We start from the raw sequence: 58914 nt of genomic DNA, 5'->3' as shown, positions 1-58914 counted from the left end.
ACCAATTGGTTGAGTTTCCCTCCAACTGATGTAGCTGCCCTGGTTGTTTTCAATTGAACAAATATATGACTCCTATTCGATTTCAATTTGTTAATGGAAGCGGCTTTATTAGCAATTTTACGACAAGGGGGTCACATGAAGGTCAGAGGTCAAAAAAAAATTGGTATATGTAAAAATAGAACAAACTACGTTTTCTATATATAATCCGTTAATCGAACACCGCATATGAAATCACACCCTGTCATATCAACAATTGACTACATAAACATGAAGGTCAAAGGTCAGAAACATAAAATATAAGAGGTCAGAAACCCAAAACAGGTATGAGTGAAACTATCACAATTTAAGCTACCTCTTCTCATATTTAACCAGCAAATCGAACACCCTGGCACATACCTGGCTAAATAAAGGGCGATAGCAACGCCTGACATGTGTTTACGATGCTGTGAATGTTCACACTCAGAATATAGGGCTGCAAACCATGGCATACACTGACATGGCGTCCATGGGGGTCAGTAGAACGACGGCAGTCACATGTCACTTTAGTATGGCGTGAACCGCCGGCAAAACATTCTAGTTTTTCCAAGGGAGGGTATTTTAGGTTTGGCGTCTGATGTCGCGCGGAAACGCTTTATCCGTTATAGCAATTAGTTAACTGTAAATCACGTTTGAGCCTTTGTAATAGCTACATCAAATATTCTCTTTGGAAATGGCGATCAAGTAGGGGATATAAGTTTACTAAGCGCCCATGACGGTAGGACGCACTAATAGTCTCTGAATTATAGAAAAAAAACAGGTCCATATCAGCTGAAAAGGAGTGAGTGAGTTTAGTTTTACGCCGCACTCAGCAATATTCCAGCTATATGGTGTCGGTCTGTAAATAATCGAGTCTGGACCAGACAATCCAGTGATCAACAGCATGAAGATCGATCTACGCCTTTGGATTACGATGACATGTGTCAACCAAGTCAGCGAGCCTGACCACCCGATCCCTTTTGTCACTTCTTAAGACAAGCATGGGTTACTGAAAACCAATTCTAACCCGGATCTTCACGGGTAATCAATTTTTTTAAAAATTCCTAAATTGCTAAAGGTACCACTTCAGTCTTTTGTTGATACATGAACCATGGTTTGGATGTGAAAGATATATCAAGTTGAGCTCAGGAAACGAAATCCACCCCTATTGGAGACTAAGTCCAAATTGTTTCCATGGAAATCGAGAAAAATAAAAATGCCCCAAACCGTTAAATAACAAAAGGCACCAGTTTAGGTTCTATTTGATATATCTACCAATTGAGTTGAAAATGTTTCAACGGTTTTTAGTTATGAACCTGAAACGAAATGATTATGGACGGTCGGACAGGCCGAAGGATAGACGGACAGACAGACGATCCGTTGACTTTATATCCCCGCATCGTATGCCTGGGTGGGGGAGGATAATAATAGTGTGGTCACAATTCAAACTTCCGATATAACTGTGGTTTGTAAGAAGACTCTTTTAATGGAATTTTGTAATTAACCGCAAATAATTGGGAATTTTCCACAATAGCATGAATTGCTCGATACCAGTGGCAACATATACAACATATACTGAGACCGTGCCATAGCCAGACAGACGAACCCTTCTGCTTCAGCTCACTACCCACGCACGTGAGCAATAGCCTGTTTTATACTTCTCTCATACATGAGTTACGTCCCCTGGTTTGTTTTGTTGTACCTGACCACATCCCCGCTTCACTTGTACAGGCCACCTGATTTTGAGTTTGGTCACGTGGTGTTGGCATGCATACATTGGCTCAATTTCTCAATCGGGGAACAGTCATTTAGAAAAAATGCTCTACACGTCGTACTGTAATGTTCGAGAAGGATTTTGTTTGTAATGTTTCAATATTACGTCATCCTGTGACAATTTATAGATGAACCTACAAATAACGACTCAACTTTTATTTCTGTAATAAGTGTTTATTTCGGGGCTGTATTGGAAAGGTGGGAGTCAGTAACGTAGAACTCGATCAGAAATTGATCGTTTTACACGTAGAAAAGTGTTAACCCTTATATATATGATCCAGTGTATGGAATAAGCCCCAAACCCAGTCAGACATCAGGGCTGGTAACTTCAAATTGTTACCAGCCCCAAATGGATTTAACCAGACCAAACACAAAGATATATGGTGAATTTACACTAATTTACTAAATGTTTTACCAGACCATCGGGCTAGCTGTCAAGTTAGACCGTCCGTCAGAAATCTAGCTCGTCTCGGGCGGTCGAACGGGCCTTATTTCATACGCTTCTACATCCAGTTAGGACAGATCTCTGATCATGTAAGAGGCAGCCCAGTGAGCGAGTAGGTATATAAGAGTTCATATTTTGTCAATACTTCGGCTGGGGAGGGCACTATATATATAATGCGTTAATGTGGAATCGAACAAGATTTTTAGGGTGATGGCTTTAACCGTTGACCCATCACTCTCTATACTCCATGGGAATGACGATTATTGTTTTAGACTTTTCTATTCCATTATACGGTTTTCATTTTCAGCATCAGAAGGTTACAGAGTTGTTAAACTGACCAAACTTTGACATTGTTTCGTGACATACACCATGTATAAAGGCTGTATAAGTTATAAAATATATGGTAGTATCTGTGGCATACTTATCCCTCTGTGTAAATGTGTACAATAAGGGCTATCGCAAACATGTGTAAAGGTACAACACATATACAATCCTTCACTGAGTCACAATTAAGGCACAACACGGCATCGTCCACGACTACAGATACAGCACAGCATCGTCCACGACACCATAGTCACAACATAGAATCGCCCATCACCATAGCCACAACATAGAATCGCCCATCACCATAGCCACAACATAGAATCGCCCATCACCATGGCGACAACACAGCATCACCCATCACCATAGCCACAACATAGAATCGCCCATCACCATAGCCACAACATAGAATCGCCCATCACCATAGTCACAACATAGAATCGCCCATCACCATAGCCACAACACCACATCACCCATCACCATAGCCACAACACCACATCGCCCATCACCATAGTCACAACATAGAATCGCCCATCACCATAGTCACAACATAGAATCGCCCATCACCATAGCCACAACACCACATCACCAATCACCATAGCCACAACACCACATCGCCCATCACCATAGTCACAACATAGAATCGCCCATCACCATAGCCACAACATAGAATCGCCCATCACCATAGCCACAACACAGCATCACCCATCACCATAGCCACGACATAGAATCGCCCATCACCATAGCCACAACACCACATCACCCATCACCATAGCCACAACACCACATCGCCCATCACCATAGCTTCAACACAGCATCGCCAATCACCATAGCTTCAACACAGCATCGCCCATCACCATAGCCACAACACAGCATCGCCCATCACCATAGCGTCAACACAGCATCGCCCATCACCATAGCGTCAACACAGCATCGCCCATCACCATAGCTTCAACACAGCATCGCCCATCACCATAGCCACAACACAGCATCGCCCATCACCATAGCGCCCATCACATAGCATCGCGCCATCACCATAGCGTCAACACAGCATCGCCCATCACCATAGCCACAACACAGCATCGCCCATCACCATAGCCACAACCCATCACCATAGCGTCAACACAGCATCGCCCATCACCATAGCGTCAACACAGCATCGCCCATCACCATAGCTTCAACACAGCATCGCCCATCACCATAGCTTCAACACAGCATCGCCCATCACCATAGTCACAACATAGAATCGCCCATCACTATAGCTTCAACACAGCATCGCCCATCACCATAGTCACAACATAGAATCGCCCATCACCATAGCTTCAACACAGCATCGCCCATCACCATAGCTTCAACACAGCATCGCCCATCACCATAGCCACACCTTAGAATCGTCCGTCAACATAGCCACAACACAGCATCGCCCATCACCATAGCATCAACACAGCATCGCCCATCACCATAGCGTCAACACAGCATCGCCCATCACCATAGCGTCAACACAGCATCGCCCATCACTATAGTCACAACACAGCATCGCCCATCACTATAGTCACAACACAGCATCGTCCATCACCATAGTCACAACATAGAATCGCCTATCACCATAGCTTCAACACCGCATCGCCCATCACCATAGCTTCAATACGGCATTGCCTATCACCATAGCTTCAACACCGCATTGCCCATCACCATAGCTTCAACACCGCATTGCCCATCACCATAGCTTCAACACCGCATTGCCCATCACCATATCCACAACATAGAATCGCCCATCACCATAGCCACAACATAGAATCGCCCACCACCATAGCCACAGCATAGAATCGCCCACCACCATATCCACAACATAGAATCGCCCACCACCATAGCCACAACACAGCATCGCCCATCACCATATCCACAACATAGAATCGCCCACCACCATAGCCACAACACAGCATCGCCCATCACCATAGCTTCAACACAGCATCGCCCATCACCATAGCCACACCCTAGAATCGTCCGTCAACATAGCCACAACACAGCATCGCCCATCACCATAGTCACAACACCGCATCGCCCATCACCATAGCCACACCTTAGAACCGTCCGTCAACATAGGTACAACACAGCATCGTCCATCACCATAGCCACACCTTAGAACCGTCCGTCAACATAGGTACAACACAGCATCGCCCATCACTACAGATACAACGGATACAAAACGTCAAAATAACAAATAAGGCATCATGCAATATTCATGCTGCAAAAGAACAAAACCTGAACAAAATGGATGAGAGTGAACCCGAGGCGACTTGTTGATCAGGTGAACCGAGAGTGGCAAAGTTTACTTTTTGCACGTGCACCCCCGGCGCGGGTGATTTCTGTCACGTCGCTTCGTCGAGTTCGACAGTTGGACATCGGAAACTTCGTCCACACAGTCACGTAAGCTGAAACCTGACACGCGACGTTATGTCACTGTAAAGTTGTCTGCAGTTTCAGATAGTTCCTGTTCCTAAGGTCCGGGTTTAGAAGGAGCGCCTATTAGTCAGGATCCCTTTGAAACATAAAGAGACGAAGCTGTGACAACGAGACAGCACCAACAAAACCAACAAATGAATGTGAGAATATGCACGCATGGTCGCACACACATAGACACGGGAACACAGACACAGATAGAAAGACAAACACAGATACAGGCACACAGGCATAGGTATACACAGACAAACACACACCGCACACAGATACAGACACACACCGCACACAGATACAGGCACACACAGAGATACAGGCACACAGGCATAGGTATACACAGACAAACATACACCACACACAGATGCAGGCACACACACACCACAGGCAGACAGACACCTCACACGTAGATACGGACACACACCACACACACACAGGTGCAGGCACACAGACAGGTAGATACAGACACCTCACACGTAGATACAGACACACACCACACACAGAGAAACAGACACACCACACACAGATACAGACACACACCACACACAGATACAGGCACACACCACACACAGATACAGACACACCATACACGGATACAGATACACACCACACACAGATACAGACACACACCACACACAGATAGACACACACCACGCGTAGATACAGACACACACCACACACAGATACAGACACACACCACACGTAGATAGAGACACACGTCACACACAGATACAGACACACACCACACACACAGATACAGACACACACCACACACAGATACAGACACACACCACACACAGATACAGACACACACACCACAGATACATACACACACCACACGTAGATAGACACACACCACACACACAGATACAGACACACACCACACCCAGATACAGACACACATCACACGTAGATACAGACACACACCACACCCAGATACAGACACACACTACACGTAGATACATACACACACCACACACACAGATACAGACACACACAACACGTAGATACATACACACACCACACACACACACCACACACATACATACACACACACACACCACACACACAGATACACACACACACCACACACAGATACAGGCATAGATAGACACAGACAAACACACACAAGACACACAGGCATAGATACCGATAGACAGACAGACACACGCTCACACATAGATACATCAACATAAACATAGATAGAAACAGACGGACACACACACACGAAGATACGGGCAACCACACACATTTTCTGATCTACCATATTAAAACATTTATCCCACTCATAGTGACCCTTTTGTCATTTCTAAAAAGTCCCCCCCCCCGACACACACACACACACACCCTCTCTCACACATGCACGTAATCGTAATAAGGACTATATTATTGTCGACACATTTTGTACTTGTTTGTGCTTTTCCTAGTCTTTTTAGTCTATACATTCACGCCACAATATTACAATGAACATTTTCCCCGTCAGTAAATGATGTCCTATCCAATCGAGGCCTTGTTTTGTAATGTTACATGGATTGAATAAAAACCCCACAATTGTCCACAAATCATGTTTGCATATATTGTAACCATGCATTCTGACCATCGAGGCCTCAAATACTGTATCTTGACAAACAGCAGCGCTAATAGTCTCTCGTACAGACCCTGAAGCAAATATATCCAAGAAAGCCCACACAAGTCTAGAAAATGTGGCAAGTCTAGATTTCCCCAGCTTCTGAAAATGAAGAAAGTCTCAGGGCTCCTATTCATTATATATATTTTTTTTCACTATGAACTTTTTTCAGTAAAATATGTTCATTTCAGAGACTAGTTGTTAGTCTACAGCGCTAACAGCCTTCACCGTTCAGCTACAATGATACCTCCCCGTGTGATGTGACCTCTAACCCTGTGACGTCACTCATGACATTCACATCGGGGTCACGACTTCGCCTGTCCACGTGATGGCTCCGAGTTCCTTGAATGATCTCGTAGTAGGGTGACAGTCGACAGAGAATGGCATGTGTTGGTAAACACAACGAATAGGAGGAGGCTGCCGAGATCTCCCTAACATAAGTCAGCAGATTGAAGATCGTCCATATCTGTGACATCAGTGTGCTGACGAAATGCCTTGTGTCCAATAGTGAATGATATTTTGTTTGTACTACGAACTCCAAGCCGACGACCACGACAACATAGATTTTTCAGTTCTCGCACTGAAAACTTCACAGCAGAGGAGTTATACAGGGGCTAATCCCATACCATGATTTATCAGGTTTTACTAAAAGAAGAAGTGATTGCTCTAAAAGATGAACTCGAGAAAGGACTGCCTGGAACAGCGAAGGTAAGGATCCTGTTAACGTTTTCAGCTAGTCGTCAGTGAATGAGGCCCTCAACCAGTGGGCATAAACGCACAGTCTCCTGTTTGCACACATTGTGTAGTGAAGTCAATTGTTACTGAGGTGTCGATGTGAATTGCGACATCTCCCCTACCGACTTCATCCTCTCCAAAATTACAACATCAAACAAACAAAAATAGAAAATTCGCAACAAAAAAATCCCAAACAATCTAGACTACAGTACCAAATAAAATGTCAAACCAACAAGCTGATCACCGTTATCAACCTGTGTGGTAACTTTAACACCTCGATCAGTGTCAAGCCATTATTGGGATCATTCATGTGTAGCAATAGTGCTGAAACAATGATCACAAAGCTGGTGTGTAGTCTGTAGCAGTATATTGTTTGATTGATTGCTCAGTAGACAATTTCAATACATTACGTGGCGTTCAAGTGGCAGTCTCTACACTGATGATTGCTCTAGGTCGAATCAACAATTTTGTGAACCGAAAACAAGCTAATAGGCCTAAATATTTTACACGACATTCATGTGATTACGATTATGGTGTCGAAGAAATCTAAATAAGATTCGTTCATATACATCACAAACACGTGAAGAAGTCAGTCAGATCGATCAGTTTTTTCTTAGTTCATGTGTAAGGTTTGACATACATCTTAGCAGTCTCTACAGGTTTACCATTCCAGTCCAGTGAGTCCATGGGGTGTATTATTGGGTACATATTTCCTAAGGCACACGAGATCCATAGCTATGGATATTTATACAGGGCACATCAGAATTTCAGCAGTGTTAAAACAGGACAGACGCTTGTTCAATTTCATTTTGCGCCCATTAATGGAACATTGTAACATAAAACGAAACGTTTACAGAACGTAGGCAAATTAGATTTTGCATACAGCATTGTAGCCTGGAAACCGACTCAACTGTATCAACAGGTTGATTGTGAGGTCAGAGAGTGCGAGCGTAACTCATATATATGCTAGTCGGTATCACTAGAGATACCCGGATTATACAGTTAACAAATCTGGATCGGATATACTAGTGGTCAATACTGTGAACATCGACCAACAACCAGCCACTCCAACGGCTGCCGTTAACAGGGCTTGGTCGAGGCTCTGTTAGGGTGACGCACAAAATTTGATTATGTTGTATTTGAGAAGCACACTATGTTGTTTCACACAATGTCCTCACCAGAACCTTTACAATCAGCATGTCTCCACACCCCAAACCCCCCCCCTCAGTATCACAACTGATCGGGTGGCCACGCTCGCTGACTTGGTTGGCACATGTCATCGTGTCCCAGTTGCGCAGATCGATGCTCATGCTGTTGATCATTGGAATGTCTGGTCCAGACTCGATTATTTACAGACCGCCGTCATACAGCTGGAAGATTTTTGGGTGCGTAAAATTAAACTCACTCACTCTCACTTGGATCCTCTGACAGTGGTCCTAAACTAACGTATCACCCGCCATTATTTCGGTCATGTTATGGACCAAGAAAGGACTATAGATATTTAAGACCGGTTTGGTAATTGAACCCGGTTCCTTCAGGTCTTAATTACTATGACATATTTTCCATGTCATAGCAGTTTCTGTTTGAATTTATGAACCAGTGTGCATGTGCCGTTTCTCAGAAATTGCCTGGAATTGATGACCTATATGTAATTCTTACAAGCAGCAGGAAACTAGTAATGACCATGTCATATAGGAAGTACAGAGGCGGAAGTACTGCAGCAGTTATCAGAGACTTGTCATGTTTGTATTTACTGTATACATATGGTGTCTAAACAAACGTGCCCTCATCTTTGATGCATTTGGGAAACAAACATCATTGAGCTATAAACGGTGTAGACTGTTATTATCTTTTCCGAAACCTCAAAACAACATGTATGAGAATACGACATTGGCGTTTGTCTGCCGTGATCTACGTATGTCCGTTCGTGTTGTAAGCGGGGTTGGCACATAATTCACATGTAGGGACATGATCACTTTATGACTTAGTGTGCTTCCAAAACTTAGCTTTTTCACGACAAGCGGAAGTCAATCGTATTATGAATCTGTTTACTCTAAAGATACAGATGTATTCGTTAAGTCTGAAATCTCCAGACAACTCTTGTTACTGTACACGCAGTAAGGACGCTGCCTGTATAATGTATCCTCAGCACTACCCAAGACGACAACATAGGTGTCCCAAAACACTGAGGCCATCATCTTCCCAGCTGAAGGGGACAGTCTTAGCCCCTGCTGGTGTTGGTGGTGACGCTTGCTCTGTGATCGTTCTTTGAACTATCCATAGTCATAAACTGTCCCAAGAACCTCTCTGAATCAGCTTCAAACAGAGCTAGATTTTCACGAAACAAGTGAATTTTGAATCAGATATAAGAAACATTGGAACCCAACAAGCTTGTTGTTCACTCAAAGCCGAAATCATTGTGTTTATGGATGCTATTCTCTCCTTGGTAATGCCTACAAAACTAGCAATATGACGCCAAAGGGGGAAGGGGGTCTCTGAACCACCGAGGATATCGTCGTCAAGGCTCGTTCACCTTAACGTGACATAGGAATGGACAGTCTTCCATAGTGTTGTACTCGTATCGTCATTTGTGCCTGTCGGGGATAGATCGCAATGTGACATCATGTAATGTCCGTATAATATATTTCAGTGTAACTGTGTGAGGCTCCAAACCTATAGGCTCCGAATCTAAGTAGGAAGCGCTACTCAATTCTTTTGACACGTCGAACATTTATCTCATATCATTGTATGTCGTGCTGTCGCCAGACGTCATCGCTGTTAGTGTGACGGTAGAATTAAATAAACGCACACACACAATACGTTGACTGTATATATATCAGGGATGTCACGATACAGTCGCCTCACGATACTGCATTTCTGACATTTTGTGCGTAACAGGCAGCCATCACCTGAATGGCAAGCTCATACCATAGTTCACAAGTCACCAGATATTTTGGAGAGATTACTAGAGAAGGGAAGAGTGAGTATCAGCCAAGTAGCCATCAACCACACTCACCAAGTCAAGTCCTATACGATGTTCTGTATTATACATTACAAGAGAAAAATGTTTTAAGTTCACTTTTAATATTGTCTTGTATGTATTTAACAAATAATGTTTCATATGAAATATTGCTGCAACATCAAAATAAGAATCCATATATGTCAAAATATGAATCGATACCCAAACAAATGAATCTTGTATCGCATCGTGCAAAGCTTGCCAGAGATGCATCGGTGAATCGTGACGCTACTAATATACAGTATCTTGTTTAAACAGAAAAGTAGCTATGCTTGTTTTACTTTAAACACGTTTTTTGTGTCGCCAACAGTTGGTGTATTTTAGACAGCTGTTCCATTTTTTAATGTATCTATATCACCAGATGGGCTGTGGGTCATAGTTGTCATTTATCAATAGTCAGAAAACGTACATCTGTGTCAAATGGAACATATGTGGGCAGCTGCCCCCCTGTGGCGCCACTACTGCACGGAGGCCACACGCCATCCACACTCCAGTAACACTTATTGTGAGATAAAGGCTGCGATGTCATTTTCATGCTTCGCTGTTTTTATGTGGCCAGTTTGATCACAAGGAAACTGACCCCGCCCGGCCATGCGGTCACCAGCTGATCAACGCGTGCATGTTTATTAGTTTACAGGCCATGAAGCAAACCCTCAGTAGTAAGCCATTCAATGCGAACCAATCAGCCTTCTTCACTATAGCGCGGACACGCATACGAGTTGACCTGGCATGTTTGGGAGTTCATATATCAAATGCTATGGTTGCCACTAAGACTCCACCAGAAATCTCAATTATTTTATATATCGTAAGTGATTGTGTTGTTGAAGTGTTCGAAGGTCTCCGCTATATATGAGCATACAAAATTGGATAGAGATGTCTGTGAAAATGAGTTCAGGGTGTAATGAATCGGTAAACTGAGTTGAGAATCTGTTGATCACTGCTGACATAACATAGGAAGCCAATATTTACACCAGACCACCATTGAACCTATACCCTGTGTTACCTGGTCCTGACTATTGGCAATAGTTTCATCTATCTCACAGATAAACAAATCAGGTTTCGAAAAGAGAACTTATTTTCACTGATCCCCTAAGACAAACACCTACAGGGTTGCCATCGATCTTATGGTTGAGCTGTAGTTGATAAGGAAATGCCACTAGCCTACAACCCTGCAGAATCGTCCGAAATCGCGCAGACATGCGGTACGATTATAGCCAGGTCAATGAGAATGACCAACCGATTCCCAAATTAGTGGGCCCATACGTCACATATGCATTCATTTGAATAATCGTCACTTCTCTTACTTCTCAATTATGTTTCATTTCAGGTTTGTAATTCGTAATTCATGAATATGCATGTCGTTAATTGAATAATGACGACAAACTAATCATGTCATGTGTAACCTCCACATGGTACTTCCGGGTTACTCCAGTAGCATTGTAGTAGGATACGACCTTTGTCATAATAATCTTTTATGTGTGTGTTATGATCACATTAGACCTGTGAAGGTCCGGGTCAGAATTGGTCTTCAGTAACCCATACTTGTCGTAAGTGGCGACTAACAGGATCGAGTGGTCAATCTCGCTGACCTAGTTGACACATGTCATCGTATCCCATTGCATAAGTCGATGCTTATGCTGTTGATCTGTGCGGCGTAAAACTAAACACGTACTCGCTCACTATGGTCACATTAGCTGTCAGTGGCTCAAAATCTTTGTAGGTTCGGTGACTTTGCGGATTGTGTGAAGGTACCAGGAAGGTGTTGGAGGTTGCACATACTAATCACTGGTTTGTCTGGTCAGTTATTCACAAGTCGCTGGCATATAGCTGTCAAAACATCCTGTATCACCACCGTTCATCTCAGTCCCAAGCGGCTCGTGTAACATTTAGGTGACGGAATAAGCCGTGTGTACCCGGCTGGCAGTCTTGCATCTGTATGAAAACGGGGCGGTGAGGTAGCCTAGTGGTTAAAGCGTTGGCTCGTCACGCCGAAGACCCGGGTTCGATTCCCCACATGGGTACAATGTGTGAAACCCATTTCTGGTGTTCCTTACCGTGATATTACTGGAATATTGCTAAAAACGGCGTTAAACCATATTCACTCACTCACTCATTGTATGAAAACTGTTGTAGGTTAACACTCACTTAATTTCGTTGATGACGTAATTGCGATGGCCATGTTCATGGCGAGGCAAATGGTTACTGCTGCTTTCAATCACCGATGTACAGTCATGGGACATAAGTATTCGTCAGCCGGAAAAATTCTCATAGACTTGCATGCTGTTTTAGTGTAGCTGTAATAATTTTCATTAATTCAGTTTTCGTTATTTGGTTGTCAAATTTTTCAGGTTGTTAGGAAATCATCTTGGTCACAGATACATAATTTCCATGAAATCTTCCTTCGAGTATTTTCTACTTTGTAGTTACATGACCAACACATACAACATTCTGTATTTTTAACCCATAGACCGCCATGTTAAAAAATGTCATAACCATGACACGCATCAATCAAAGTGTGGTCATTCTTGAAATACTGAATGGAAAATAAAACGGAAATTATGTATTTGCAGCTGAGATGATTCATGACAGGTGTGCAAAATATGACTATGATCAAACGATAAATACATTCAAGATCATTTTTCTAGCTGCACCAAATTAACATGTAAGTCTATGGAAATCATGCACAGTGACGAATACATGTGTACTTATGTTTGGTGTCTTGTGTCTTTATAGTCCCGCGTTAGTTTCCCTACTGCCCTTCCTGAAGTGCTAAAGCCAAAACTGAAGAAAGACTAGATTTACTCAGGTTATCTCTCCGGGGTTCCTTTTCAATTTAAGTGTTACTTTCCTAATTATGTATGTTCGGGACCCGTGAAGATCCGGGGTAGAATTGGTCTTCAGAAACCCATGCTTGTCGTAAGATGCGACTAACGGGATCGGGTGGTCAGGCCCGCTGACTTGGTTGACACATGTCATCGTATCCCAAATGCGCAGATTGATGTTCATGCTGTTGATCACTGGATTGTCTGGTTCAGACTCGATTATTTACAGACTGCCCCCGTATAGCTGGAATATTGCTAAGTGCGGCGTTAACAATCAATCAATCAATCAATCAATTATATGTATTCAGACACTAAGTGTTTGTCCAGTGATGTTCCTGCAGCTTTCCCGGCTCCGGCTTCAGTCACTACTCGTGGTGACCTGACGTCATGGATATGTGTTCATGCTATCAGCCCCTGGTTCAGGACAACTGATGCACTCGTGTAACACCCAGTCGCTAGCAGGACGCTCACGTCTTGAACATTTGATGTGCGGGCTTCACATATATCTGAGGTCAAGAAGTGACAAACAGTAACATTCATTATAGCGCTACCCGTAACATTCGTTATAACGCGGACGATCAAAGGGGTCTTGTAGAAGTGGTGAAATATGCAGGAATGGTTCAACTGCAGATCGATCTGTTGACCTTGACCTATGTGTATCATTACACATGAAGTGTTGCGTGCTAGGGTATGCAAAACTCCAACGTCCTCCACGTCAGCAGACGTTCGCAGATTTCAGACCTGTCGAATTGATCTGATTTGAGATGACAGGGAGACGGTATCTCCCCCATTATTTCACGCATATTGCACATATGTTCGAGTATAATGAGAATGTATTGGATCTTAATCATATAAAACAAGGATATCAAGATTATATATCTAATTAGCATTTGCCTCTTGTAGATAAGGTCGTCGCCTCGAATACAAATTTGAAATCATATTAACTCTGACATATTTACAGATATCGTATTGAAAGGGTAAAGATAATATTACCTTTTGTGTAACGTTTATATTTAGGTATAAACTACGACCCGCCATACAGCTGGAATATTTGTGAGAGTGGCGTTATACAACAACATGAAATAAACCCCGCTAGCGTGTTGTTGGTACACCCACCATTCCTAGATAGTAACAATGCTGCAACATGCTGTTCTCTAATCGTATTATGTCTTTCCTTAGAAAGGAAGTAGACTAATGCTTAGTCTCTGAATATATATAATTTTGATAGTAACAAACAAGCCCATTTATATTGAAAAGGAGCCCTAGGGAGACCAGAGATTCAGAACCTGAAGAAATCAAGACTTGCTTTATTTAGGGCTTTACCACTGCAGAGAGGGCTTGGCAGTAGGAAAACTGTGAGACAGACTAGAAAGGAAGCTGCGGGTGTATTTCTGTTCACATACTTGTGAAGACAATGCTTGGAGTGAGTGAGTGAGTTTAGTTTTACGCCGCACTCAGCAATATTCCAGCTATATATGGTGGCGGTCTGTAAATAATCGAGTCTGGACCGGACAATCCAACCAACAACATGAGCATCGATCTGCGCAATTGGGAACCGATGACATGTGTCAACCAAGTCAGCGAGCCTGACCACCCGATCCCGTTAGTCGCCTCTTACGACAAGCATAGTCGCCTTTTCTGGCAAGCATGGGTTTCTGAAGACCTATTCTACCCCGGATCTTCACGGGTCGACAATGCCTGGACAACCCACCTAAGTGACTATGATGACTTAGGACGTTGCTGATATGACAATCACGGGTTTATCTGGTCCAGACTCCAACTGAAGACCGAGTATGTAGAGCTTGAATAATGCTAAGTTTGGCGTTTATCAACAAGGTTTATTGAACTTGCTGGTGTAGAGAACAGCACAATTATAGTTTCTGTTACTTGAACCCAATGAGGTGGTGGGGTAGCCTGGTTAAAGCGTTCGCTCGTAACACTGAATTCCCGTGTTCGATTCTCCTCATTGACACTATACGGGAAGCCCAGTTCTTGTGTCCCACGTCGTGATATAGCTGAAAGCGGCGCAACTACTTTACTCACTCACTCGCCCGCCCACTTCACGCCACTTGCATGACTATTTATGAGATCATGTTCGGAGTTGTTTATTTCATGTATATTATCTTTATACATTGAATGATTTTGTCATTTTTAACACACATCGGCCGCCCCTAACTGGACAAGTTTTGATGCAGCTGAAGATGGGCGACATAAGGGGCCGTTCATAATTTATGGCTAGGGTGGGGGGTGGTGGTGATGATTTTTATGGAGAAGCATGTACAATGTGAATGACCCCCCCTAAAATTTATGTACAAAATAAGTGACCCCCCTTGCATGTCATGTACAAAATCAATGATCCCCCTCCCCTTCCCATAATTTCTAAGCATAATTTAAACATATTTTTATGTACAAAATTGCTGACCCCCCCTAGTACAGTGCAGTGATGGGGATAGTAGACGCGTGTCATCGTATCCCAAATTGATGATCTGCCTGTCACTGGATTGCCTCATCCAGACGCGATTATCCGCTCACCGACGTTAAAAACGTGGAAATAAATATAATGTGATTTGTTAAGTCATATTCGACATGTTCTGGCGATCTTAATGTTTCCTAAACACTATGAGATATGGAGTTGATTTGCGCTCAGCAAAGGTCCCCCGTTTCAGTCTTTCAGAGCAATACCTTCCATCGACCATCAAGACCTGTTTTCTGTACACAGGAATGAACAGTAATGAGTAGTTATTTTTTAGAACGACCCGATTGTGCAGCAGTGTACAACGCCCTAATGCAATAAGCAACGAGGAAGTGACTCTCGCCAGTGCAGTGTTGAGTACATATGTAACAATGTTATCTATCTGTGTAACATTTCGATATAGATATATCTTCCGGGATGTTTACTGTTTGTTGTTTAACTCCGCACTCAGTAATATTCCAGCTACAGTACAACCAGAAATTATTGAAAAGTTAAGATTGTAATTTTTTTAATATTGTTTTCACTCATTACTCACGTATTAAATGTGAATATTAGCAGAACATAACTCCAGATTCAAAGACAGGTGAACAGTTAGTATTTTGTCAAGTCACCATGGGCAGCAATGCAGGCTTCAATGCGGTGGGGCATACTACTGATCAAAGAAGTTAGAAAGTCGTGGTCCATGCTGTCCCAATATCGGACCACCTCTTCTTTCATTTCAGCAATATTTGTCAGATTTTTCTTATTGACACTTTCCTTCATAAGTCCCCAAACATTTTCTATTGGATTTAGGTCAGGGCTATAGCTTGGACAATCTAATAATGTCATATTGTGGGTCCGAAACCAGACCTGTGAATGCTTTGAACGATGTTTTGGTCGTTGTCCTGCTGGAAAATCCAACAATTTCCATAGAACACGTGAGCAGATGGAACTAAATGTCCCTCGAGAACATCTGTGTACGGCTCACTGTTCATATTCCCTTCAAATACACAGAGGGGCGTTGCCCCTAACACAGATATGCCACCCCACACGTTAAATTTCGGACTGTACTTTGCCCGCTGATACAAAGGTTTTCAGTTTGTTTGGTGCAGAATTTCAGTGTATTAGGAAACAGCCACACAGAACTTTCATCTGAGAAGATCACATTGTCCCAGTTAAAATTTCTATGCTGTAAGCACCAGTTCAACCTTCGCTCCTTTTGTTCAGGTTTCATGATCGGTGATGGAATTCCTCGACTTTTCTGCCAACCCATTGCATGCAGCTCAGATCTAATTGTCTCCTTACAGACAACCACAGTTCCTCTATCAATCTTATCCAGCTTTAAGTTTTCTAAACTCCGTTGTTTGGTTTTAGAAACAGGAATACCAAGCCGCCTCCTGTCACCGACAGTCAATTTTCTGGGCCTACCTGCGCCTCCCTGGTGCTCGATGCCACATCCATTTGCAATATTTTTCAAAACACGATAAACAGTGGACAAAGGGATGCCTGCTCTACTTAAAATCACTTTAGCTAATCTAATGTCCTTGTTATAATACTCTAAAATCAACTTCCTCTTCTCTAAATCATCCATACTGAGGATCACTGAAAATGTCGTCTGCTAGCAAGTAAACAAAGGGGGATAACTCTTCACAAACTAATGAAAAAGGATTAACTGAGTTGTCTCTCTTGAATGAAACCAAGCACTTGATAGCTGGTCAAGGTTCTTTATACTAGAAATCCAATTAATCATATTCCTAAAATTCTCAATAATTTCTGGTCATACTATATATCGCGTTGGTCTGTAAAGAATCGTGTCTGGTCCAGACAATGCAGTGATAAACAGCATGAGCATCGACCTAAGCAATTGGGATGCGGCAACATAGCACCCGTTATAAACACCTGCAAGGGCTAGTCAATTGTTCATGTAAAAAATCCCCACGGGAACTTCTATTACAAAATACCGAATTGTATAAGACACCATCAGACACCATTTTACAGGAAGTGTTCTACACATAAATCTGTTTGAAAGTGATCCCCTGTATGTTGTAACCTTGATCAACTATGAAAACAACATCTTCATCCGTGGCATCACTTCTGACAAAACTATAAATTCCCGATATGTGTAGGTCATCTTACTTTCTTACAAGTTCACGTTGTTGGAAAGAAACTAATGCTACACACGGCCTAATGATTTAATGTATTGCACTGAACATATGTGAGTTCGTATTACGCTGCTTGAATTTCATTGAATGTAAATTAATTTAAGTGAATTCCGACATTTGCCATAACAAAAGACATGTTTGTGGGTCAGTACGCGTTATTCATATCTGTATTCAGTTTTAATTAGAACAATATACTAACGTTCGTTCTGACATATATTTATAATGGTTTCGTTTTGTTTAACGCTAGGTAGGTAATCGTACATGAACAATACCATTATGGTTCCTGCCCAAATCTCTCACATCGTCAAACAGTTAAAAAAAAAAGCCCAAACCATTGGAATTCCTTTCATTTGTTGTGCAGCAGACATCCATCGTATAAGCTTTTTCTTGACTTTTTTACGTAATCTGAAAAAATCGATACGGTAAACTTGTCTCAAAGGAATTGCTATAGATTATAGCGTTAATGGTTGACGAAACGGGTTTATTCCTAGGTTTTGCTTCATGTGCGTGTCCGCCTTCTTGAATTAATGGTTAAATGGATACTTCCAAAGGCTTAAAGGTTTCGCAGGATCATTAGTCAGCCAAATGTCTTATCTGAGGATCTTTATTACGTCTTGCCGAGAACACTTTTGTTACTACAAACTACGAAAACATGTTAATAATCTTCTATGTGCATTATGAAAAAAATCCTTTGTCATTTAGACGACGTTTGTTGGCTGTGTCCCATGTACTTTGCTCGTGTCGCAATGCAGTTGACGGCGGCCGAATGTGTATTGGATGTTTTTAATAGTGCTCATATATCGGCGTTTTCAAAGCTGAATATCGCAAACAAATGTAAACGTGAGATGGACTCAGTAGCAGATACCGTGCATGGTGACTGTTTGACTTGTCCGTATACAATGACTATCGATTGATATGCTGTGCAGAGTGGTCCTTCATGTCGGTAGTTTACGAGACTGTGGAGGTCTTCCAGCATGCAGTCCACGTCGCCTGTCGGTGACATGCAGCTTACCAGGCTGATCCCACACTGCAATATGTTTGTTGAACGTTGTTGCCGAGATTCGCCTGGGACGTGCTCGGACACACGTCATGAGGACAGACACTCCTTGCATCGAAATATGTGCGCATAGACCGACGTTCTTAAGGTAGAGAGCGCTCAATATGAGATCCTGCGACACATATGGCCATTTTCCGAAGGTACATTTCTACATTTCTGCGATATATTCTGCAAGACACCTGCCGGTATTTCTGTCCATGTACTGTCTAATTTAGACGATATCCACATTACCCTGCTCCTGGATATTCTACACAGCGACATAGTCTCAGCTGCCTGGACAATTAATTACTGGATGTCCGTAGGCATTACTTGACACCACAGCACCATCTCTTTAACGTCATCTGGAAGCCCATATGATCTTTGCTTTAAATTTGTCAGTGTGAGTTTAGGGACTGAAACGTGGACTTACTTTGCCCTCCTTTATTCATATCTCACCATGACTGGGGCATTTCTTGAAAGGGAAAGATGATTTCTATACTAACGAATTACGAGCTGACGTGGCACATGGACCATATTGGCTTCAATTGCCCACAAAACGAGCTCTACGACACGTACAGTACCACAGATAGGCATTTAGTCACATGACCTCCTGCATGCGCATGTCATCATGGCATATCCTCAACAGAGTGGTGCCTGCATCATGGTCACCTCGGACATGTTCTCTTCATGGGACAGGCGCGTCGTGTCAGCAGTGACTGGGTGCAACTGGATGCCTATCTACCCTTCACTCATGCCTACCTTAACTTACACTCTTTATCAATCATGCTTGCATGCCATGCTTAACACATGTTCTCAGGTATATTATCGCAGCAGCATTTTTTAAACCAAGTCACAATATTTAACCTTTAGTTGGATTATTTTTGACTACGGGACAATTGGCTGCTCGATAAGAGCGCTCATCGTGTTCTTTTCAGTGATCTCAGGGGCTTACACATGATTGTTGCTAAAAACGTTGGGCAAGCCCTCAATACTTTCTAAATAATAAAGCTTTGCAACGCATCGTACTTACCCAATACAACTGGCTTGCTACGCGCCGTCAGAGAAGGTTGTAGTCGGGGGGTTTGTGTGGGAGGTTGTGGTGGAACCGGGGTACAGAGCCTATCCGGGACACTGTCCATGATTATTATTTACTGACTGCGATATGTCCTACCTTCAATGGTGTGTTGAAATTATTCAGTGCAGGATATGTAAACTGAGTGTATATAGTGTTATCGTATGTTTTGTGGGAATGAGGAAGGAGAGCATGGTTTGATCCTATTCACGGGCTGGTTGGTCTGCGGTAACCTCAGCATGGCAACCAACAGCGATCTGTCGAGGGTTATGGCAGAAAGAGATTCCCCAGTAACCTGACGACGGTTCCTGCTGAAAGATTTCCTGTCGAACGTTATGGCAGAAAGAGATTCCCCAGTAACCTGACGACGGTTCCTGCTGAAAGATTTCCTGTCGAACGTTATGGCAGAAAGAGATTCCCCAGTAACCTGACGACGGTTCCTGCAGAAAGATTTCCTGTTGAGGGTTTCCTTAGAAAGTAAATCCCCTGTTTCCTGGCCAGGATTTCCGTAGAAAGAAGTCCCCCAGCAACCTGTGCTTGTCAAGCCCACTAAAATGGGAATCGGGTGGTGCGACCTTGCCTGTACGACTTTTGCAGGTGTATTCCCTCCCGCGGTCGTGAATCTTTGCGCCCCATCTACTGGTTTGTATGGCCCAGAATATACATATACCTGGATTACTGCTGACTGACATGAAACATCATCAACCCACTCCTAATGGTCAATTCTTTCTGAATGCTGAATGAGAGATAGTTACAACGATAAGAATCGCCTTATGCTGTAATGTTCGCCAACACGACAACTAAGACGCACAGACACCTCCGACCGCAGTATGTAACCATTTGACGGAATTATATCTGAGCTTGGTGTCGGGAACACCCCAAAATAGTATCGATCCCCTACCGCCAGACACACATGGAAAGCCAGTATTGGAAATATTCCACAACGCAATGAATAGTGAGCAGCAACGAGATGCCTTCTTCAGTCAGAATCTGGAGGTGAAAACTAATTTGACTACGAGTGGTTCACCGCTCAAAAGCCAGATGTGTTAGTTGACCAGTCGAACTGACTCGGTGGCTGGTAGTCTCATCCGAACATTGAACATAAAGGAAATGAACGGTTGACAGAAAGAAGTACAAGCCATGCTTGAGTGGTGCTATGACAAAGGCCCTTGCAGATGTTGATGGAAGGAGCTATTATCCAAGCTTATGGGATGCTATAAAACCAACCCAACAAAGCTTGATAGACGGAGTTTAGACTTGCACAAGTCTCTAAGGTAATAATTAATAGTTCAAATGATAAAACCCTATAAATAAAAAGAACACATTGTCCCTATACCATGGCGTCCTTGTACTGTCCGGGTATACAGACTTGCCTCTTTTTACTATGCAATACATCCACGGACACAGCACCGTCCAGCCTTGGAGCAAGGCTAGAACTGAGCTGTAAGCCATGTCTGTATGGCACTATGACACAGGTCTCAACGTAGGTCAATAGAAGGAGTTGTTACATTATACACGAGATCAACGAGACCCTTCTGCTTAATTCATTGAAATCCATACACTTACACGTACTTGGAAATAACAAAATGCTACCTTGTAAAACCCGGACATGTTATGCACTGAATAGCAGCCAAAGAGAGCTGTACATAGGGTCATAGGTTTTATGGGGCGTATGGTAATCACCAAGAAGATAATAGAGGATACAAAGAAAGCTGCACGGTCATCCTACTGCACGTACGTGTACACACTATAAGGTAACACTGTTTGATGCTGTTCCCTGTGGTGTCCTCCATCTCGCAGTCACATCTCTGAGAGGAAGGGAAACGAGTCGAGTTGGACGAGTTAGGCTGTTTCACGTATCGGTAACTTACCACCTTGATACCGAGTAGTTAGGCAGTTTCACGTATCGGTGGCTTACCACCTTGATACCGAGTTAGGCAGTTTCACGTATCGGTGGCTTACCACCTTGATACCTAGTTAGGCAGTTTCACGTATCGGTGGCTTACCACCTGGATACCGAGTTAGACAGTTTAGTTAGGCAGTTTCACGTATCGGTGGCTTACCACCTTGATACCGAGTTAGGCAGTTTCACGTATCGGTGGCTTACCACCTGGATACCTAGTTAGGCAGTTTCACGTATCGGTGGCTTACCACCTGGATACCGAGTTAGGCAGTTTCACGTATCACGTGGATCGGTGGCAGTTACCACCTTGATACCGTTAGGCAGTTTCACGTGGCTAGTTAGGCAGTTTCACGTACCAACTTGATACCGAGTTAGGCAGTTTCACGTATCGGTGGCTTACCACCTTGATACCGATAGTTAGGCAGTTTAGGCGGTTTCAGTTTCACGTATCGGTGGCTTACCACCTTGATACCTTCAGTTTCACGTATCGGTGGCTTACCACCTTGATACCTTGATCACGTATCGGTGGCTTACCAGTGATACCGAGTTAGGCAGTTTCACGTATCGGTGGCTTACCACCTTGATACCGAGTTAGGCAGTTTCACGTATCGGTGGCTTACCACCTTGATACCTAGTTAGGCAGTTTCACGTATCGGTGGCTTACCACCTTGATACCTAGTTAGGCAGTTTCACGTATCGGTGGCTTACCACCTTGATACCGAGTTAGGCAGTTTCACGTATCGGTGGCTTACCACCTTGATACCGAGTTAGGCAGTTTCACGTATCGGTGGCTTACCCTAGCTAGTTAGGCAGTTTCACGTATCGGTGGCTTACCACCTTGATACCGAGTTAGGCAGTTTCACGTATCGGTGGCTTACCACCTGGATACCGAGTTGTTTTTCTTACTCCGAGAAGTGAACGTTTATAAAATGACACACAAATGTAATATTAAATTGTCTATCCATTGGTATAATTTCACGTGCAAATGCTGAGGCAGTTTGAACAACCGACGCTTCTTAGTGTTTTCCGAAATTTTGTTATGAGTTAAAATGTTGACAGTAAATGTCTTCGCTTTTTGTCAGACTCGGGGAAAAATACACCCTGAGACGATGTTTTATTTGGCATCCTTACGGAAAGTATGAGCGAACAAAATACTTCCTGATACCTGAACGACAGAAGTAAATATCAAATGGATATGCGTGTTTATGTATAACGTTATACATTCAAAAAGTAGAATGGCTTGTCATAAATGATTCTGATTTTCGTCTATGATGTCAGACGGCGACAGAGAGGCATAACGCTGACAAGGAGGCATAACGCTGCTATGCTTAACACTAGGCTACTATAACTCATGTTAGTTTGGAGAGAATTTGCTGTGGCACTATATTTTCGTGAGGTTTCGTTCACGATAAAACCAAACTATATCCAATACAAACATCCACATTGAAGCCCGCTAGCTATTGGTAGTATCACAAGTATCACAAATTACATGAAACGTTGAAATCTTACAACGTGAGAAGTCACGTAATGGCGGAATGCCCTGTTATTATAAACAAAGTGAAAATGAGAAAAAGGAAGAAAACCCAACAAAACAAAACAAAAAATTCTATGGCTCGGAATTAAGTATCATTCCAATATTAATTATCAGGCATAAAGGGATCACTTAAGGTACCACTTGGGTACCTCTTGGGTACTGCTGGGTGTGCAATTATTTTGTGACTTTAGCCAAATGGAACGTTTGATCATGTTTACTGTTATTTCTCTTGAATATTGATATCATATGTATACTAGTCTGTCTCACAGTCCCTGAACCACATTATGTTCCCTACTGCCAAGCTCTCCATGCAATGCTAAAGCCCTAAATGAAGCAAGTCTAGATTTCCTCAGGTTCTGAATTTACCATTTCACTGGGCGCCTTTTCCTTTTAAATGGGTTTATTTGTTACTATCAATATTATATACTAAGCGTTAGTCTAATCACGTACGCACAATATCAGAAAATAAGACTTTTGGGAAAGTAATTTCCAACAAATATGTACAATATAATTTTCAATGGCCTTTCCAATGTTAGGATGATAGCGACTTACAAAACGACAGAAAATACTTTTAGACATCAATGTCTTGCCCTCCCATTAGCAATCAATGAAAAATTACATAACATTGTAAATGTCGTTCGAGGCGTTCACACTCATCGTCACCTTGGCCTGTACTGGCTCGTACAAAGACTAACAACTAGTCTCTGAAATGAACATATTTTACTGAAAAACGTTTATAGTAAAAAAACAAATATATAATGAAAAGGAGCCCTGAGACTTTCTTCATTTTCAGAAGCTGAGGAAATCTAGACTTGCCACATTTTCTAGACTTTCTTGGATATATTTGCTTCAGGGTCTGTACGACAGACTAGCTCGTACATTGAGATACACGAGACGGGGCCCAGCCTAGTGCTTTCATCAGCTAGATGCATAACGATGACACACAGGGACGGGTAGGTGGTGGTTAACTAGTGTCGCCCAGGGCGATGCATCACCAACATTAACATCATATATAATATTGTAGGGGCGGTGGGGTAGCCTAGTGGTTAAAACGTTCGCTGGTCACGCCGAAGACCCGGGTTCGATTCCCCACATGGGTTCAATGTGTGAAGCCCATTACTGGTGTCCTCCGCCGTAAAGGCGACGTAAAACTAAATTCACTCACTCACTCAATTACTGTAAGTTGATGAAACATTTTCACAAACAGCTGACACGAAGCTCTCCCGCCAAAAATGAAACGTACTTGATAATTCATGACGGTGTGAAGACGGGCGTAGGAACAGGTGTGTGTGTGTGTGTGTGTGTGTGTTTTTCCAAGACGAAACTACAATATCATTTTGAATTTCAATACTTTTCACACACACACACACACACACACACACACACACACACACACACACACACACTGAAAACGTTCCTACGCCCCTGGAAGATAATGTACTTAGTTCATGTGAGGTAATATGGTCGTGTGGAAGATAATGTATGATGATAAGTAGACGCTAAGTTCGGGGCAATTTGCAGTTCTGGCAAGGCTGGTTGAGTCGAAACTAAATGGTTATTGATAGTGTGTTATGCATTGTGTAAATAGTGGTTTATGAGACAGTTGAACTCGTTAAACTAAGCAAAGTATAGACTGAAATGGCCTTGGATCCGAGTCCCACTTTTAAGCTTTATGGATTTTAGTACATGTATATTTTTATGAATTGTTTTTTCATAATTTACTGCAGGGTGTTACATCGGCATACTTCATTAATGGGTGATGCACCTGCTACTGACAAATAGCTGAGCACATCGCCGCATCTAAACGGCATGCATACAGATTCAGGCGGCATCAGATAAGCATGGTCACCACAATGAGTTGACTGTTACTATGGCCAAAATAACATTTATCTGTATGTAGATATGTATTGCAGGTTTGAATGATAATACTCGTAACTATCCGAAAAATATTGATGCTTTACGTTTAGATATAAATGATGTTACGTATATTCGTGTGGCGTGTCTCAGACCAGCGCGGTTGCTGGAATATTGCTAAAAGCGGCGTAAAACTACACTCACTCACCCACTCACTCGTTTCGTGACGAGCTTACAATAAAGATGCACCTGCTGTCATCCCTGATTCGTGATTGTTGTGTGTTTGCCGTGATTGTTGTGTGATTGCCGTGATTGTTGTGTGATTGCCGTGATTATTGCCGTGATTGTTGTGTGATTGCCGTGATTGTGACATATAATATAATAATAGGAACACAGGGGCTTGTAACACAAAACACTAGCATCAATGTATATATTTTACATAGAGCTAACGGGGCGGTGGGGTAGCCTAGTGGTTAAAGCGTACTCTCGTCACGCCGAAGGCCCGGGTTCGATTCCCCACATGGGTATAATGTGTGAAGCCCATTCCTGGTGTCCCAGCCGTGATATTGCTAAAAGCCACGTAAAACTAAACTCAGTCAGTCAGTCTGGTGTCCCAGCAGTGATATTGCTGGGATATTGCTAAAAGCGGCGTTAAACCCAACTCACTCACTCACATAGAGCTAAAACCCCGGCAGTGACAGCATATGCCCTAATGTTTTGAGTTACTAGTCTCTGAGCCAATGTCAATGAGAACACATCTTATCACACGACGTTCTAGTTGTCGGCACAGGGAGCGATCCCGGAATCACGTCAGGTGGACGCTTAATACAAATCACGGTAAACATCAGGCAACTGCTCGGTTAATCTTAATGCCATTATGTGTTGCCTCGTTAGATTTCCCTGTCTCACAGCACTAAACTGTGTGGAATGATTACATCACATTAACAGATTGGGTCAATCAGCTTTAATTACACCGACGATCACATGGAACCTTTCATAATACAAAAAACACAACGTCATTGTAGCGGTATTTACAAGCTTGATGTCGCCTCTTGTTCACCATATCAGGGTTTACTTTTCTTAGTGACGTCATCTGATTATGACTTCCTTTCAAATTCGGTGATCCGGAGTCACTAGTTGACGTCATGTACAGAAGAGGGACCAAGTACTGCCCTCTTCGGGTTACCCAGGCTGTACTGTGGACCTACCCACAGAATAACTGTATTATGTACAGTTGAGAAATCGACCCAAATATCAAGGGTTGTTTATCAGATTCGGGTAGTGGTTTTGGCAAGAAAACAGGTTTGAGGTGAAGGTCACCTCGTAGCGACCCGACCGCTTGCTGAGCTTTGTTTCCAAACACTGAATCATTGCATCATCAAGAGGGCGCAGAATGTAGCTCAGAATATAAATAGTTACAGGAGAGGCTTACATGTAGGCGTCCTTAGGAAATCCTTATTTCGACCTGTCTGCATTGGTTTATCCATTGCCTGTTAACGCTACAGGACCTATAGCGATGAATGACGGGGTGCGAGTACAAGCCCACATAGACTAACGCTTAGTCTCTGAATATATATAATTTTGATAGTAACAAACAAACCCATTTAAATTGAAAAGGAGCTCCAGGGAGACCAGAGATTCAGAACCTGAGGAAATCTAGACTTGCTTCATTTAGGGCTTTAGCATTGCAGGGAGGGCAAGGCAGTAGGGGGAATAATGTGGTTCAGGGACTGTGAGACAGACTAAAGCCCACATTGTGGACTCAGGCTGGAGTTGCCGACAACAATATTTTTATACAACATTGTGTAATTGTTCTGGTACACTGTCAACATGGCTCCTCGGCTGTTCACAGGAGATTACCGTGTGGCTACACGCAGGTTCTTTATATCACAGAACAAGCTGGACTATTCTCGACATTCAACAGAATGGGGGGTTCCGTGCGATGCGTTTGTATACACACGTATAGTGCTTGAAGCGTCGTTAAGCCTTGCTGAAAAGACGGGCGTGTGAATTTCATGTTGTTTTCCCTCGCTGTACATACCGCGTGGTACACTGCACACCTAATGATGCCGAAGTGTGGAGAGAAGAGTGGACATTGCTGCTATCAATATTCTCACGATATCTCCAAGAGATCAGCAGAAAAGAAGCTGATTGTCCAAATATCCTAAATGGCGCATGTTTCAAACAGATATGAGGCATGAGTGTCTCGGTTGTGTAAGACGTTAAATTCGCTGGGCGGAGTTGTGTCCCTTTGGCTCGCACTGAAGATAGTAATTGTTGGCTCGAATCCAAGATTTGCATTGATTACGTTTCTTGACTCGCCATCCACCATATCCGTGCTCGTGGGTTTCTCCAGCGTGATAAGTGTCTAACACCTGCATCACTTCTGACTTCCATATCAACCTGACATACAGTGAACTAACTTTGATACTTCCTAATTCGCGGTAAACTCGTTCGCGGTAAACTGGGACAATGGAAGGCGTTACCTAATACCAAAATACTTAAGAGGTGTATAGATAACTCAGCTAGTGGCAACTTCGGTTAACTTACCCAACGCCGGGTAATCTGGATTGTATTTTTAGACCCATGTTTTTTCATATAGTGTTTCTTTTAGATAGTCCCCATGTGTAAGTGAAGTAAAACCTCGAGTTCTGCAGACCGACGTAAAAACACTTGGCTATCAGCCAAGGTATTGGCGGGCATTCCTTCTTGACAGAATTTGAATCCTTCAGTTGGTTTGGAACCAGCTGTCTTGTTCTGCGGGGGTACGCGGTATAACTGGGTGAACACTTCAAGGTTTTGCAGTGTTCCCAGTTTGGGATTCCAGTAAACGTTAATGTTAAATGTGGGGTACGATGATGTACTATGGTGTCCGACTTCAATACAGGTTAAGTAAATACAGACACCTCATACATATAGTCAGTACTAACTGGAGCGAGTGAGTTGGCTTTTACGCCGCTTTTAGCAATATTCCAGCAATATCACGGCGGGGGACAGCAGAAATGGGCTTTGTAAATTAATTGTATCCATGTGGGGAATCGAACTCGGGGTTTTGGCGTGACGAGCGAACGCTTTAACCACTAGGCTACCCCACCACCCCAGTACTAACTGGAGAACATGTATAATCACAGTTGACGAAGAAAGGTTCACCGGTGTCAATTGTCACAGTACTTTCCCAGACTAACGCTGAGTTTCTGGAAAACATACATAGAAACAAAAGTCTCGATTTAAATTGAAAAGGAGTCCCAGTGAAATGGGAAATTCAGAACCTGAACCAGTGGAAACATCTACATTTGATTTACTTACAGCCTGGTTCCAGTCTAATGAACTTAGGCTCAGTATTATTCGTTACACTGCTATACTGAGTAACGAATAATACTGAGGCTAAGTTTACTTAGACTGAGCCTGGTTCCCGGGGTATGCTGCACTGTTGCCTTCACGTATGGACGACACGCCGTATATTTACTGTAGAAAATTCTGAGAACGGGTGGTTAGAATATTTTCTTAACAATTTCATCGATACTATAGCAGAACAACGCCCATCGATACTTTTAAAGAAGAAAGACGTTATATAAACAATTTCAAGACACGAAAGTTGTCTTTACATGCATGGGCAAAATGTAAACAATGACACACACACATTTTCAACATCGAATTGTGAATGAATGTTTCAGATAAGGTCGCAGTTGTCACTAACTTGTACACAATACGTGGAACTGAATGACCACATTAATTAAACAGCGTTAGCATCTTTATTTTAGCCAATTCGATGAGGTATATTTTGGTGAGTTGGACCCCTTTTCTCTAGTTTTTGTATGCTGGGAGTAGACTGGACGCCATAATAGCTAGCAATATATATATATATTACATCATCTGTTATACTGATGGAGTGAAGTACATTGTACGTCTAAAGTGCTGTCAGGTTTTTTGTCACCATCGTATCGGTCATCCAGGATCGTGACGTTTTTAATTTGTCCGGCATAACCTCCCGTCAACATTGTCCGGCTTGTGACATTATTAAAACATATCATTAGATGCCGGAACTAAGCCGCCATTTGAAAACGGGTTGGTAGAACACAATGACAAGGAATAACAAATTAGATGCCATTTACGTATGTAGGTGCTATTATAATAGATACAAACAACTTGTATATGTGATAGATGAGACTCCCAGAAAAAACACCTTGACACCGTACTGTCGTGAGGGACTGAGGTGTGACATGACAGCAGGCGGGCCAAGGCTATCTCCCATGCGTGCCCGTCCGTTAAGTGGAGTACCCAGTAGATCTTGACCTAAAAGCCCAACACTTATCTGAAATCTCCAGACCACTTGATGTATTTTGTCTCAGTCAGGTTAATGGAGATACCACCTTTGTTGTTACCATATCGCCTGTAACGCCTTGAGGACATTGCGATTCATGTTAGTTAACAAAGAACACTGAAAGTATTCAAGGGCGCAGCGAAAGGTAGAACAGGCGTCTTATGGACCGCAGTTGTTAGTGCAGCTAGAGTTGCCTCCCTTAAGCACTTCTGAAAATCACTCGTACATGGTTGGCTGCTTGTTTAACACCGAACTCAGCATTGCCCCAGCTATATGGCGGCAGTTTGTAAATAATCTAGTGATCAAAAGCATGAGCTTCAATCCACCCAATTAGGGTACCAAGTCAGCAAGCCTGACCACCCGATCCTGTTAGTCGCCTCTTACGACAAGCATGGGGTACTGAAGACTAATTCTAACCCGGATCTTCTCGGGCTACACTTACTCACAGAACGGCATGGTGTGGTTGCATTGTCAGTAGTTGGTTCGGACGTATATATCGACGTATATATGGAGTATGCATGTTGTATAATAGAATTATGATAAATTACTGGTAGTACTATTCATTATGAAGAGAAACACTATCATCGATGGCGTAACATATGCTACCCTTTTACATTCACCCTGAAATCCCCGTCTTAAGTGTGTTACAACTTAAACAAAATGCCATGCCGTTGCTTTTGGTGGAGGAGTACCACGCGTGCACGGTGGCAAATACTAAGACAAAAATAGACAACATGGACAAGAATCTTGCCATCTAACATCCTGTTGAATGTGAGGACGACTAGTTTTGAGGTGGCAGATATCAGAACAAACCAGGTCTTTAAAGGCTCATCATCTATTGCAGATATTCTACATCTTGCGGAACTTCCTATGTAGCCTTCTGGACGGATTTGAGGTGATCGTGGACAAGTGGCCGGAGTGGACATGTATTATCCTGAGAGCTGCAGACACTGACCGCGCACCTGCCTACTTCAAACACTACTACATCTGCCACGCGCGGTCAGTCAGTGCCCTCAAGTTCTTCATGCAGAGACCAGGGGTGATCGACTGGACGCGAGAGGCAACATTTACAGGTACCTTCATTATCCTACAGTTGTCATTTAGTACCTATGGTTTCGTTAATTGTTGACCATTTCACTTCACACAGAGAGACGCCTTGATTCAATAAAAATGACCAAGGCCCATTATGGTTTCACAATCCTTAATACCTCTGCCATGATGTTGAAATTTTGATCGAACTAATTGATATGGCTGACGTTTTTTTTCAGGTCGGTTCATAATCTTTCTTAGTCTATTTAGAGAAAGAGGGAAATAGGTTTGTGTTGATAATGATAGGTCATTTTGTGAATTTAAGAGATTTTTGTTACAAACGAAAACTATTTCTCACAAAACTTGCAAAATCTTAAATCTCAATGCACATTTCCATGTCTAGCCATTTCACAATTATTTTGTCCTTATTTCTTGATAAACAGAATCACACATGGGAAAGTAAACTAATGTATATCAACGATGTTTTTATTGTTTTTAGTTAGTACTATTGGTTCGTGACTGCACAAGCCTATGTCAAGTAAAGTTTCCACCCTTGTCATCCCAAGCCCACGTTCCTCATTTCGACCATGGCGCCACCTCTTTTAGACCACGAGTTCTGTGCTTTGTGATAAGAACGCGATATCCAGTCAGATCGCTGTTGTTATTTCGAATGACTTCATAAACACCACTACCATTGCCGACAACCAGTTATCAACTAACGAAAAGTTTAGAGATTTCATCCCAGACAGACAGATAAAATCATATATCAGCACTGTAATGATTCTTATTACTGCCGCATTTCGCTCTTACATAATACAGGCATAGAAACTACACTGTCTCAGGTAACAGTGCACCTTAAGGAACATAAGACACTCAGCAGGGGTCGTCTAAAAGTAGCACTGCATCTCGGCGCTGTGATATGCCGTTAGTTCAAGTTTTAACTCCCTAAATGTATAAAAGTACTTGGATAACTTCATTGTGGAATTTTGAAATAATTTCAGCGCAGATTTAAGAGGGAATGGCTGTGGCCAGAGCAGCAACCAGGTTTTCGGAACCGGGTTGTATTTTGTGTACGGTATCTAATTAGACCATCGATGTGTGCATTAGTGCTGTTCTACACGTGTAAGTTAGTCCAGAAAATAGAATGGGTGAAAGCTTGATATGAGCCCGTGGAAAGTCCTAACTTGGAAGATGGACTAATGCATACATTTCAGTCCAAGCAGGTTTAATAATTTTGTAATACGTTTAGTTTTGTAGTCATAAAAGATGACCTTGTGTGTTTTTCTGTTGCAGGCGTCCCAACTGAAGTTGTGGCGTTCCTGAAGGACTACTGTCGGAAACAAAATGGTCAGCTCAAAAATGTCCAGTCTCGGTTCATGTATGCATGGACCAAGGCCGAGCCGCCACAAAAACCTGAGTAAGTGCAATCATGTTGTCTTTTCCTCTTTTATATTGCAGAGTATTACATTATACATATCGGGGACCAGGCCGCATAATGTACTTTTGTTTGTTTGTGTGTGTTTCTTTAACGCATTACTCCAGCTATATGGCGGCGGTCTGTAAATAATCAAGTCTGGACCAGACAATCCAGTGACTCACACCATGACCATCGATCTACGCAATTGTGATACGATGACACGTGTCAACCAAATCATTAAGGCTGATCACCTGATCCTGGTTGTTTCTTCTTATAGGACGACCAGTTCAAACCCGGATCATCACGGGTATCTATAATGTACTGTTTGGACATGTTACCAATAACAACCTAGTACCAACAGTACACAGACATAAATATTGTGTGGCTTATGTTATGTACCATGAATCTATCTCTGGACTGACTGTCTGGCTGTACATCCGATTACTTCAGTATATTGACAATGTGCCTGATGAATGGACGTGTATAATTGCAGAGTTCCGGAGGGCCTACAGCTTACCACTCTCCAGGACCACCATGTCAATATACTACGTCAAGACTGGAAGGACCTGAAGAGCGATTCAGGCCTGGACACCTACTTCAAGAGCGTTGTCCACAACTTTGACAACAGCGCCCTGATTGATAAGAACGGGAAACTTCTGGCTTACATAGTCATGCAGTTCAACGGCTCCATGGCCATGTTGAGTGGAAATACAGAAAATCAGGGAAAGGGCTATGGGCAGATTGTACTGAGTGACCTTACCAGGAAGCTTCTGGAAAAGAAAGAAATAGCCTATGGGTTCATCCCCACCAAAGATTCGAACATCATCAACATCACACAGACCATGGGCTACACCTGGGTCCCACAGGGAAACATGGCTTGGTTCAGGTTCGAGAAGCTGCCCTCTGTCAAATCAACAACCACAAACGGATCTCGAGTCGTAGAGCATTCCCATTCTCAGGAAGATGGTGTGGGGAACTGCATGTTTATCAATGCTATCCCCCTGGTGGTGCAGGAGATGACTGACCATCAGCCCCCTTGTAAAGTTAGTATATCTTAATCAGTGCTAGGACATTTTACACATTGATGCATTCTGGGAGGAGGTCTTCCTCATCCTGTCTTTCTGTTTATTGAAATTCGTGACGTCAGAATTCAGAGGTCAATGACCATATTGGTGCCAGAAGTCTTTCAGTGCATTTCTGTTATACCATGCCCACTCTTCCTCATGTCGACGTTGTCAAACTGTGGGAAATATGCTTATGCAGTACCATGGGGACGAGTTATTTTTGGAACCACCCAGGATTATGTATATTGATTGTACAGGCACTGATGACAACTCCGGATTTGCTGTAAGTGTTCATCTGTTAAGATGTTTATCAGTAATTACGAGGCGGTGACGAAGCCTAGAGGTGAAGCCGTTTCTCATGCAGACTGCCTTTTGTCCCATATACAATGGGAAGCCTAGTCTGGTATCCCTTTCCCGGATGTAGACATATTAAAGCTCCACCACTCGGTGTAACTCCCAACTGAATCACTTACTGTCTACATGTTATTCGTTAAGTTCGAAACTGGAAATTGACTTGGATACTCTGTTACACGCTGTTTCGATATATCTGGAGTTGAGTATAAGTGTGCCTAGGCCACAGTAAGGTGATCATTTGTTACATCGAATCATCTGATAAGCTTTATCCTGTATAGTGCCTATATCCTTTCTCGGGGAACTTGGCGCTGTGTGATAGCTGACAAGGTAATTACTGGGGTTTGGCTTCCTGGAACGTGGATGATATAAATATATCAACCTCATGGGTTTTACTTTCGTCACACACAACATTCGCCCATAGTTACCTCACCTTCCAATATTTCCAAATAGAACATCACTTTATTGTGGCCTTTTCAAGATGTACATTGGAATAGATTTCTACTTCTCAACATATTTGGTTTTTACTTTTCAATGTTCTATTGGTTAATGTGGTACCTTCTAGACGAACCTTTGGTATATAACTGTGTTGGCAAACTATCATGCATACCTTGGTTTCACTAACAACGTAAATGTAGAAACCTAGTTTTAGCTTTAACTTTGTTAGAATGCATCACGTGTTGGTCAGATTAATATACTTTGTGCTGGATCTGACACTGAGCACTAAAAGAGAACAAATACTGTTTTTAATGTTTTTAACCTTTGACTGATGTTTTGCTGTTTTGTGGGTCCGTTCATAGATTCATTCCCTACCGTATTCAACAGGAAGTATGACTTGGACTTGAACTCAAATACCCAGTCCCGCGCAATCACCTGCAGTAACTCGAATCCGCGTCTTTAAAACAACCTTGCTACATTGCCTACAAGCATCCAAGAAATATTTGCGTGTAAGTATGAGAAAAACGTGTTGATGCGAAGAAGCGAGTTTTTAGATTTTTTCTGTCAAGTAGTTTCGACAGGGAGCCCTTTCTGGTTCACAAACGTATACACGTCATGTTAAAATGTTTAGAGTTACCCGCCCTTGTGTACCACAGTTCGGCGATATATTAATCATTTGAGGACGAGGTTTGTTCAGTTTTGTAATATAATAATTATGTCAAAATAATTAAGGGACTGGGTGTTTAATGGAAGTCTTCAGTTTGAAACAAGTGACGTCTGTCTGGGAAAGCTGTTGTCTGATTGATATATGTCAACTTTTTGTAGGTCATTTCATTGGCCAGTCAAAGCTCGAAAGGCCGTTCTGACGTGACCTCTCGTGGGATATCGCGAGACTCTTGTTTAGCGATAGCGAGAACTAAGATCTGAATTTGATGAGATTGCTGCCACTAATAGGGCATACTGCTTGTTGAATACCTAGGGCGATGTATATTTCATACACGTAGCACACCTCATATAATTGAGGAGGGGTTGCCTGTCTGTTGTCTCCAATACTGGGCATGGTGCTGGTCTACGCAGCGACATTACTTTTCAGTAAAGCACAATCAAGTAAATCATTTATAACGTTGTCATGACGTGCACGTGACAGTTGGTTCTCAAGCACTGTCTGCACCGAAAAGTCATCCGATTGTAGTCGCTTTGTTTGTTCTAGTGAACGGTTCCTGGCGTATTTTGCTAAAAACAATTTCAGTTCTTGTTTGTTCAAGTGAACGGTGCCTCGCATATTTTGTTCAAAATGTTGTTCGCTTTCTTTTGAATGTCAGTATATTTTGTTTCGAATCTGAAAAGTGGACAACCTGTCTTTCATAGAAACAATTAACAAGAAATACCATCGCTGCGTGTATGTGCCCTACTGTCCGATGTTAAATGAGAACAGCCGAGGTCCCTCCTCCCGAGGAACGGGTTCTTAGTGGGAACATTGACTTATCATTCCTTAGGGTGTGAAATCACGTGGTGGTTATGAACAAAACTGGGTATAGATCTGGTGAGTGTGCTGTGAATAATCAAATGAATTTATTAGTTATCTATCTACACTTGTTTATTTTGTCACAATCAAAATATGCAACAAGTGCATTCTCGACTGGTGTGACTTGTAGCTGTTGATATGCCGCGTTGGAATGGAATCGTTCATGAATATTGATATCATCCACTCGACCAGCTCCATCGGGCTGCTGTGTAGGTTGTACGGCAGGGAGCGGTATAACGAGGGATATGTAACCGACTGGAGATTTAAGCACCAGGTGCCACGGGTGATGGCATCCATAGATATGATGGAGAATTCCTGCAATTCATCCTACCGGTATAGTAGATCAGCTTCTGCTATTTGCTATAAGCATTAAAATTGGGTATGGTCACGACAAATTGCTTATTTATCGAATGTCAATTACAGTTCTGTTAGTACGAAAAATGTCGTTTAGGGAGGTTATTCTAAAATTAGGGTTGGATTGTTCAGTACTCAAAATCTACTATAAATGTACCATGCTATGTAAAGCAAATATGATCAGTTATCTCTTAATCATATTTTTCTAAGCAGTCGTCATTTAAAATATGATAATAATGAAAACACCGCAGGCTAATCGTTGTTAGTAAAAAGGAGAAATTGGTTATGGCCTACCCAAGAAAATGAATTTAGCGGACAGGTGAAGGAACACTGACCAAACATTGAAGCCATTTAGTATATTGTTTTTATAATGATGCATAGTTATATTTATGATATTTAATTTTGTAGACTTGTTATGTTTAAACAATACTGATCTGTCCAGATTGTGTTGAATGTTTGAAAGTGTAGGATTCAGATCTCTTCGAGAACGTCCTGGTCCGAATGCTTCCATTCATCCCTGGCTCTGCCACTATGATTGGACGAGGGTGATTTATGTGTTTGACTAAGTGTTCATTGCTTGTGATTGTATTCGATAAAGGTTGTACACCCCGTAGAAAATACATCCAATTTAAATCTGTCAAACCAAGTCAACTCTTATCATATGCACAAATCTGTAACCGACTTGCATGAGTTGTTCAGAATATGAGCTGAACATTATTTACAAGTTCCGATATTCATGGGTTGATTCGTGCAAAGATATACTTCTTTGAGGCACGTTGCGTACGTCATTAAGCAACTTCAGGCAGTTTGTCAAGTGTTTTCAGGTACACCACAAGAGCATGAACAATACGATAACTCTTATCGCTACACAATGAAGTACAGCCTTGAACACACAAGCAACCACTGGAGTGAGACGAAGTGACTGTAGTGTGCTGTCTGTCTCAGAAGCTGGGCTTCAGTTTATTTCCTATATTTGAAGCAGCCTTAGCCTTTATAATTACGTTGCCCATTCAGCTACTGGGCCTTGGTTCTTGGTCTTTTCAGTTACACATCTTCACTTCATGTAACCCTTTAACCATGGCAATAGAGAGAACAAGATGAGATATGACCTACCTGTGACCTTCCGCGGTGATGATATAACCCATCAGCCCTGGTGGTATGACCTAGCTAGGTAGTGGTATGACCTACCTGGGTGTGATGGTATGACCTACCTGGGTTTGTGGTAACAGGTATGAACTACTGGATGTGGCGGTATGTCATCCCTGTGTTTGTGGTATTACCTATCCGGTGTGGTGGTATGGCATAGTTGGGTTTGTGGTAAGACATATCTGGTGTGGTGGTATGACATACATTGGTGGGAGCATGACCTACACGTAGTGTGACCCACCTACCTGGTTGTATGTCATACCTAGGATGTTGGTATGACCGACGTAGGTAGTGGTTTGACCTCCCAGGGGGTGGCGGTATTACCTTTCTGGCCGAGTATGAGGATGGGACCTACCTTTGGTTGGAATATGACCTCCCTAGCTGCCGGTCTAACCAACACTAGGGTAGAAGTATGACCTCCCTAATATAAGTGGTTGTATGGCCTGAACAGGTGGGTGGTTCGTATGAGCTCATGGTGCTAGAGTGACCCACCCAGGTGGTTTTATGGTAACGCGGGAGTCATACTTAGATGGCATTCCAACGTACTAGATTGTTCCACAGTACACAGTCGGCTGCACATATCAAACTGTTGCACAGTTGAAATAAACATTATTTAACTACCGGTGTTCTGTTTACCTCCATTGACGGTGTGGCAGTATTGCTGACCTTCACTCTGAACAGATGAATCTGTCACACCATTTTTCTATCAAATTTAACATCCTAGAATCAGTAATATTGAAATGATTTATGGCAGCCAGGTATTGAAGCGTAAGTTCAGTCAGATGCATAATCATGGCACGGCTACTGCACGATGTATTGGCGCAAATAGGTAACTGCTTCCTATAACGGTGTCGGTGTTATGTGACTCAAGTCCGACACGACTTAACAGAGGAGTGATGTGACATCTCAATGAACAAGGTGAGTATCAGATGTGACCAGGCGTTGGGTTCAACTGAGTTAACATTACCGGTTCGTTCTGGGTCTGTTGGCGTCCATCCATCTCATCCCAGACATGTTCTATCGGGTAGAGGTCTTGGCAGTCCATGGCAGTATATTATATGAAGCTACATCATAAAGTCATTACAGCGTTCTGGCGGGACACTTTGCTGCTGCTGCACGACCTTACGTCACTGTATTTACTGTGTAGAACATGATCTCGAGGAGCGACGTCCCTGTATTAACAGTGTAGAACATGATCTCGAGGAGCGACGTCCCTGTATTAACAGTGTAGAACATGATCTCATGGAGCAACGTCCCTGTATTTACAGTGTGGAACATGATCTCATCGAGCGACGTCCCTGTATTTACAGTGTAGAACATGATCTTGAGGAGCGACGTCCCTGTGTTTACAGTGTAGAACATGATCTCGAGGAGAGACGTCCCTGTATTTACAGTGTGGAACATGATCTCATGGAGCGACGTCCCTGTATTTACAGTGTAGAACATGATCTCGCGGAGCGACGTACCTGTATTTACAGTGTAGAACATGATCTCGAGGAGCGACGTCCCTGTGTTTACAGTGTAGAACATGATCTCGAGGAGCGATGTCTCTGTATTAACAGTGTAGAACATGATCTCGAGGAGCGACGTCCCTGCATTTACAGTGTAGAACATGATCTCGAGGAGCGACGTCCCTACATTTACAGTGTAGAACATGATCTCGAGCAACGTCCATGTATTTACAGTGTAGTACATGATCTCATGGAGCAACGTCCCTGCATTTACAGTATAGAACATGATCTCGAGGAGCGACGTCTCTGTATTTACAGTGTAGCACACAAAGTCAGCCGCCTAACCTGCTCAGCCACCGCGACTTCCACGCAGTATTTTACTAAGAGTGAGTGAGTGAGTTGGGTTTTACGCCGCTTTAAGCAATATTCCAGCAATAACACGGCGGGGGACACCAGAAATGGGCTTCACATATTGTACCCATGTGTGGAATCGAACCCGGGTCTTCGGCGTGACGAGCGAACGCTTTAACGACTAGGCTATCCCACCGCCCCTACTTTACTAAGAAAGGGCTATCCCAAATATAACATATGTAACACATTGTGTTGTCTAGACTTGCCTCTTTAAGGACACATTTACTATACATCCATGGGTTTAGCATTCAGTAGCCTTGTAGCAAGTCTAGGAAACTCAATCACAGCGTTGGACACATTCAAACGAAACATGTTTCACATCCGTCATTCAAACGTAATCCAGCTTTATCGGGACAAACGGAGGCTCCCACCATATGCATAGCTATTTCTGTTTGAAGTGGTGATCCAGGCAACGAGACAACAGAACCCGGGGTCGTGTTCCCAGTCTTGTCAATCTCCAGGTGACAAAGTTCTATAGCTGCGGTGCGAAGTGTCAGGCCTGGTTAAGTGACACTTTGAGTTCATAGTGATAAAGTAGTTGTTTAATGGATCACTTGAAATACGTTTTATAATACATCTGGAACGTCATGAGGATTATTTAAGCCGTGCACCACTCGAATGATTTCATGTCTTTGCGTTTTCATTATATACTAGGCACATAAAGAAACTGTACATACAAAAATCTAAAATCTAAATTTATCAAACCTGTGTAGACACATAAGGATTTAAACTCAGAGATTAGTGACATGTATACAACATGCATGCACGTGCCACGGTCCGTGACGTCAGTGGGTTCGTCCTTGAGACGTGCAATACGTTGTTGCACGTGCATTCCGGGAAAGAGAAACAGAGCAAATGAATGCCACACAATACTGTCACTTTGGAAAGCTCAACCCCTGTCCTTGCGATCGTTCAAAAAATTAAACGGCTATTGAAACGCATAGCATGCCAAGGCTCACGTCTGCACAACGTCATGAGGCCATTGGGATGGTCCGTGGGGGAATGTCTCAACGACAAGTGGCTGCACATTTCCATTGCCACCGGAACTCCATTTCTGCACAGGTGAGACGCTACCAGAACACAAATGACGTCTTCGATCGGCCACATTCTGGACGTCCACGTGTCCACAACGCCAAGACAGGACATATGGATAAGGGTGACCCATCTTCGCCACACGTTTCAGACTGCAGTGATGACTGCCCGAACCATCCCAGGACTTCGCCGTATCCACTATCCACCCCAACACAGTTCGACAACGTTTAGGTCATCACGGGATCAGACCACGACGTCCCGTCATACGGCCTATCCTGACACAACGTCATCGACAAGCTCGCCGAATGTGGTGCCGAAATCATGTCCGCAGACCCTTGTTTTGGTGGAGAAGGTCCAAATTTAACATTTCCCATAGTGATGGACGTCAACGTGGCTATAGACGCGTGGGAGAACGTTATGCATAGGCCTGTGTCTTGGAGAGGAATCGCTTTGGTGGTGGTTCGGTGATGATTTGGGGTGGAATAACAGCACGCCAAAGAACTCCTTTGGTGATTGTTCAGGGCAACTTAACTGGTGTGGGCTACAGGGATCAGATTCTTCGACCTGTGGCAATTCCTTTTCTGCAACGTCATGGCCCTGGGTTAACATTCCAACAGGACAATGCCCGCCCTCATACGGCAAGGGTTTCTATGGATTTCTTGCAACATCACAACGTTGATTTACTGCCTTGGCCTGCAAATTCACCGGATCTCTCCCCGATAGAGCATGTTTGGGACGAGATGATCGCCGTCTACGCCGTCTTCCTCATCCGCCAGATAACGTTCTTGACCTTGCAACAGAACTTGAGAGAATCAGGCGTGACATCCCACAAGCCTTCCTTGCACGTTTGATAGGCTCTATGCGTCGTCGATGCACTGTTGTTCTCAATGCCGATGGTGGACATACCCGTTATTGAGCTTGTGACATGGTCGTTTGACCCCTGTCGTGACGTCATTGTGATTGACTTTTCAATTGAAATTCTCTCGACTTGTTATGGTCTCATGATCCCTCCATTAAAGTTTATATGTACCTTTGACATTGTTATTGTACTTATCAACTGGGATAATATTTTGACAATGCACAGTTTCTTTATGTGGCTAGTATATAAACAACATCGCAATTATATTTGAGCATGTATGTCTTTCTATGAGTAAATTAAAACGATTCCTGTAGTTTTCGTACACTGTACCTTTTTGTATTTAATTTGTGTTTCCCCTTTACTGTCAGTCTTCCTTTAAGACTGTTTCTAAATATTCTTGGCGAGGGTTTTTAAAAGTTGATTTCAGTCAAGAACGGTAACTCGTATCCTACTGGTGTCCTGCGGTGGGTAGATGAACATGACCATGAAGCAATCTTCACAGATTCCATGGTAGCAATTAAAGCTATAGAACTTTATTTATTTCTTGATAGTGTTGTTGTTTCATGTACATACAATTACGGTTAATATGTCTAGACATTGTGTGGGTGTACACATTGGAACGGTCTGTGGATATACGTTATTACAGTAACGTTTTGAAGCTCTGGACTAGGCAGTGTGTAAATACCTGAAATATGGGAATTGTTTTAGACGAATAATAACGCCATGTTTAAGTGAGGTACGCGGTACGTGGTACATTCAAACACTGTTACCTATGACCGAACAAAATGCAGCGGTTACCGGGCTTATGGTAAGTTACCAATCATATATGGCAAAATGTGAAACAGTAGTTCGGGAACAGAGAAGCAACGCCCAAACACATCATGGCGAGAGCGTGGCGCCAGGAGGGCCGGCGTTGAAACGCGACATTAACTGGTTCGTACAACTCGTCATGGCGTTACAGGGATTGTAGATAAGGGGGACAGGGTCATACACACACTGTTTGATTAGTATGAACTATTTCTAAGTGGGTGCACTTATATATCATGTCCTGATTCCTGGTTCAGTGCATATCACCAAGTTCTTAAATTAATTTAAATTCAAATATAACGTTACTTGTGCAAATATGTCACATCAGACGCCAACTGTTCTCGCGGTGACGTGCCGGGATGGCTAAAAATGATTTTCTGTCAAAGAACAGATATCACAAGCTTGATCTCTTAGGGCCCAGTGTATTAATGATTCATCATCCACGCCCGCCTCCCTACAAAACATCCCGATTTACATCAATACATTCCCGTCACGAATCATATCAATTATGATGATGGTTATTATGATGCTCAATTCTGGAAACTGACTCCCTCACACGAAGAATCAGGCCAGACACGAGATGCCACCACCCTCGCTCTTCCCGCAGCTACAGCCATTTGTCTGAAGATACTCTTGTGAAGAGTGGCAGAACTCAAGACGATAGGAAGGGATTACACTGTTATCTAAATACAACCAAGGATGTTAGATACATTCTCAGTGTCTCTGTTGATATTCTTGATGGGTGGGTACTGCTCATCCTCGATAATCTCCAGGGTATACGTTACGATCACTCTCCGTAACATATACCCTGGAGATTATCGAGGATGGGTACTGCTGGGCGGTACAGAAATGAGAGTCAACCAAATGAGGGGAGAAGCTTTGCAATATCACTTTATCCTACCGGGTACCCATTCACTGCAGGGTGCACATATTTTCGAAGAAAATCCTTTGTTTGGCAGAACAAATGTCCTATAAACTCCTGGATGTCAAGTTGACTGAAGACGATCATTACTCCACCTATTCTTCGTAGGGGCAACGGGGTAGCCAAGTGGTTAAAGCGTTCGCTCGTCACGCCGAACACCCTGGTTCGATTCCCCGCATGGGTGCAATGTGTGTATCCCATTCTGTTGTCCCCCGCCGTGATATTGCTGGAATATTGCTAAAAGCGGCGTGCAATCCTACTCACTTGCGAGTAACTTTGCTTTACTTCGCCTAATTTGTGTACACGTGTGCTACAACATACAGGCGAAGAGATACTTTGTCTGGAATATGTGTTCCCTTCTTTATATTACACACTTGCATGAAAGTTCAATAGCCAAGTACTTGCGGCCTTTGAGTCATGTCCTGCACATCCCCGGCAGTGTAATAGTGTACATGTTCTGACCCACTGGACATCTGGCCCAGTTGCTGACCTCACTGGCCCTGACCTTGTCCAGTCCGACGTCTGTGATAACGGAAACTCTCACGTCCACTTGGAATGATGGTTCTGGTAATACCACCTGGTATAGTGATATACACCATACCCTCCTCGTCCTGATGGCGTGATGATATACACTATACTGTCCTCGTCCTACTGGCGTAATGATATACACTATACTCTCTTCGTCCTGATGGCGTGATGATATATACACCATACTCTCTTCGTCCTGATGGCGTGATGATATACACTATACTCTCCTCGTCATGCTGGCGTAATGATATACACTATACTCTCTTCGTCCTGATGGCGTGATGATATATACACAATACTCTCCTCGTCCTGCTGGCGTGATGATATATACACTATACTCTCCTCGTCCTGATGGCGTGATGATATATACACTATACTCTCCTCGTCCTGCTGGCGTGATGATATACACTATACTCTCCTCGTCCTGCTGGTATGGTGATATACACTATACTCTCCTCGTCCTGCTGGCGTGATGATATATACAAAATACTCTCCTCGTCCTGCTTGCGTGATGATATACACAATATAATATCCTCCTTGTGTGATGATATATACACTATACTCTCCTCGTTCTGCTGGCGTGATGATAAATACACTATGCTCTCCTTCTTGTGTGATGATATATACACTATACTCTCCTCCTTGTGTGATGATACATACTATACTCTCCTCCTTGTTTGATGATATATACACTATACTCTCCTCCTTGTGTGATGATATATACACTATACTCTCCTCCTTGTGTGATGATATATACAATATACTCTCCTCCTTGTGTGATGATACATACTATACTATCCTCCTTGTGTGATGAAACATACTATACTCTCCTCCTTGTGTGATGATACATACACTATACTCTCCTCCTTGTCTGATGATACATACTATACTCTCCTCCTTGTGTGATGATATATATACTATACTCTCCTCCTTGTGTGATGATATATACAATATACTCTCCTCCTTGTGTGATGATACATACTATACTATCCTCCTTGTGTGATGAAACATACTATACTCCCCACCTGGTGTGATGATAGATACACTATACTCTCCTCGTCCTGCTGGCGTGATGATATATACACTATACTCTCCTCCTTGTGTGATGATAGATACACTATACACACCTTTGTGATGATATACACTATACTCCCCTCCTTGTGTGATGATATATACACTATACTCTCCTCCTTGTGTGATGATATACACTATACTCCCCTCCTTGTGTGATGATACATACACTATACTCTCCTCCTTGTGTGATGATATACACTATACTCTCCTCCTTGTGTGATGATACATACACTATACTCTCCTCCTTGTGTGATGATATATACACTATACGCTCCTCCTTTTGTGATGATATATATACTATACTCTCCTCCTTGTCTGATGATACATATACTATACTCTCCTCCTTGTGTGATGATACATACACTATACTCTCCTCCTTGTGTGATGATATATACACTATACTCTCCTCCTTGTGTGATGATACATACTATACTCCCCACCTGGTGTGATGATATATACACTATACTCTCCTCGTCCTGCTGGCGTGATGATGTATACACTATACTCTCCTCCTTGTGTGATGATACATACTATACTCCCCACCTGGTGTGATGATATATACACTATACTCTCCTCGTCCTGCTGGTGTGATGATATATACACTATACTCTCCTCGTCCTGCTGGCGTGATGATATATACAATATACTCCCCACCTTGTGTGATGATACATACTATACTCCCCACCTTGTGTGATGATATATACACTATACACTAATTGCCAAGTTAAACTAACTGAGTGTACATCAAGTATCAAGTTAAGCACACTCAATGTACATCACCAAGTATCAATTTAAGCACTCAATGTACATCACCAAGTGTCAAGTTAAGCACACTCAGTGTACATCACCAAGTGTCAAGTTAAGCACACTCAGTGTACATTACAATAAGGGTTGAGGACACATCACGGTACATTACAAATGGTTAAGCACTCTGCATAGCACTAGAGGTGCGGTCACTATTGAGTACAGTACACGTATACATGACCTGTTCGCTGTTACTGACGGGCAATATTAAGGTAACCGAGAACCCCCATTTAAGGGTCTTTCCAGGATGTTTCACGTGCAGGATATACACGTGATTCGATCGCATGGTACGCTCTTGTTTTTAATCTCCTGAGATGTTCCTAGTGATGCATTTGTGTCTTACTGGGCATGGATGATTCCAGAAATAGTATTATCAAGTTGGTATCAAATAACCTCATTATCATATTTCAAATTTGGTTTACGCACCCCTGTCTGTCATACACAGGTGTACATCGATGTCACCTAAGTACGATGCAGTTAATACATCCCTCTATGATTTATTAAACATGCTGTCCTTGTTTCCATTGCTTGCTCAAACAGAGCAGATCCAAGACCTATATTTATCGCTACGGCCCATAACCGGGAATAATAATAACATACTGATAACGAATAAAAAGATACCAGGTTCGTTTGGGTGCAGATGGCAATAAAAATGTCTCGGACATATTACGAACGCCTCTTTTAGTGTACAAGTGGGAGATAACTCTTACATGACTGTGACAGGCGGTGTTGTGAGCGGTCAATGATAAGACGCCCGAAACAGTTGAACATGATCTATTGGAGTGTCCCCGTTATGTTAACATTCGGACATAATCTTAGAAGTGCCGTGCTCGAGAAAAGTGATACAACCCCCCTTGCTGCAATATTGGGCCCAACATCCTATACGGTTCAAGCCAAGCTATATTAGAGTACGTTACTGCATCAGGCAAATATGAGACAATCTAAGCATATGTCGTCAAGTAGAAACATTAAACCAAATATATGTATTGCTTTGAAATCTTCTACGAGAGGCATTTTAGAAGTTGTAAAGATGAAGGAAAACCAAATTAGTAATATTATTCGATTATTTAAACGGTGTTAGTATCCCAATCATTGCAATAAAGAAGTTGACTATCCGTAGCAACTTGGTTTTCCTGCTTTTAAATTGTTTTAACATTTCTTTTCTGTTTGATTTTCTGCTTTTTGAACGAGCATTATCCAAATATCTAAATGTAGCGAATGCACGTTTATACATGGTAACTATAATCATTTGCAGTATGCCTAATTTTTTTATGATTGTTCAACTTTAATTAATGTGTTGGGGTCAAATAGACCCTACTCGTGGTCCAAGTCGCCCTAAAACTATATCACCAGCACCTCACCTGACCGGCGGTGTCTCGACTGTGTGGGTGTTAACATGTACCCCTTTTGCCAGGCAGGGTGGCTTCCTGGAGAGGCAAGATCCCAGATATACCAGCTGGTTCTCTTAAAGTATTGAGTGAGTGAGTATGTACTGACGCCGCTGTTAGCAATAGGCGGGCGGGAGACACCAGAAATGGACTTCACGCATTGTACCCATGTGGGGATTCGAACCCGGGCCTTCGGCGTGACGAGCGAACGCTCTCTTAAAGGATGCGGTATTGGACGTTTAGAAGACTATATAGTGTGAAGATTACGTGTTCGAATTGGTTTTCAGCAACCCATGCTTCATATCGTAAGAGGCGACTGACGGGTGTTTGGTTGATGTATGTCTAAAGTATCTGAGAAGCATCGCTCGATGCCCTGATGTCAGGGAATGGATCGTCTTGACCAGACTCGAATATTTACACACACCAACAACAAAACAACACATAAAAAGTGGTGGTGATTGAAAAGACTGAAGTTGCATTTCCAATATTACCTGATCTTCCTTTTGTTTCATGGTGTACATTTCCATATTGTTAAATTGTTTTAAACGTTGTGAAACAATGTCGATACAAAGCTAGTTTTTAACTCCCTGATATCAAGGGTATGTAATCAATTATCTCACGCAGCTGGTGCGGGGTCATGGTGTACACCGCTGAACGTATGTACGTATATGCGTATTGCAGCTAGTGAACAGGTCATGCATACGTATATCATTTAGTGAACAGGTCATATATGCGAATACTAAATAGTGAACAGGTCATTGTATATCAACTAGTGAACAGATCATACGTACATATATCAATTAGTGAACAGGTCATATATGCGAATAGTGAATAGTGAACAGGTCATCGTATATCAATTTGTGAACAGATCATGTATACGTATATCAATTAGTGAACAGGTCATATATGCGAATACTAAATAGTGAACAGGTCATTGTATATCAATTAGTGAACATATCATACGTACTTATATCAATTAGTGAACAGATCATACGTACATATATCAATTAGTGAACAGGTCATATATGCGAATATTAAATATTGAACAGGTCATCGTATATCAATTAGTGAACAGATCATGTATACGTATATCAATTAATGAACAGGTCATATATGCGAATACTAAATAGTGAACAGGTCATTGTATATCAATTAGTGAACATATCATACGTACTTATATCAATTAGTGAACAGATCATACGTACATATATCAATTAGTGAACATGTCATATATGCGAATATTAAATAGTGAACAGGTCATCGTATATCAATTAGTGAACAGATCATGTATACGTATATCAATTAGTGAACAGGTCATATATGCGAATACTAAATAGTGAACAGGTAATTGTATATCAATTAGTGAACAGATCATACGTACGTATATCAATTAGTGAACAGGTCATACATACGTATATCAATTATTGCACAGGTCATACATACGCATATCAATTAGGGAACAGGTCATACGTACGTATATCAATTATTGCACAGGTCATACATACGTATATCAATTAGGGAACAGGTTATGTATACGTTTATCAGGTCATACATGTGCATATCAAATAGTGTATAGATGATGTACGCGAACACCAGTTATTAAATATTTCAAGTATATCAATAATCAAACACTACACATAGGCGTATAGCATTTAGCACACTGGTCATTTATATGATTTCTATTAGCATACGGACGTGTTCACGGACGTCAATTATCGTACCCCCCATTTAAGGGTATAGCAGTTATCAAACAGTTCATGTACACGGAAACCAATGAAGTATGTAGGTCATATGTATGAAGGTCAGGGTATGCCATGCTTCTATGAGGTCTTTGAACAGCATTTAGAAGTGATACACATAAAATGTGAGTGAGTGAGTGAGTTTTGTTTCACGGCGCACTCAGCAATATTCCAGCTATATGGCGGTGGTATGTAAATAATCGAGTCTGGGCCTAGATTATCGAAGCTCTCTTAGCGCTAAGATAGTCGTAAGTTAATGTTAACGTATGGCACTTACGACTATCTTAGCGCTAAGAGAGTTTCGAAAATCTAGGCCCTGGACCAGACAATCCAGTGATCAACAGCATGAGTATCGATCTGCGCAATTGGGAACCGATGACATGTGTCAGCCAGGTCAGCGAACCTGACCACCCGATCCCGTTAGTCGCCTCTTGCGACACATACATTGTGAAGTATTATGGATGTCAACTTCTTTATAATGAGGAACGCGACGTTTCGAAGTATATCTTTACCTCTTCATCAGATGAATAAAATCTAGGAAACAGCTAGCTATATAAGCACATGTGAAACATCAGTGATAAGACAACAATACCGTAAATATTTGTGCTGGCTCCCATGTCTTTACTATCACCAATCAGTGCTATTATCGCCCCTTGTCCATTACCTGTCAGTGCTTGACCACCTAACAGGACTATCGGGTATTGACGACTGGATTTATTCATGGCATCTACAGGTGTGTGTGTGTGTGTGTGTGTGCGTGCGTGCGTGCGTGCAGGCTCTCTCCCCTTCCCCTTGTCACGAAAGTTTATTAAATGACCATTGAAACTCTCGTGAAAACGGGTGAACTATGACACCCCCTCCCCACTTCTCAAAAAGCTGTATCCGCCCCACCTAGTTTTGTTCACCTGATGAAGGAGTAAGAATATACTCCGAAACGTTGCAATTGGTTGTATCTAATACTGGCCGGTGGGGTAGCCTAGTGGTTAAAACGTTCGCTCGTCACGCCGAAGACCCAGGTTCGATTCCCCACATGGGTACAATTTGTGAGGTCCATTTCTGGTGTCCCCCGCCGTGATATTGCTGGAATATTGCTGGAATAAAACTAAACTCACTGTATCTAATACTCATTTCGAGAGGCCGAGTTTGTCCAGAGGTATGTGGTAACTAGGTAACGACAACAGGCTGTCATTGTACACACGAATGGCGTGATTGACACTGGAACGTGAAGCCAGATATGTTCTCTAAATTGGTTATTAACTGTGTGGGAAATATTGGGACATATGTATCTTGTCAGAGTATTCGTGTTATTGCTTTCTCGTCTGTTGATATCGCTTTCTCGCTTTCTCGCCTCCGAATTTTAAGTCGAGAAAGCGATGGCCCTAATCAGCCACCATATCAGAGCGGCAATAGTATTTGTGGTATTTGTAGCCAAGATTGCAGGCTATGGGATCATTGGAGGCGCCTGTTTCGGATGTTGAAAACAACATTCATGATTTGGTATTTTATCAAATATCAAAGTGGAAAGTCAACTGAATCCTAACTGTATCCCCGAGGGGGTCGTAAAACACATCAGCTGATGTAATCTCGCGATACTGTGGGTGGTGCGGGGGTGTGCGTTCCTGTCTGGGTGTGATTTAAAAAATAACGTTACTTTGGGACAGCACATGCAAATGTCTAGCATGGTGGCAAGCCCAAGACTAGGATACGGTCACTGACATGAAGATTAGTGTTTTTGCCTATAGTCCCACTGTACATAGCGATATAGTTATATACAATAACACATATAATATAGTCATTTCAAGATCGTTAATTTGGTTAAAAATCCAGTTGACGTTGGAAGAAGCGCTCGTATAATCTTCACTGATTCTAAATCTTACTCCGAAGTTCTCATTTAAGCTTGGTAGTTTTTAAGGTTGTGAATGGAAGGGTAAAATAAATTAAATACACTGATATCAATATCAGTTAAACAGATAAAACAAAGGACATCTATGCTGGTTATGTTGCGTTCAACGAATCTTCACCATATGTTCTTCGATATTGACATCCAAACGTCGAACCTCACAGTGTACCATGGTATATACGCTTTGGGATCCCGCATTCGTGCAGTTGATACCCAGACGAAATTACATATAAATTCATGCGTTTTTGTCAGTTGCACATTAAGGAGAGTCTTTCTTTATCAACTTGATAACATTGCTGGTTTATACAGATGTGGATATCCGGTAACTCTTCAAAGACTGCTATGTACAAGGCCTGTCAGTCCATCCACAACTTCGGCTGACAAGCGTGTATTTTAGGACATTCGGGGTGTACGATGATTGACAGACCTCTGCTGTAAACAACACGTGTATGTTACACCAACACTAGAAAGTGATAACATGTCTATTATTTCGGAACATGTTTTCACCTTCTTATCTTAAAAACCGTCACACATTTGTCTTTAGCCATTGTATAGTTGTGAATATGCATTTAATAGTTCTGAACTTTTAGAATCGGAAAAAGGAAGACTAAATATTTACTATAACATTATAAACACTCCCGTGGTGAGTACAACTTTCTTACATCATAATAAACATATTTATCATGAGGTTTTTGTGTCAATATTTACTTATATCTGTTTTGGGCGTATGTGAAATCATTGATAAAAACAAAATATTTTCTGTGAAGTGGACAGCGGTGTTATTGTTAGTTCATGTTCCATTTCGTTGGTCCACACACAACATGTTGTTGCTCACACAGACTCCAACCTGTCGTCACACAAATATGTTTATTGGAGTTAAATAGAATATCTAAGAAAACTGGGCATTTGGTATTGTTCAAAACTAGAATAATAAACAGTGACTTCTTTTCACATGCTGAGATTCTCGATAAACTAAATCATGGTGGAATGAAGACGACTGGCTATGTTTTTTCAAGGAATCGCATTATCCTTTGTGAAGAGACCAGATATAGACGCAGCAGCCATTCAATTACTTCCGAAAATATTTCGCAAAATATACGTTGTTTGTACGCGCATTGCTGCATGCGTCTGTTTATCATCTGGGAAAATACATAGATCCTATCCTTTACTTTTACCTCGTGCTTTCTACGTCAGGATCGCTTTGTCAGCAGAATGAGTCTAAACATAGCACGGAATACAAAAGAGAAAAAGTCATGTTATCGTTCGTTGACTACGTCACAGGATCACAAAGGCTTATTAGCATAAGAGCATATTTTGTGACGTTTTACAACCAACAGCACAAGCGAGTGACGTCATGCTGACATCTGTCGCTGTTGATCGATAGCGATTTCAAAGGCACGGGAAGGGAGGGAATTCTGTTTGTATCCTAAATATCGATCTGGTTTCTCAATAAAATGGCAGTCACTGAATACACACACATACAGTACTTCTCCCTGAGAGCTCATCATTATCGTTTAACGCCAACAGGAACATGGGTTTATAGTGCTTTGATGAAATAAATTGTTGCATACCCCGTAAAACGACGAGGCCATATTTGTTTTGACGTAGAAATGAAGGAAGCGTGTGTAGCTTATATTGAAGCAGTTATAAAGAGAAAAGTGATGTCATACTGTAATTTAATGGATAGTATGACATCCGAACAGCAGTCGTTGTGATTAATGATGAGGAATTGACAGCTACATCTGTGTAGCACGTAGTGACGTAGTTCACGGTTATAGAACAACACGCCCATAACCTAACATTGGCGTGATAACAACATACACAGGCACAAATCACAATGTTACACATAAACATCCAACTAGTCATTCATGTGTTACGTGTAACAAAAACTAACAACGAATTCGAAGACGCATATCGGTCGAGTCAGTCTTGTAACAAGTCATGTAAGTATTCAAGTTCAGGGAGAGAACATATAAGGAGTGGTTGAAAAGGCTTGAGTCTATGTTTATATGTGAAGATGAAGCTGGTTGTTAATTAGTTTAAATTTAAATAAATCCCTTAACTTCTGTCAACGACTTCAGGGTCCCGCCCATGTAGATACTTCTTCCCCGTGGTTAAAATAGTCACCTACAGCAGATATAACATCATTTGTATAATACTTGCCAGATTTTGAGTCTTAAAGTTTGGACACTAGGGGACATTGGGCGGTGACAGATTTGACAGAAGATGTTCAATAAAGTCTCTGCAGTCATAGTGATAAAAGAGGTAAGTGCAGTTGTATTGTCTTGATAGACCAACGTGTGTTTTAGTGAGTGTTTCAACGACGTAAATCTCTACTGACAGTTAGTTGTGTCATCCCCACTCGAACTCCGCTGTCAATCTCCCCACTCGAACTCCGCTGACAATATCCCCACTCGAACTACGCTGACAATATCCCCACTCGAACTCCGCTGACAATCTCCCCACTCGAACACCGCTGTCAATCTCCCCACTCGAACTCCGCTGACAATATCCCCACTCGAACTCCGCTGACAATCTGCCCACTCGAACTACGCTGACAATATCCTCCTCGAACTCCGCTGCCAATCTTTCAACAGTGGCAAATTAAGGGGCAACTTCAGGTATAGTTGGCACCGTGTTCGAATGGGTGACAGTTGGAACTAACCCTTTAAGACCGAGATACTTGGAGACAGCCCGGTAGCCAAGTTTGACAATTTGACACTTTGATGCATGCAGGGATATGAAGCCAGGTTGTGTATTTGGTTCAACTGCAACGTGTTGGCAATGAAAATATTATAATACAAACTGTCCAGATTATACTAACCATCCTTCGTCTAGCGCTCAGCACATTTAAGACACCTGTCGCATTATGCCTGCATTTTTGCGGACAATATACATTAAAGTGCAAGAAGAGGATGCCAATAATCAAACTTTGTGTTTTCCATTTCTCTACCGAAACATAATTTGACTGGAGTCATACCTCTTCAAAAAAGGTGTGCAGTGATGTTCTGTTATTTCTTATATCCATTTCAAAGGCTTGCGATCCTGACCAGTGATTGAAGCGTTGGCCCCACACATCGGAGTCCGTGTTCGAGTGAGTGAGTGAGTGAATTTAGTTTTACGCCGCACTCAAGCAATATTCCAGCTATATGGCGGCGGTCTGTAAATAATCGAGTCTGGACCAGACAATCCAGCGATCAACAACATGAGCATCGATCTGCGCATTTGGGAACCGATGACATGTGTCAACCAAGACAGCGAGCCTGACCACCCGATCCCGTTAGTCGCCTCTGCCCGTGTTGGAGCTGCGACATACGTCACAGAGAGTGAGGCACAATCCTAGTCTCCCCGCCGAGGATATTGCTAAAATACAACTAAAAGTGGCGTTAAACCATACTCACTCTGTCGAGTGAACGTGTGACGTCAGATTCGAACATACGCTCAGAGCGCCATGAAGTCGTACATTGAAGGGCGATATTTTTAGGAGGGTATTGAGTTGCTCCCCTTTGATGTAGCAGAACATGGTAGATTAACATAATGACCAAACGATCGCAGCCTAAAGTGGGCAACATATGGCAATCGTTATTGGGAAAAATGTAAAGATAATGGCAGAAAGAATTGCGAGTATATATATTCAGGAAATACTGAAATCAAACCCCCAGTTCATTAACTGAATTTGTCCGACATCACAGAGAACTCAAATTTTAGAAAAATGCATTCGTCAATTAAATTGAAATTTGGAACCATTTAAAACTTAATTTAGCCCACTTGAAAACATGTTTTTATTCGTCGTTTATTTCTTAAGTATAATATCTCGTCACTTTCTTAAATGTAAGTCTCCAGTCATGCTCTAAAATATGCACCATCAAGCTCTCTCAAACCAAAGTGGGATTTGTTATTAAAGAAGCTAGCGAGGGTCAGGTAAACCAGCAGAATATCAGAAGGTGTGTCTGTGTAATGGGGCAATGTAGTATACATACTGATAGCTAAGGGGCATTGGGGTAGCTTAGTGGATAACGCGTTTTTCTGTCCCACCGAAGACTCCAGCTCCATGGATACAAATGGGTACCAATTAAGAAGCCCATTTCTGGTGCCTCCCGTCGTGATATTGCTGTAATATTGCTGTAATATTGCTAAATGCGGCTTATAATGATACTCATTCACTTTGCTATTTTGCGGATAGCCGACGGTCTTTATGGTATGGTCTGAGGCAAGGATCACGGGACCGGGTGTGGAAGGAACGTATCGAGGTCTACTGAAGATATGATGTACCTATTGTTTACTTGTCATGTTACTAACAGAATAGTTTGTTTTGTGATGGAACCATGTCAGACTTACATCTTTGCTGTAACTGGTTGTAGTTAAAGAGGGTAACGTGAAGATGAATCAATGTACCAAACGCTGGCATTACACACAAGTACCCTTGTCCGGCCAGCAGATTCTTCAGCATACCCCCCCCAGGTCTCACTGTTAAGGACTGGTTTGAACATGAGGATTAATGAAGGGTGAACCAAATCCATTACGGTTCTCCATCTCGGGCGACGACCAACAGACCGCGGGCAATGTTATATTCTGACGAGGATAGGCAGACGCTATATGTAGCAACACCCCGAGGGTGCTCCGCGGTGTATTAAAACATAGGGCGGCACTTGTAATCGGTTTCGTAATTCCTCTTTGTACAGGCGGAAATTTGGAGTGAATTAATGACCTTTGATTTACGTTATTGTTCATATGGATTATGTATTGTGATGTTTCCAAACTGATTGTTTCATGTCATAGTTCATGAAGAGGTATCATGGAAAGAGGCGATACATTGGACGGAAGTGATACGTATGAACCAGCATGGCGGGCCCACATAAACGTGATTCAGAACTCTACCTTGGCTGGTAACAAAGCCTAATGGTACCACTGTTGTAGCATAAATGACTTTTGAACAAAAAAAATAAAATTCAATGCAATTTTGAATCTTTTCTCGTTACTTACATAATATTGTCGTAATTTCGATTATGTTTTCGTTATTTCGAATATATTTTCGAGCAGACATTCTGTCCAATAGACCTTGGAGGATGTTCTATCCACTACCACGAAGGTAGTCTCCGGACAGACTCTCTATCCACTACCACGAAGGTTGTCTCCGGACAGACTCTCTATTCACTACCACGAAGGTAGATCCTGACAGACTCTCTATCCACTACCACGGATGTAGTCTTCACGTAGACTCTCTGTCCACTACAAACAGAGGTGGTCTTCACGTAGACGCTCTGTCCACTACACACAGAGGTAGTCTTCACGTAGACTGTCTATCCACTACACACAGAGGTGGTCTTCACGTACACTCTCTGTCCACTTATCCCGACTCTATGTTGCAGCCATGCAAAGAAGGGATTATCAAATGTAATGACAATATTAACGCTGTCGCCTTTGGGTAGTGGAAAGGCAACATTTTTATATGATCTTTTTGTGTAACATAACTCGAGCTGTTGTTGTTGTTGACAACACATTAATGTGTAAAACAAACGTCAGCTTTAAAAAAGACCTACTGAACCCACGCTCATAGTGACCCTATTCAACCCCTACGACGTGGACCAAGACTACTGCTACTGCTACTTCTCCTCCTCCTCCTGCTGCTACTACTAAACTACTGGGCAAAAGAAACAAAGACGTATGTGAGATTTATGATAATTATTTTACAACTAGAAATCATTTTCCAATAATTTGACTGAAAATTCATTGTAATGCTGGTCTTGCATTGGCCGCAATTCATTAAGAAAGAGTCATGGGGTCAAAATTTTAATAAATGCACAAATCAGACTTCATTCAAAAAGTGTTCAATTGGATTCATGTCTGGAGAATGCACTGGCCAAGGCATTCCGTTGACGTTAACGTTGTGCAAGTAGTCTCGGACAATTCTGGAGGGGTGAGTCCTTGCGTTGTCGTGCTGACTCTTCTTGGCTGTTGTCGAATATAGGACACCACAAAACACTTCATCCCTGTATCGCTGGGCATTCATAAATTATTTCCTCGGTTGATAACCAGTCTTGTTCTCTGGCCACATGTCACCCCATACCATGACGCCTTCTCCATCGAACGGATGAAGTTCTTGAACGCAGTTTGGCGCCAGTCGCTCTTCTCTACGCCGAGTGCTGTTGCCGCCGTTGACGTTCCCGCCACGAATCTGTCCTGGAGGTGAATCTGCCAGATGTAGAGGTCTTCGGTCGGTGTCGTGACTCTTGGTCGTCCCGACCTAGCTAGGGCTTTCTAGACTCTGGCCTGTTTGCTGGTAGCGGTTTAACAATTTGCTGATGGTTGCCTTACCTTGTACGTAAATTGTAGGGGGGTTCATTCACATTATACATGCTTCTCAATAAAAATCATTATCACCCCATCATCATCTGATCCTCCGTCAGAGTAATTACATTAATGTTAATACATATCCACTTAACATAGCTTATTGGGTAATGATAGGGAGGACTTTGATTATAAAGGAAATAGGCCGAGGGAAACTCCACTGAAAAACGTTTCAAAGAATTTACAAAACTAGTGAAAGTGTAAATGAGCAATTAGCTAAAAAATAGTTGTGACTCTCCTCTGAAATAATGACGTCAGCCTTGTTAAAATCAGACGAAAATTATATTTTCCCTGTAGATGAATACTTATGCAACACTGTGATTTCAAAATGTCCAGAAAAAACAACATTACATAAAGACAAGAAAATCAGGAAGTATATTATGTTTTCGAGGCAAACACGAAGACATCAATTTGTAGACTTAACGCTGGTTGTTTATCATAGGATTGTCGCGACCGTGCGTGACGGATGGGGCGATGCGGCCGCCACCCCATGGTGCAGTATCTTGGTCTTCAGAGTTACACGCAATATACCACTATAGAACATGACACCAAAACAGGAAGCAGAGAGACAGAAAGGACAATACCGGAACAGTCAAAAATCTGATTACAAGTATTTCAGAAATAACGTGATCATGAGACATACGCATCTAAAGGCTACCAATTACGGCAGCTACAATTACAGACACTCTTGATGGAAGGTTCACGTCAATAATTGGTTCCTAAAATATAATGGATATGACATTGTATAACGCATATGCAGTTAATCGTTGTGGAACGTAGAATTTATATTTACGAAGTGATTGACAGTGAATAAAGAAAGGAAGTATTGAGTGAGTGAGTGAGTTTAGTTTTACGCCGCACCATGCAATATTCCAGCTATATGGCGGCGATATGTAAATAATCGAGACAAGACAAGATAATCCAGTGATCAACAGCATGAGCATCGATCTACACAACTGGGAACCGATGACATGTCCAAGTCAGCGAGCCTGACCACCCGATCTTGTTAGTCGAGAAATGACGGAATAGACAACATGTGAATGTGAATATAATATTTTGATTTTATGACCAAGAACAAGTACAGATGTTGTCTATGTGTAGTTCACCAATTGTGATAAAAATTTAATACATAATTTCGTTAATCCGTCATAATCGCATGCAAACAATCATGCTGGTTTAACGGGACAGGACTGTAAACAGGGCATAAGATGTTATTTCAAGTACAAGGTCACTAAGCTATTATTAGTATAGAGTAAAGTAAAATATATTTTTCTGCACAAACAACTTGTAACACGCAAATGAAAGATTCAACAAAACTGATGGTGACAATCCTGGCTCTACACAGCTGGTTGCCGTTTTTCATATGCCTGATCTGTGACATAAATGATTTGGTGGTGTCGGAATAAAGCCCATTTAAGGACATTTTTTATCAACGAAGTAAACAATTACTAGCGAGCAGAAACCGAACGGTCAGGGTTCTGACTGGCAACGTCATCAAAAGGCGTCCGTTTCACTGGAAACATCTGGCACCATGGATGAAACCATCACAGAACACAATCGAGAAACCAGAGCCCTTTCAGCACTGCTTCACTCCCGTAGTACGGGGCTCCTCACTTTACACTGATATACTGTGGACACTGGCATCAGACCTCTTCAGGAGGTGGCTCAAATGTCTAAGGCGTTGCAATTCACTAATTCACTGTGAAGGGTTTCGTGTCAGAACCTCGGATTGTCATTTGGATGCCTATGTTCCTCACGTTAATGTTTCCAGATGCTCCTTGAGATCATCGGGGCGTGAGTGAGTGAGCGAGTGAGTGAGTCACAGATTAATATTGTACAGTCAGTAATATTGTACAGTCAGTGGATAAACATATTTCTCTTAACGCCTACCATCAATTTTAGTTTCTCAGACGTTTTAGTGCGTCCATTGTCAGAAGAGGTGGATCGCATATTATGTCGCCAATTTTATGCAACATGGAAAGCACTGAAGCATTAAAACCTGAATAAATATTTCGGAAATTGCTGAAACATGATAAATTTAGTACAATTAACATTCTACGAACTATACTAAGCAGCAAAAGAAACGTCAGTTTGAAATTTTCCTTCGTAGAAACGGATAACTGTAAACTCATTTAATGTTTTGATCGTATATTTCTGACAACATCTCCAACTTTACCTGAGCCAAGAATGGAAGCCAGGAAATGGTCTCAAAAATGCAACCTGATCTCGCAGATGGTAAGGTGTCCACCATGTTTTTCATGCAACTCATGCTGCACGTGCTGTTCACAAGGACCAGCCCTATAAAATGCACCCCCAAACCTGGTTCAAACATTCACATTACAACGTCAGCAGGATGCCACGACTCACGACAGCTCAGAGGAACCAGGCGCTAGGAAGACTTGAAGCTGGCCACACTGCACAAGCCGTTGCCAATCACTTCCAGGTCAACGTTCGGACCATCTACAGGCTGCAGCAACGTTTCCGGGCCACCAACAACACAAATGATCGCCCCTGTACTGGCAGACCAAGGGTGACCACAAGACGACAAGACCGCCATGTTGTGCGACAGTATGTGCAGAATTCCTTCATGCAGGCAGCCGAATCAGCACGCCAGACAGTGGGAACACACGGAAGACCATTCAGTACTGATACAGTACGCCGACGTCTTAACAGAGGGAACCTCCATTGCCGTAGACCTTACCGTGGACCTATCCTCACCCCTCGTCATCGGCGTGAACGTCTACAGTTTGCCCTACAACACCAAAACTAGCGATACAGGCAA

At 42.4% G+C, this 58914-nt stretch overlaps 1 protein-coding gene across 1 annotated transcript; it reads left to right on the top strand.

Moving 5' to 3' along the window:
• The first annotated feature begins 6919 nt into the window (after positions 1 to 6919).
• Positions 6920 to 37489, top strand: LOC124258364. The gene is made up of 4 exons (XM_046692455.1): positions 6920 to 7343; positions 30390 to 30618; positions 31868 to 31991; positions 32485 to 37489. Exons 1-4 carry the CDS (start codon positions 7263 to 7265, stop codon positions 33047 to 33049), a joined length of 999 nt encoding a protein of 332 aa, XP_046548411.1. The 5' UTR covers positions 6920 to 7262; the 3' UTR covers positions 33050 to 37489.
• Positions 37490 to 58914: the final 21425 nt, after the last annotated feature.

This window comes from Haliotis rubra, unplaced genomic scaffold (genome assembly GCF_003918875.1).
Source record: "Haliotis rubra isolate DU_JTF1 unplaced genomic scaffold, ASM391887v1 Scf69, whole genome shotgun sequence".
Lineage (NCBI taxonomy): Eukaryota > Metazoa > Mollusca > Gastropoda > Lepetellida > Haliotidae > Haliotis > Haliotis rubra.
This window is presented reverse-complemented; position numbering and strand designations above follow the sequence as displayed.

What these genes read in the sequence shown, in the direction of transcription:
- LOC124258364 (XM_046692455.1), top strand. Translation starts at nt 7,263, where the DNA reads ATGATTTATCAGGTTTTACTAAAAGAAGAAGTGATTGCTCTAAAAGAT. An exon ending in GCGAGAGGCAACATTTACAG is followed by an intron (nt 30,619 to 31,867) that starts GTACCTTCATTA and finishes TTTCTGTTGCAG; the next exon opens with GCGTCCCAACTGAAGTTGTG. An exon ending in GAGCCGCCACAAAAACCTGA is followed by an intron (nt 31,992 to 32,484) that starts GTAAGTGCAATC and finishes GTATAATTGCAG; the next exon opens with AGTTCCGGAGGGCCTACAGC.